A 72,089-nucleotide genomic window follows, 5' to 3' on the forward strand; every position below is an offset into this window, starting at 1 on the left:
GGACAATTATAAGTTCATAATAGTACATTTTAAAGAGACTCAACGTCCACTTACGAAACATTAAAATACCTCAAACTTTTATTAAAACGATTTCCCAACGATCATATTCCCTCAACTATATTTTATTGTTCGAATAATAAATATTACGTACTTATTCCTTTATCATGGGAGTAGTATACCCCAATAATTATTTATTTCAAACCTGATTAATCATTAAAGATTAATAATTATGTAGACACAAACTAGTTAAGGAATATTATTTTTAAATATTCTTTTAAAGAGTAAACTCATTCGAGGTTTAATTATTTATCGATCATCATTTAATTATTTATTATTTATGAAAGGGTTTATTATTGATTTAAAAATCATAGATCCTGATTTAAAACATACTTTCTGATTTCGGAAAATCATTCGAGTAATTTCAGATCGTCGGAGAATATTATCCCGACTTATTTAATATCTTGAATATAGTTTCAAGGAGAAACTTTTCCCCCTTATTTAATTATCTGTTGACAATGGTCAACTCACATCCTTAGTACTTCCTTCAAAATTTTCGGAAGTACATATATATATATATATATATATATATACAGTAAAGCTATGCCTATCAACAAGCAAAACGCTTGGAGGAACTTCGATGTGGTTCGAGTTTTCGAGATATGATAGGATTTCCTAAAGGACAAGGGAGGGGTAGGATCCTAGTACTTCGTGTATTGGATAGACTACTGGTACCGTAGGAGACGGTACAATATGTACCTATGGACCTGCGAAGTGTGTGTATACCCGAAATGAGGACACATAGCCCGTATGCGGTAAGGGTGATAACCAAGATGTGAAGGTGTCGTCCCTCTACTAGTAGAAAAGGTTACTATTATCGTATTACAACTGATCATCGTATACGGTGGCTCCAACGAGTGTCCTAATTCTTCCAATTGAAATTGAGATGCAATATCGTAACCCAAGCCTAGGTGATGGGATTACTATTAAGGTATTCGCAGGATATTAAAATCCCTTAAAGAATTGTTTTCATAAGAAGGTGTGTATCACCAAGGAAAACTATTTTCGAATAAAACATACTTTATCATATATGATGTTATCATATAGTAATTTTCATACTGTACATTATTATGCTGGGCATTATAGCTCACACTTATTTTCTTAAATTGACACAACACAACAGTGAATCAAGATGCCTGCCATGAGAACCACAGCCAGGAAACGGGTAGGAAATGGCCAGCTGTTCCGTAGATTGTTTGGTGATGTACCACAGGTAGTCGGAATAAGTTGGATTAGTTTTCAGTTATTTATAGTTCGACTTATTTATAAGTATGACTTATATAACAACCGAGAATTTTGCGTCGTAATTAAGAAAGTAAAGTATGTGTTATGTGATGAGATTATGTGATTAAGTGGTGATTATTTGTCTTATCTGTATACTAGAGTTAAGGAGCGTGGATAAAAACGTTCCAATTTAAAGAGTCAGCTTAGAAGTCGAGCTGTGGTTTCGGGCCGTCAGGTAGAACGGAACCCGTCCTAGTATGAAAATTAAATAATATAAAATGTGAATTATATGTGAAGTGAATGAATAAAGTATTTTGTCTTAAGAGACGTGTTGATTGACAAAGATAATGAGAAGCGTAATCGAAACGCTGAGCGTCGGGCCGTCAGGCTGAACGTGACCCGGTACGCGTAAAAGATGATAAAGATTAAAGAGGGATAGATCTATGATCAGACCTGAATCTTTATATGACTATATATGTGTGATTGCTCGACTATATGTATGACTATGTGTTCTATGTCAATTTTTGTGAATTTTAAAGGAATTATGTGATTTAAGTAAAGGTTTAATTAACCTTCGTGCATTTTAATAAAATCATCTGAGACGGATAAAAACATGGGATTTGTTCTGTTATCTTCGTAGAGGTCTTAGAGACTTTTTAAAAATGATAAGTGAATTTAATTGTTGATCTTTGCATTTTTAAATCGATTTTATGTGGAAAAGGTATTTATTAAAGCGAGTTTGCGAAATTCATATAAAATTAACCGCTGCTCAAATTCTTATTATGAGTAATGGATAAAAAGCTAATTTCGAGGCCTGCGCGTTAAAAATGTCATTTTCAATAATTCTTGACTTTCCGCGAGAGAAATATTTTTACTTTGGATTTCGTTACATTTGAGTAAAAAGAGAAACAAAATACAAATTAAAAAGGGATTAGTAGATTACTATTTTACCCTTATTTGGTGGAGTATAAAACACTCCTCCCCCCCCCCATTTTCTTCTTCTTGCCGTGCACTCACTCTTTTCTCTCCTCTTTTTCTTTCACTCTCTCTCTCTCACTCGAACAACTCTCTCTCGGCTCTCTCTTCAATTTCTCTCAGTATCCTTCCATTTTACTTGATCAAACCCATCAATCATCCTTAATTCTTCATGATAAATACTTATGTGTAGGTAGAAGTATGTGCATGTGTGTATTGATGCTTGCATGCCGAATTGTGTGTGTTTCGGGTTCGGTTTTAAGCCAAGAACCGAGGGCTTGCTTGATTAGTTCATGTTCTGTGATTAACGTGCTGAAATTAGATTGCATGTGGTGTTGTTGCATTGGTTTTGGTTAAGAAATCGGGGGCTCATGGTTGGACACCCTCGAATGAGGGCACCACCGAGATGCCACCGCCACCGGTGATGAACTCCGGTGAACCGGTGGTGAGCTATGATGTTAAAAACTGAGCTCTAGAACCTTAAGATCAATTTTTTATGTTTGCATGTGGTGTTTTAATTGAAAAAGGCCGAATGGCCATTATAATTTTAAAGAAATCAAGTTGATTGTGGTTAATTGCATGATTTAATGAATTGATGTTAAGAAATAGGATGATTTGTGATTCAAGGAGTAAGAATATCAAGTTGCATGTTTTGTTTTTGAATAAGGTCGAATGGTTTTAATCTTTAAAGTGGCTTGATTTGAGTAAAACTTGTTTAAAGTAATGATGGATTATGATTTGATTAATAAGGAATGAATTCTTGTTGCATGCTAAGTTTAGGTTCGAATTTTATGTTAATAAGAAAGGAAATTGATTTTTGTGAGTTAATCTTGGTGAACACTAAGTTTATAAAACCTAGAGAATGATTGCATGTTAATTTAAAGAAGATCAAGTTGTGCATGTTAATGTTTAATCCTTGAGTTGTGAATTAGATTCTTGCCGAATGGAGAATAAACTAAAAAGGGGATAATTTGGTAATTAAGTGTATGCATGTTGATTTGATGGATTGATTAAGTTGAAATCACTAAGTAATGCATGGTTTGGTGACTTAATGAATGAAATGATTTAATAGGGGATTAAAACAAGAGAGAAATGTGGTATATAACCTTGCATGTCAAAATCTATTCTTGCATGTTTGATTTATAGAAAACCCGAATGGGTCTTATGATCAAAAGAGGATTAAATGTTAAATTGAGTGATCATCCATGATTATGATTGAATTATGAGTTTAAATGAGTTGTAAAAATGAAATTAAACTAGCTTGGGATGATATACTTGATGCATGTCAAAATAAGGGCTTTGCATGTTTGATTCTTGATTGTGATAAGTGTTAAGGCCAAATAGGCCATAAGAAATAAAGGTCAAAACTTGATTTTGGTAATTGAAAGAATGCTTGAGTGTTTATATGTGAAAATCTTTGATTTTGCTTGATTGGATTGTTGTTTTGGTTCGAATTAAGGAATAAAAGAAAAGGGAATTAAGTCGATTGATATAAGTGATAGTATGCACACAAATGTTTGGTTTTAAATGGGTCTAGTACTCGTAAAAGAGTCGTGTTAGTGTGATTTGAGAAATAGCCTAGGTCAAGCGAGTATGCTTTGATTTCTAGGAATATAAGGATATAAAAACTATGAGAAAGGATTGTGCTATGTGCTATGTGCTGTGTGCTTATTTGTATAAGCTATATTCGTATGCTCGAGTCAAGGATATAATTGAGTTATCGTATAGAGAGATCGTTCCGGGAACGAGAGTTGGGAATCTTATTAAGATTTTTGGTTTTTATTGTAGATTCGAAGCATGAGGGCATTCGGGCTAGGAAAGGGAAAAGTATACTAGGTGGCAGTAGTTCAACCCTCAGGAAAGCAATTTCAGGCAAGTAACTCTGATTACTTGTATAAATGATTGTAAAGGAAATGTTGTTCATACCATGAAGAGTATTGAACTGTTAAAGTATGAAACCCTTGCTTTATGAAACCCTGATATTGATTTGAAGTACCCTTTATTCTTGATAACCTGTTATTGATAATCCTATTGATTTCACCCGTTGATAATCTGCCTTTCTGTTTAAGTTTCCTATAATGCCATGATCATATTGAACCTTAAAATTATCTTGGATAACTCTGTTAATGATACCATGTTTCTCTTGATCGCCCTAATGATCCCTAAGTTATTACTGATCCTTTAAATTTAGTACCTTATTATCCTTGATACAGAATTCTCGAGAATTGTTCCTTGCGTATCTTTGATTCACTCCCTGAACTTTGTTTCTTTAAAATCTGAATTAAGAATGAGTTTCGACTTGAAAGTGTCCGAATGATTTTAAAGGCTTGGTAATGATAAAATGAATTTTAGAGAACCTATTATTTTCCAACTCAAGGTTTTCCAAATGAATTCCTGATGGATTGGATTGTGACGTAAGAGGCTAGTGGGACTAGTCCAGTCATGGTAAGAGGCTAGTGGGACTAGTCCAATTTAAGGCTGAAATTATGTCGAATGGTACCTTAAAGACCGGAATGGAGGTCGATACGGGCTGATCACCCGTATATAATGAAATGGAAAGATAAGTGATCCAATCAAGGGTTCTAAATGATTATTTAAAAAAGGGAACTGAAACTTTTATTCAGTAAATTGATTTTTGGAAATGAAAATGGTTTATACTGTTTTAAAAAGAGTTGATCATATTATTGTGGAGCTTAAAGCTTAGAACCCTGATTCCTGAAATTGTTGATCATATAATGATTCTATATCTTGAAATACTATTAATTTCCTCTATCGAAAGATCTATTTTGATCCTATAATGAATTGTGATGAATGTCGGCTTTTGTCCTGTTTCGAGCTTTGTTTCTTGAAAGCCCAACTATTCTTCGGATACCCTTTCCTTATCCCAAAGAAAACAAAAATAAATATATGGAAATCTGCCACCTAGATTAGCTAAAGTAGAATGCCCTAGTTTGTTCAAAGTATATTGAGAATTGATATTGTAGAACTGTTGTATAGTTACTTGCTGAGTTTTCTACTCACTTGTTTTGTCTTAATCTTACCATGGCAGTTAAGCAAGAAGATGGCCAGGCTTAGGTGCACTGCTCGTAAGAGCGTACCTGGTGGTCCCTACCGTGTTGAGGGCTTCCAGTTGCCAGAGCAGGTAGTACAGGTTATGAGTGAGCTCGCGCCTAGTAAGATGTGTTTAAAGATACAATGGGTTATCTGTCGGTTCCCAGCCGGAATCGATATTGATTATTTAATAATATTTTGGGTTTGTAAGTTATATTTTATGATTGGTAGTTGTAATCTTGTCTCATACTTTATCTTGTTGATCCTGTTAGTAGTTAATCGGGGTTTATGCATATTTAATTATTAGAATAGAGGTGTGTGAGTCCTCATTTCCTAACCCCGAGATTGAGGGCATCACAAGTTGGTATCAGAGCTACAGGATCTAGTCCCTGAGACAAGTTAGGTTTTAAAAAGGGGTATTTTGGGAATATATCTATATCGCGAGAGAGTTCGACTCATGTAGAGTTGAGTTAGACTATTAGGTATAGTCTAAGGAAAGTGTTTGATTGGTAAAGCAGAAACTAGAGTTAGGGTGTGAGTTAGATGGAAGCTTTATTTAACCCTAACATTGTTTCTTGGTTGTTGTTTTATGTTTTCTCTCAGGATCCTAGTAGTGGTAGTGACTCAGACTCAAAGATTAGCTTGACTGGTACCCCTGTGGACCCTATTTCACCCTCTCCAGAGGAGCCTGTATATGTTAGTTCAGACCCAGAGGAGGACCCTTCTGAGAGTAGTGAGATTCCTATGCAGATTTCACCCTTGAGGCCTGATTCAGAGACCCCTGCCCCTGAGCCAAAGTCGGAGATGCCTAAGACTGTTCCTGTCAGTATTGGTGGCAAGTTAGCCCAGGACCGAGACTTTGTGTACTCCCGCATTCCTGAGCTGGGAGCTTTGGTAGATAGGTTGATTCAAGACTCTAGGCAGAGGACTTCAGTGGTGGTGAAGGAGTGGAGAGCTAGGATTCAGTTGGTGGAGCAGGTTGCCAGGAGGAGATTGGATGAGGAACCATCCACTAGTGATGCTGATGCTGAGACCCGGAGGCTGCATAAGATCATTCGCTGGATGTTGGTTGTGTTGAGAGAGATCCTAGATGATTAGACGGGATTGTTAGTTGAGCCCGTAGATTGTTGTTGTTATTTTCAGCGCCGGTAGGCTTTGGGATACTTGGTCAGATGCCGGGATCCCTTTTTCATTTATCTTGTTGTATTTCAGACCAGTGCATTAGTACTAGTAGTTGGAAGTTAGGGGTAGATAGGGGGATGTTTTCCAGTTTTTCCTCTGTTTAACCCTGCTAATTATTGTACCTTGTTTCAGAACCTTAAAATCCAGAATATTTTCTATGTAACCCTTGATTTAAATAAATCTATTATCTTGCTTTCCTTTGTGCACCTTGTTTATCTTATAAACTGTTCTAAATGCCATGTTTTAAATACAACTATGTTTTCGTACAACCATGTCTAAAGATCGTAAAACCCTATTCCGTGCCATGATAAAACAACACTGATATGAGAATTATGTAGTAATAGGATTGCATGTGCAAATTGGGTAAAACTTAAAACCCACAAAAGAGATTTCATAAAAATTGTGGTTATATATGCCATGCTATCGTATTGCTAAATAATTGCTCAATCAGGTTTGTAAGAAATGGCCAACTCACCAGATCACCAAGAAGAAGAAATTCCCACCCAAGACCCAGAAATAAACCCAGAAACCACTTTGATGAGCAGACTTGCTCAGCTTTTGCAACAACCTGTGGCCCCAAAAGTTGGAAATTTCAAGCACTTTCAATCCGTTCATCCGCCAGAGTTCTTAGGTTTGCCAGATCCGATTAAAGCACAGTCGTGGTTGAGAGAGATGGAAAAAGCCTTTGAACTAGCCGAAGTTAAGGATGATAAGAAAGCTCAGTACGCAAGTTATTATTTGAGGGATGAAGCAAGTTTCTGGTGGGAGTCTTCTAAGGCGTTGTTGGAAGGCAAAGACTTATCTTTGGAGAAGTTCACTGAGATGTTTCTGGAAAAATATTTGCCAAGATATATGCAAGATCAGTTGGAGATGAAATTTTTGGATCTTAGACAGGAGGAAATGTCGGTAGCAGAATATGAGGTGAAGTTTTCGGAATTGTCAAGGTTCGTACCAGAGTACGTGAATACTGAAGCGAAGAAGGCTAAGAGGTTCCAACAGGGACTTAAGCCATGGATTAGGAGTCAAATAGCAATGTTGGAGATCAAGAACTATGTTGTTTTGGTTCAGAAGGCAATGATAGTGGAAGGTGAGCGGGAAGATGCTCGAAGAGAAAATGAAGGAAGAAATAGGAAGTTTGAAAGCTCTGAGCAAGAGCAAGGAAGTTCAAAGTTCAGAGGAAAGTTTGGAAAGAATGGTGGAGGTCAGAACAAAAAGTTTCAGAAGTTTAGACCCGGGAATGGAGCTCAGAAGAACCGTTTCCAGAAAGCTGGACAACCGGGAAAGGATAGCAGGCCCCGGATGCAAGAATGCAGGAACTGTGGAAAGAGACACTCGGGGAGGTGTAATAAGCTGGATATAACATGTTTTAAGTGCAACCAGAAAGGGCATTATTCTTCGGAATGTTCAAATGAAATAAGGAAGCCTGATTTGGCTTGTTTCAAGTGTGGCAAGGTAGGCCATATGGCCAGAAATTGCAAGGAGCCTGTGCAGAAGGCTAATGTTCTCAGAATTGCTGGACCGCCGTCTCTCCCAGCACCATCAGCTCAACCCAGAGCTAGGACCTTTAACATGTCAATGAAAGATGCGGTGCAAGATGTGGATGTGGTAGCAGGTATGCTTGTTATAAACTCAGTAGAAGTAAAAGTTTTGATGGATTCTGGAGCAACCAGATCTTTTATTTCTGAAAGCATTCTTGATAAGTTAAATTGTGTTGCGTACCCTCTAGAGCCTAATTTGATTATAGAGGTAGCCGATCAAGAGAAAGTTCTTGTTAATAAGTTTTGTCCTGGCTGTGATGTGTCTATAGAAGGTCGGCACTTTTCTGCTGACTTAATTCCTTTTAAGTTAGGAGAATTTAAGTTAGGAGAATTTGACTTAATTTGGCACTTTATTGGTTGTCAAATCATGAGGCGCAAATAGAGTGTAAAAGTAAGAAAGTGAAGTTAAAAACCAAGGATGGTGAGGAAGTGATATTTAAAGGAAGGAGGCAAGAAAAGAAATTTCTAACGGTTATTGAGGCGAGAAGATTAATGCGTTAAGGATGCGAAGTTTATTTGGCTCATGTCATGGACGTGGAGAAAGAATCTGTAAAGATCGACGATATTCCGGTAGTAAGAGATTTTTCGGACGTGTTTCCTGATGAATTGCTTGGACTACCTCCAGACAGAGAGATCGAGTTTACGATTGAATTGGCTCCTGGTACGGAACCAGTGTCGAAAGCTCCCTATCGCATGGCGCCGGTTGAAATGAAGGAATTGGCAGCTCAGTTGCAAGAGTTGTTGGACAAAGGAGTAATCCGACCGAGTGTATCCCCGTGGGGCACACCGGTGTTGTTTGTAAAGAAGAAGGATGGAAGTATGCGATTGTGTATCGATTACCGTGAGCTGAATAAGTTGACAATCAAGAATAAGTACCCTCTACCGCGGATCGATGACTTGTTCGACCAATTGAAAGGAGCTTCGTGTTCTCAAAGATTGATTTAAGATCTGGGTATCATCAATTAAAGATCAAAGCGGAAGATATACCCAAGACAGCATTCCGAACAAGATACGGACATTATGAGTTTTTGGTGATGGCATTTGGCTTGACGAATGTGCCAGCTGCATTTATGGATCTTATGAACAGAGTGTTCAAGCAGTATTTGGACAAGTTCGTGATTGTGTTTATTGACGATATACTTATTTATTCCAAGACGGAAGAAGATCATAAGGAGCATTTGAGGATTTCCTTGGAAATTCTGCGAAAAGAGAAGCTGTATGCAAAGTTTTCAAAGTGTGAATTTTGGCTAAAGGAAGTGCAATTTCTTGGTCATGTAGTTAATAAAGAAGGAATTAAAGTGGATCCAGCCAAGATAGAAGCTGTAATAAATTGGGAAAGACCCAAGACTCCGACGGAAGTCAGAAATTTTCTGGGATTAGCCGGATACTATAGAAGATTTGTGCAAGATTTCTCAAAGATTGCCGTTCCATTGACAAAATTGATGAGAAAGAATGAGAAGTTCATTTGGACAGAAAAGTGTGAGGAAAGTTTTCAAGAGTTAAAGAAGAGATTGGTAACCGCCCCTGTGTTGGTATTACCAGATGATAAAGGTGAATTTGTGATATTCAGTGATGCTTCTTATAAAGGACTTGGATGCGTGTTAATGCAACACGGGAAGGTAATAGCATACGCGTCAAGACAACTCAAACCGCATGAGCAAAAGTATCCAACGCACGATTTGGAATTGGCAGCAATTGTATTTGCCCTTAAGATTTGGAGGCATTATTTGTACGGGGAAAAGTGTGAGATTTATACGAACCATAAGAGCTTAAAGTATATCTTTACTCAGAAAGAACTGAATATGCGACAAAGAAGGTGGTTGGAATTGATCAAAGATTATGATTGTGCGATAAACTATCATCCTGGAAAGGCAAATGTGGTAGCTGATGCTTTAAGTCGAAAGGAAAAGTTGAATATGTTAACGTCATCAGAAGAATTAATCAAGGACTTTGAAAAGATGGAAATAGTGGTGCAGACTCCAGAATGTGGAGGTGAAGCCATTTATACAATACGGTTTCAACCTGAAATTTTGGAAAAGATTAGATGCTGTCAAGAGCAAGTGATGAATCGCGAAAGGAATAAGTTGACGGGAGAAGAAATTAAAGCTCAAAAGGATGGAAAAGGGATATACCGTGTTAACTCACGTATTTGGATACCTGATGTTGTGGAACTAAAGCACGAGATTTTGCAAGAAGCGCATAACTCGATATTTTCAATTCACCCTGGAAGTACGAAGATGTACCAGGATTTGAAAGAAAATTTTTGGTGGCCAAACATGAAAAAGGAAATTGCGGAATGGATAAGCAAATGTTACACGTGCCAAAGAGTTAAAGCGGAACATCAAAGGCCAAGTGGATTGCTTCAGCCACTGGACATACCTGAATGGAAATGGGAACATATCGCGATGGACTTCGTGGTAGGATTACCTAAAACCAAGTCTAATCATGATGCGATTTGGGTGGTAATTGATCGGTTGACAAAGTCAGCACATTTCTTGCCGATAAACGAAAGGTTTTCATTAGAGAAGCTGGTCAAATTGTATATGGATGAAATCGTGATGCGTCATGGAGTTCCTGTATCTATCGTGTCTTATAGAGATCCAAGGTTTAATTCAAGATTTTGGCGACAATTCCATGATCATTTGGGAACGAAATTGAAAATGAGTACGGAATTTCATCCGCAGACAGACGGACAAAGTGAAAGGACAATTCAGACAATTGAGGATATGCTGCGAACCTGCGCAATAGATTTCAAAGGAAATTGGGACGATCATTTGCCCTTAGTTGAGTTTTCCTACAACAACAGTTATCACGCAAGTATTGGCATGTCGCCTTATGAAGCGTTGTATGGAAGAAAGTGTAGATCCCCTACCTATTGGGATGAAGTTGGTGAGCGCAAGTTAATTGGCCCAGAGCTAGTTCAGCAAACGAAGGAAAAGGTTGAAATGATTCGAAAGAGATTAATTGCAGCTCAAGACCGACAGGCAAAGTACGCGAATCAAGAACGGAAAGATGTGCAATTCAAAACTGGAGACAAAGTCTTGTTGAAGATATCTCCATGGAAAGGTTTAACTCGATTTGGAAAGAAAGGAAAGCTAAGTCCAAGGTACATTGGACCATTTGAAGTATTGCGATAAGTTGGGAAAGTGGCATATGAATTGGCGCTGCCACAGCAAATGCAACATTTGCACAATGTATTTCATGTATCTCTCCTGAAGAAGTATAATTCTGATGCGAGCCATGTGATCGAGTTGGAGCCAGTAGAAATCCAACCAGATTTGTCTTATGTGGAACAGCCAGTGCGAATTTTGGATCGAAAAGAAAGGACGCTTAGAAATAAAGTTGTACCTCTAGTTAGAGTGTTGTGGAGAAATCCACTAGTCGAGGAATCGACTTGGGAATTAGAAAGCGAAATGAAAGAAAAGTATCCCCATCTATTTGCTTAGATTAGATTCTGGGGACAGAATCCTTTTAAGGAGGGTAGATTGTAACAACCGAGAATTTTGCGTCGTAATTAAGAAAGTAAAGTATGTGTTATGTGATGAGATTATGTGATTAAGTGGTGATTATTTGTCTTATCTGTATACTAGAGTTAAGGAGCGTGGATAAAAATATTCCAATTTAAAGAGTCAGCTTAGAAGTCGAGCTGTGGTTTCGGGCCGTCAGGTAGAACGGAACCCGTCCTAGTATGAAAATTAAATAATATAAAATGTGAATTATATGTGAAGTGAATGAATAAAGTATTTTGTCTTAAGAGACGTGTTGATTGGCAAAGATAATGAGAAGCGTAATCGAAACGCTGAGCGTCGGGCCGTCAGGCTGAACGTGACCCGGTACACGTAAAAGATGATAAAGATTAAAGAGGGATAGATCTATGATCAGACCTGAATCTTTATGTGACTATATGTGTGTGATTGCTCGACTGTATGCATGACTATGTGTTCTATGTCAATTTTTTAAAGGAATTATGTGATTTAAGTAAAGGTTTAATTAACCTTCGTGCATTTTTATAAAATCATCTGAGACGGATAAAAACATGGGATTTGTTCTGTTATCTTCGTAGAGGTCTTAGAGACTTTTTAAAAATGATAAGTGAATTTAATTGTTGATCTTTGCATTTTTAAATCGATTTTATATGGAAAAGGTATTTATTAAAGCGAGTTTGCGAAATTCATATAAAATCAACCGCTCGCTCAAATTCTTATTATGAGTAATGGATAAAAAGCTAATTTCGAGGCCTACGCGTTAAAAATGTCATTTTCAATAATTCTTGACTTTCCGCGAGAGAAATATTTTTACTTTGGATTTCGTTACATTTGAGTAAAAAGAGAAACAAAATGTAAATTAAAAAGGGGGTTAGTAGATTACTATTTTACCCTTATTTGGTGGAGTATAAAACACTCCTTCCCCCCCCCCATTTTCTTCTTCTTGCCGTGCACTCACTCTTTTCTCTCCTCTTTTTCTTTCACTCTCTCTCTCTCACTCGAACAACTCTCTCTCGGCTCTCTCTTCAATTTCTCTCGGTACCTTCCTTTTTCCTTGATCAAACTCATCAATCATCCTTAATTCTTCATGATAAACACTTATGTGTAAGTAGAAGTATGTGCATGTGTGTATTGGTGCTTGCATGCCGAATTGTGTGTGTGTTTTGGGTTCGATTTCAAGCCAAGAACCGAGGGCTTGCTTGATTAGTTCATGTTCTGTGATTAACGTGCTGAAATTAGATTGCATGTGGTATTGTTACATTGGTTTTGGTTAAGAAATCGGGGGCTCATGGTTGGACACCCTCGAATGAGGGCACCACCGAGATGCCACCGCCACCGGTGATGAACTCCGGTGAACCGGTGGTGAGCTATGATGTTAAAAACTGAGCTCTAGAACCTTAAGATCAATTCTTTATGTTTGCATGTGGTGTTTTGATTGAAAAAGGCCGAATGTCCATTATAATTTTAAAGAAATCAAGTTGATTGTGGTTAATTGCATGATTTAATGAATTGATGTTAAGAAATAGGATGATTTGTGATTCAAGGAGTAAGAATATCAAGTTGCATGTTTTGTTTTTGAATAAGGTCGAATGGTTTTAATCTTTAAAGTGGCTTGATTTGAGTAAAACTTGTTTAAAGTAATGATGGATTGTGATTTGATTAATAAGGAATGAATTCTTGTTGCATGCTAAGTTTAGGTTCGAATTTTATGTTAATAAGAAAGGAAATTGATTTTTGTGAGTTAATCTTGGTGAACACTAAGTTTATAAAACCTAGAGAATGATTGCATGTTAATTTAAAGAAGATCAAGTTGTGCATGTTAATGTTTAATCCTTGAGTTGTGAATTAGATTCTTGCCGAATGGAGAATAAACTAAAAAGGGGATAATTTGGTAATTAAGTGTATGCATGTTGATTTGATGGATTGATTAAGTTGAAATCACTAAGTAGTGCATGGTTTGGTGACTAAATGAATGAAATGATTTAATAGGCGATTAAAACAAGAGAGAAATGTGGTATATAACCTTGCATGTCAAAATCTATTCTTGCATGTTTGATTTATAGAAAACCCGAATGGGTCTTATGATCAAAAGAGGATTAAATGTTAAATTGAGTGATCATCCATGATTATGATTGAATTATGAGTTTAAATGAGTTGTAAAAATGAAATTAAACTAGCTTGGGATGATATACTTGATGCATGTCAAAATAAGGGCTTTGCATGTTTGATTCTTGATTGTGATAAGTGTTAAGGCCGAATAGGCCATAAGAAATAAAGGTCAAAACTTGATTTTAGTAATTGAAAGAATGATTGAGTGTTTATATGTGAAAATCTTTGATTTTGCTTGATTGGATTGTTGTTTTGGTTCGAATTAAGGAATAAAAGAAAAGGGAATTAAGTCGATTGATATAAGTGATAGTATGCACGTAAATGTTTGGTTGTAAATGGGTCTAGTACTCGTAAAAGAGTCGTGTTAGTGTGATTTGAGAAATAGCCTAGGTCAAGCGAGTATGCTTTGATTTCTAGGAATATAAGGATATAAAAACTATGAGAAAGGATTGTGCTATGTGCTATGTGCTATGTGCTGTGTGCTTATTTGTATAAGCTATATTCGTATGCTCGAGTCAAGGATATAATCGAGTTATCGTATAGAGAGATCGTTCCGGGAACGAGAGTTGGGAATCTCATTAAGATTTTTGGTTTTTATTGTAGATTCGGAGCGTGAGGGCATTCGGGCTAGGAAAGGGAAAAGTATACTAGGTGGCAGTAGTTCAACCCTCAGGAAAGCAATTTCAGGCAAGTAACTCTAATTACTTGTATAAATGATTGTAAAGGAAATGTTGTTCATACCATGTAGAGTATTGAACTGTTAAAGTATGAAACCCTTGCTTTATGAAACCCTGATATTGATTTGAAGTACCCTTTGTTCTTGATAACCTGTTATTGATAATCCTATTGATTTCACCCGTTGATAATCTGCCTTTCTGTTTAAGTTTCCTATAATGCCATGATCATATTGAACCTTAAAATTATCTTGGATAACTCTGTTAATGATACCCTGTTTCTCTTGATCGCCCTAATGATCCATAAGTTATTACTGATCCTTCAAATTTAGTACCTTATTATCCTTGATACAGAATTCTTTAGAATTGTTCCTTGCGTATCTTTGATTCACTCCCTGAACTTTGTTTCTTTAAAATCTGAATTAAGAATGAGTTTCGACTTGAAAGAGTCCGAATGATTTCAAAGGCTTGGTAATGATAAAATGAATTTTAGAGAACCTATTGTTTTCCAACTCAAGGTTTTCCAAATGAATTCCTGATGGATTGGATTGTGACGTAAGAGGCTAGTGGGACTAGTCCAGTCATGGTAAGAGGCTAGTGGGACTAGTCCAATTTAAGGCTGAAATTATGTCGAATGGTACCTTAAAGACCGGAATGGAGGTCGATACGGGCTGATCACCCGTATATAATGAAATGGAAAGATAAGTGATCCAATCAAGGGTTCTAAATGATTATTTAAAAAAGGGAACTGAAACTTTTATTCAGTAAATTGATTTTTGGAAATGAAAATGCTTTATACTGTTTTGAAAAGAGTTGATTATGTTATTGTGGAGCTTAAAGCTCAGAACCCTGATTCCTGAAATTGTTGATCATATAATGATTCTATATCTTGAAATAATGTTGCTTTCCTCTATCGAAAGATCTATTTTGATCCTATAATGAATTGTGATGAATGTCGGCTTTTGTCCTGTTTCGAGCTTTGTTTCTTGAAAGCCCAACTATTCTTCGGATACCCTTTCCTTATCCCAAAGAAAACAAAAAAAAATATATGGAAATCTGCCACCTAGATTAGCTAAAGTAGAATGCCCTAGTTTGTTCAAAGTATATTGAGAATTGATATTGTAGAACTGTTGTATAGTTACTTGTTGAGTTTTCTACTCACTTGTTTTGTCTTAATCTAACCATGGCAGTTAAGCAAGAAGATGGCCAGGCTTAGGCGCACTGCTCGTAAGAGCGTACCTGGTGGTCCCTACCGTGTTGAGGGCTTCCAGTTGCCAAAGCAGGTAGTACAGGTTATGAGTGAGCTCGCGCCTAGTAAGATGTGTTTAAAGATACAATGGGTTATCTGTCGGTTCCCAGCCGGAATCGATATTGATTATTTAATAATATTTTGGGTTTGTAAGTTATATTTTTTGATTGGTAGTTGTAATCTTGTCTCATACTTTATCTTGTTAATCCTGTTAGTAGTTAATCGGGGTTTATGCATATTTAATTATTAGAATAGAGGTGTGTGAGTCCTCATTTCCTAACCCCGAGATTGAGGGCGTCACAACTTATGTAAGGTAAGAAACAAGAAACGTATATTTAGCCGGCGGACTAGCCTTACCTAAAGGTCACTTCCCGGTAAGATTAATTACTTTTGGGTTGTAATAAAATTTCTCTAGTTATGATGGTTCGTTTCCAAGACAATAACCTGTAAGTGTGTGTGTGTGTGATAAGTGTGGGGTCGTGAAGCGTGAGTATTTACATATTGTAGTGTGAGTTGTGTGAGTTTAGATGGCGTGGCTTCCGAGACTCCTGACCCCGGATTTTGGGGCGCCACACTTCATCACATAGCCAACAATTAATTTCCTAGAATCTAAGCATGATCCCCAGTCTGAGTCAGAAAAAGCTTGCAATGTAAGCTTAGAAGAATCATTGATTATTATTCCTTGACCTGCTGTCCTAATGTATTAATTAGAGTTTGATAATGAGATGTCCTGGGATTTTACAAGAACTGATAGTGAATGATATGTCTGGTCTGGTATGTGTTAGAAAATTTAGTTTTTTTACCAAACACTTGTACATACTAGGATCATTGAATAATTCTCCTTCTTCAGCACTCAATTTCAGATTAATAGGTAGAGGCCTCACAATTGGTTTAAAATGTTTGATCCCAGATTCTTGTAGCAGTTCCATGGTGAACTTTCTCTGTGACATAGATATTCCAGTTTGAAGATAGCCAATTTCTATCCATAAGAAATAGCTGAGTCTTCCTGAATCCTTAATACTGAAAGTCTTATATAAATGTTACTTTAATCCCTAAATCTCAATAGTATCATCACCAGTCAAGATGATATCATCAACATACACATCAGCAATTGTCAATAGACCACTTTTCTCTTTATGAATAATAAATAATCATTTTTTGATTGCATATAACCCTGAATAGTCAATTCCCTCACTAGCTTAGCAAACCACTACCTAGAAGCTTGCTTCAAGCCATATAAGAATTTGATAGGCTTACAAACAAGATTCTTTGGATTAGAAAACCAGGTGGTGGGATCATGTAGACTTTTTTCAAACAACTCCCCATGAAGAAAGGCACTATTCACATCTAATTGATGTAAAAACCATCATTTATTAGCTGCAATAGCAAGTAAGCATCTTATAGTAGTCATTTTTAACCACTGGGGATAATATTTCTTTATAATCAATCCCCTAATATTGATTGTAACCTTTATCCACTAACCTATCCTTCAACCTTTCTACAGTCCCATCAGCTTTAAGTTTGATATTGTACACCCATTTGCAGCCAATTGACTTTTTACCACCAGGTAAAGGAATCATGATCCATGTCTGTTTAGCCTGCAATACTTGTATCTCAGATGTCATTGCTTGGATCCACCTGGTATCAGTTGAAGATTCCTCACAAGAATGGGGTTCAATGAGAGAAGAAGTTGTGGCTATGAAAGAATGAGAATTAAAAGACAGATGGTTAAATGATACAAGATTGCACCAATGTGATGTCTCAGGAAAATCCAAAGAACTGAAATGACAGACATAATCATTCAGTTGAATTGGTGCTTTGTGAGTTCTTGTACTTCTTCTAACAATGGAAGGTATATCTGGAATATTATTGGAAGTATGTCTATTATTATCAGAATGAAAGTCTGCATTTGAATTCTCAGAATGAGAGTTAACATGAGAGTGAAATACATCTGGTATATTGAAAAATTCAAATTGAATAGGAGATGTAATCACTGGAAGAAATAATGGTGTGGTGTGATGAGTTAAAATAAAACCTGAATTCTGAATATGGAAGGGAAAGTGTTATTCATGAAATATAATATCCCTTTTGAGATCTGTACTTGAAGAGTTTCTATATTGAGAACTTTAAAACCTTTATTAGCCACATGTTAGCCAATAAAGATAAAAGGATGTGCTCCAGGTTCAAACTTGTGTTTAGAAGGTTTCAAATCTGATTACCAAAGAAAAGCTCATAAGGACTTTTGTATAGTAAAACTTGTAATGAAATTCTATTTATCAAATGAACAGCACGGAGAATGCACTCACCCCAAAATTGTAGAGGTAATTTTGATTGAAAGAACAAAGCTCTTGCTGTATTCAGAATATGCATGTGCTTCCAAACTACAATGCCATTTTGTTGAGGACTGTAGGCACATGTTCTTTGATTAAAAATTCCTTTATTTGTATAAAATTGCTTCAGAACACCATCACATAGTTTAGGCGTGTTGTCTATTCTAACATTTTTCACAGAGGCAAAATATTGTTTCTCAACAAACATTAAAAAACTAGGAAGCACTGTTGTAATATCTGACTTGCATTTCTTTAAAAACACCCAATACATTCGGGAGTAGTCATCCACAATAGTAGCAAAATATTTATAATGATTATAAGTTGTTTCCTTGAACGGTCCCCAAAAATCCAAATAAATCAACTCAAATCTAGAACAAGTTATAGTAACTCAAATATGACATATATATATATATATATATTATAGTACAAGGTTTCAAAGATACTATCAATATGAGTAACATTGGAACTGGTAGATGTCCCATCCTTAAGTGCCAAACCTTTATCTTCTCTTGAATATAATCAACAACTCCCATTGCTGCTTGTCTTTCATGTATACCTATTTATGCAGACTCATCAAGGTAGTAGAGGCCATTTCTGAAGTTACCAAGATGATGTGGTGTCATTGAACAATTCTGAAGAAAACATTTGTTATCAGTAAAGGTGACCTTACTGTGTGAAACCTTACAAAATTTAGGAATGCAAATCAAGTTAAACTTGAAATCAGGAATATATTAAACATCCCGCAATTCTATATTATTTTTCAGCAACACTACTCCTTTATGCGTAATCTAAACTTTCTTACCACTGAAAATTGTGATGTGATTTCCAGCATTCTCTATTTACTTATAATCAGAAAATAAGAATAGATCACATCATCATTCAAAAAAAAGAATAGATCACATCACATATGGTCAGTTGCTCCACTGTCCATTATCCAAGAAGAATTAAATGTGTACAGACAAATTTTACCTGCAATATGTGCAGACTTAGCATCAAGTTGTGTATCTTCCACTTTCTCCTTGTTAAGGAACTGAATTAGGTGTGAGTAGTGAGCTGGTGTGAAAACCATATTGCCATCAGTTCCCGTAGTAACAACATTGTTATCATCTTCATGTTCTCCATATGCATTAGCAATAACTTTTCTATTTCTGAAATTCTGTGGATAACCATGTAATTTATAACATCTTTGAATGTTGTGTCCTGGAACCTTGTAATGATCACAAAAATATGTGTTTGTCCCCCTTATGTCATTTGTTCCAATATTCTGTCTGTTCTGGAAACCAGGTGGCTTATACTTATCCTAAAAATTCCTTCTGTTATTAACTGCAAATGCCATAATATCATCTGTACTTGTAGAAGGCTGTTACAACTTATTATGATTTTCTTCTTGAAGAATCAATCCGTAAGCATGAGAAATTGTAGGAAAATGATTCATCAGCAAAATACTCCCTCTTATTATCTCATAACCTTTATTCAGTTTCATCAAAAACTCCACTAGTCTCATGTCTTCCTGTGACTTAACAAGCTTTCCTCTGATATTGCAAGTACAGTTTGCACATGCATAAGCAGGAATTGGATCAATTGCATCCAATTGATCCCAGATCATCTTCATCTTTGTATAATATCCAGATATTACATCACGTCCTTGTTTTATTTCAATCAAATCTTGTTGTATAGAAAATAGCATAGTACCAGATGATTGCCCATATCTATCCTCAAAGATTTACTCAGATATCCCTAGTTGTGCCAAAATACAACACACACCTCGCAATATCTTGATCCAAAACTCTCAGAATCCATGAAATTAGCATACTGTTACAACGATCCCAAGCCTTATAACTACCACATCAATCACAACAGGTTTTGTAATCGAACCATCTACAAAACCTATCTTATTCTTAGCTATTAAATTAATCATCATATATCTCTTCCAATCACCATAACCTTTTCCATCAAACTTCAAAGATACTAATTTCATCTCAGGGTTATCAGACGGATGAATATAGTATAGAGATGTAGGATTTTGAGACAGATCTACAACTGTTTCTTCAGCCATATTTACTAATTTACCAACACGTCAACTACTAGACAATAAACAATAAAACGGAATTATCAAAAAATACTCACAAATCTCTGGATTTATCAACCAACATGAATCTATCAATCTGATAATTTCTCACTAAACTCGGTAATAGAACCGTGATCTTTATCAATACACCACTAAATCTCTAAACTCTTTATACAACGATCAAGTATGCAAATTAACCAAGTAGAAACACATCATAAACATATGAATTACAAATGAATCTATCAATCGAACGATTACTAGGCATACAAAAACAAAGCAAATTGTTGAGAAATCAAGATATAAAATATCGTTGAATCACAGGTTATCGAATGAAATTTTACCAAGAAATCGGCGAAGAAATAAGATATAACAGAGAGCTGATGATCAAAACTTCAACATTATTGTAAATCAATCAATATAATCCAAGATCGAGACATAGCTGCTCTGATATCATATTACAATTGATGAATTACATGAAGAGAAGCGTGATTCCATTCATTATAAGCACTGTAACTGTAACTGTTATCTACTGATTACATAACAAAAGTAAAGAAGATGATACATTATTTTGAGATAAAAATCTAGGGGAGAGAGAGAGAGAGAGCGAAGAGAAATGTAGTTATCTTACTAACTGAGCAAGAGAATGATTCTCTAGTCGATATAAGCTATGAGTGCTCAGAAGTTAGTTATAACAAATTTCTGAGTTGTCATTACTAATTAGATTGTTGAGCTGAAAATAATTTGATCTTGTATTCTCAAGAAGAATTTCGAGAACACAAACAACAGAAATGGAATGGAAAAAATATAGGAATGATATGTAATAATAATGAAAAAAGCATTTTACATAGTGTATTATTTTTGTATATAATCTATTGAGTCCAACAAAACACAGGTTTAACTAACATTTATTAAAAATATTTGAATAATGTGATAAATTAGCAGTAGTGTTATAGAAATTGCTAAATGGAAGATATTCGGTTGTGGTTATTTTTTTATTTTTTTGACGAATTGCAATTTCATTACTTCAAATCATGCTGAATATAATTTTTAACATTAATTAGAACAGAACTCCATCAAAAGTACGATCAGAGTACATATGCGACACATGAGTAAGTTTGTGTGCTGACATATTCATAAACCGTTTTATAAAATACAAGCTACAGTTATGGTATTAATTTAAAACTATTGGCTAAATCGAGATTAATCGGATTGTATTATAATACGAAACTAATGTATTAGTTGGGAATACGAAACTTAGAAGTTACTACCACATAGACTAGAGCCTTATATACGTGAAAATGCAATTTTTTTGTTTGATTGTACAGAATTGCAAGAGCGAATTCATCTTAGATTTTTTCATGCACATGGCACTGACATTGTAGGGTCGTGTACCACGACATGTCAAATGGGTCCTGACACGTAATATGTACACATGTCTATAATCCGGATCAGTCGATGTAAAATTTGACAAAAAAAAGTAATAACGGGAATAATTCGACCATTTCGTTTGACCTTATAACAATCGATCGGACGGTCGGTAAAGGCAGTGTTTTTGTAGTGGTTAATATCAGTTTCGGGACCGCTTCAATGCTGGTAAGCTCATCAATCTAATGTCCTGAATCAGCCTATCTAAACTGCACCATGAACTCCCCCCCTGACTTGCACTCTCTTTTGCCAACTTTGCAGTCTCCACAGCTGATTTCAGGAACTCATTCCTCCTCAATATCATGACCTCCCTTACCATCTTCTCAACCATGACTCTATCCAGAACATCTTTAGTGTCGAGTCCGATTTTCCATACCACACTAGTGTACCTACTAATCACTTGTTGGTCCACATAACATGGCCAGCAAATCATTGGCACACCCTCAACTATACTCTCCAGAGTTGAGTTCCATCCACTGTGTGTGAAAAATCCGCCAATCGCTTTATGGGCTAGCACTTCTTCTTGCGGTGCCCAACTCACTATGCATCCCTTCTCTTTTGTATACCTCTCCAAGAGTTCAACATCCTCAGTTGTTTCTCCAATTATGGATCCGGGCCTTATGATCCACAAGAATCGCGATTCACTGTTCACTAGTCCATGCCATAGCTCCATTTTTTGGTTTATTGTCATGGGTACTTGACTTCCAATGCTAACATAGATGACACTTTTTGGTGGTTGTGCATTGAGCCAAGTTAAGCAGCTTCTGTCTTCTTTCCAGAGACTATTTGTCGAAGTAGGCTCTAGGAATTTTATGGATGCTGCAAGTTTCGTATTGTAGAGTGAATGTAGTGGACCTATAGCGTAGAGGTTGGGACAAAGAGTTCCAATTTGAGAGAGTATGGCTTTGTCTAGGTGTTCAAATGTGTTCAGTATGATGCCTTGTGCTTTGGGCAATTGTCGTGCCTCTGTCAATGCCAACTGAATGCCCTCGTCTGAGGTATCATTGGCTCGACAGAAATGAGGGAGATCACGTCGCCTGAGAAAGCTTTCCATGCCTTGAACACTTCTTATGCTAGCGTCCATGTCATTATCTACACAGTGTCAAATGTTTATTAGAGGGACAGAACTAAATTACAATAATTAGACTAAGGCTACATATGAACATCATGTATGTCCCCAGAAACTGTGTAAATTAGTATGTTAATGAACAAATTCATTTTGAAATAAATCAAGAATTCCATATAAGATAAAAAAAAAAAAAAGAAGATAAAGTCTAAGTATCGGCAAAGATTGACAAACCTTTAAAAGGGACCTCGCCAGCTTCAATGAGTTTAGGAAGGCATAAATAAGTCCAAACAGCACAAGGACCAATTGTATCAAAATAAAAAAGTGGAACATCCATTTGTTGTGCAATATTAAGAGCAAATTCTATAATGGCTTCTGAAATAATGCATGTAATTGGTAAAGCCTCAGAGGACTTGCTGCTCAAGCTTCCGCATTTCAGCTTCTCCTTAAGAAGTGGCTGAACTACATTCTCCATAGCATCCATCATCTCGTAAAATTTATCAGCGCAACGAGGGTGATCTTTTGGCAGGCCATCAGAGATAGTCTCGAAATGAAACCTCGGATACTGTGAAAACCGAGATTCGATGTCAGTGTGTTGGAGGAGCCGGCAGTGGAAATGGTCAATATTGAGAAATGTGACATGAAAATCAGCTAAACAAAGAAGCTCAGCTAGCTTAAGCATACAATTAACCGGGCTTTGTAAGGGTATCGGTATGATTAGAATGTGGGGCGACAGGATTTCATCTGCTTGATGTCCCATGAATCCTAAATATCTATGAATGCAGACTTTTGCATGATTATATAGAAGGTCTGATAGATGCTTGAAGGAATAAAAGACAACCTTATTTTCTACTACATTTTAAAATTAACCCTGTTGGTATATAATTTTGAAAAGTAAGCAATGCAACTTGTTAAGTTTATAAAACTTGTGTGACTCTTCACAGCTTATGTGACCCTTCAGGTTTATAAAAACGATTCTTTCGTCTGGTGAAACATGATCCACCAGATTAGCGTCGCAAATTGCAGATTAAAAAGCTTTAATTCATATTATTTAACTCCCCTCGTTTAGAAGTTTGCATGATTTGATAAAACTAACATGATTCCATATTCCATTTCCGGAAAAATTAATACTTGTTGTTTGATTGAAATGGCATATGCTAAACCAGTTTGTTAGCTAATCTGGCATATGCTAAACCATTGTTATTGATAGCATGGAAATAATCAATTACATTTACATTGACCAAGAAGAGTTGCTCTACGAAGCACAGTAAACAACTATGAGTATTATCAGTGAAGTGACTGTATGACTATTTGGTTATTTTCACGAACTGCCCGAAAGCTATTTACTCAGACGGCTTCTTTACATCGCGGAGCTGGACAGAATTCTCAAAGCAATGGTAAAATCCGTAATGTGGGAATTTTTCATACCAAGTGTCTTGCTTCTCATGAGTGTCCCAGTGCTCACCGCTGCTGCTCTTTCCGTACTTATGCACCCATCCTGAGCCATTGTGACCTTCACCCCATGTCTTGTTCCAGCGTTCTCCATGTTTTCCTTCCCACCATGTCTCTCCCTGTTTTACACCGTGACCCTTTGTATCAAAATGTTCATCCCATTTGTCGCCCCATTTTTCCCAGCTCTCACCCTCACAACGCTCAGCCCATTTATCAGTGTACTTTGTGCTTCCGCCTTCCCCATCATATTGCTCGCCCCACCTGCAAAATCATGTCAACACACTTTCTATAAAATACATGTCTTTAGGTAATGGAAGTAATACAAATCATTGATGCTGCAGTGTACTGAGTATTGTGAATCCACAATAGTAAAAATGTAGTCTTAGGCCTTTGGCGCTATAAAAAAGTTATTATACTTGATGAAACGATTAAAAGTACCGATTAAATTTGATCTTCAATATGTGCAACTATTATTTGGTACCTTTCATGCCAGACATGTGCATGTCCAGCCTCGAGGGATGTGTTTGGGTCGATACTGCACCACTTATGAGCCCATTTCTCAGCTTGGCCAGAGGCGCCATAGGACTCCCACCATTTCTCCTGCCATTCACTTCCTTCGTCATTCTTCCCCCATTTGTCTGCAGTTTTTTCAAGATGCAAAGATCCATCTTTCTGTAGAAAAACAGAAGAACAACTGCATCAGCCAAATAAGCATACACAATCATTCATATGTACACAAGTATCAAATCTGAACTCAGTTGCTAAAACTGGTGTACTAGGTCTAAGGTCTGCATTTTGACAGGAAACAGGAAAAGTAATAAGAATTGAAAGGAAAGAAGCTAAAATTAACAAAATAAGAGGTTGTGAATACAATCTAGCCACTTCACCAGTTAAATAAAAGTAGTCTTTTCGACTTGACTACTTCTATCCTTCCAGCATATTTGCATAAACTACAAATGGATACATTTAAGCATGAAAAGCATGTTATTGATTCCTCGTTAAAAGATACGTGATCAAGAAACCTGTAATAGATAGTTCGATCCTCTAATAATTAATCATATAATGTTTTCAGCTTATTTCAACTGAGGAATTAGTACTGATGTTGACGCAGATATCTACACGGGTGGCTAGCCTGAGAAAACAGATCATTATGTAGTATTTATAGCTTTCAACTCCAACAATCTAGCCATCTACGGGGGTGGCTAGCGCGAGAAAGCATGTCACTGTATAGTAATTAGTATATCAATCTTTCAACTCCAATCTAGCAATGCGATTAAAGAAATTACATCAGATTTAGTACATGCATGAAATGTGAACTACCTGGTACATAGACTCTTTCCAAAATTCTCGCCAAACATTTCCAGCAGAGTCGCGTCCTGATTTCTCTGAACCAAGTTCCTTATAATCAAATTCATCAGCAGCCTCCCAATACTTTTCTTCCCATTCAACAACCTTGTCAGCACTGACACCCCTTTTTACTGTCCATCTGCAAACCACCCCATCAGGCCTCACCTCAGTTCCAGTCTCCTTCCACCACCTTGATCCATCTGGATAGTTACCTTCAGGTGATTCGATTTCAATTTCAATAAGAGCATTAGCTGCTTCCACTGCATTATCTGAAAATACAAAATCAATTTCATGTTCCTCTTCCGCATGAGGTGTCTCCGTATTTAAGCTGGACATTTCTACATTTCCAAGTCTTGCAAGTGATTGGAGAGGGGGTAGAGGACGGCTGTGAACATTTTCAAGTTTGCTTTCGAATGGGATTGACAAACTATCGACAGCTCGCTCCAACTCTATAACAGGGCTGGTACCATTGATCGATGGAGAAGTAACTCCAGGTGACTGTAATTTGCCTTCATAATCAGAGATCATAACATTATCTTCGGGAGGTGTCCAGGACCAGAAGTTTGGACCTGGTGTGATTTTTCCCTCATTTCCAGACACAATGATTGAAATTTCTCTGCTCCGTTTTGCTGACAACAATAAAGTATACATTAAGCTCTCACTTTAAAAATTGACCAAAACAAGTATCTTAACAAGAGGAAAAATATCTAAAATCAAGATGATCACTTTTTCGGCTAGATTCTTCCTTTTAAATCTTACAGAAGAAAATGCAAAACGACATTTACTCTAACTTAGGAAGCCGGGATTCTTCGGTCACCCAACGAATCCCCGTATCCTCACGCACCCCCGTATTGGATACTTGGATTCTTGGGATACTCCGATATTCAGAATTCTAAAAAATTCTCAACTAAAATACATATTTTTTAATATATATACTACATATATAAGTAATTTTAGTTTAAATTCTTGTGTTATAGATGTTTATATCATGTATTTGATACAATTTGCATAAAACTAATAGTTTTGTTAATAGATTTCATCGTTCATAACATCAAATATATATTTATAATAAATATATGTTCCATATTCCCCCGCACCTGAATCCCCATATTATTTTAATTACCGAATTTATGTATCCCCGCACTACGCACCCGCATCCCCGCACCCGTATCCTTACTTCTTAGACTCTAACCAATTCCATAAGATTGGCATTTCATTCAGTTACTAATTCCTTACTAATTCCAGGAATCAGTGGCAAGCACTTGCAAACTTAAACTGCTACACTTCAGTATTAGTATAATGCAAAATTATTTGCTACTCCTGAATCATTTCATAAATATATTTTAAATCTGCATTGACACCAATCCTATTACCAAAATATATTAATCAGACATAACCAAATTAAGCTAAAAACATAGTTTAATTAGTGAATGTACCTTCTAGTTCATTTTCAAAACTAAGTGATACTAAAGATCCCTGATCATCACCGTCATCATCATCATTTCTTCCCTCAACCTCTTTAGAACTCTCCTCCGGCTTATCCTCCTTGAGAATTGCTCGGGCTGCAGCGATCGCAGCTGCAGCCCGATCAATGACCTGCATTCTCTGGACTCTATCCCTCTCCTCAGGAGAAACATCCAAAAGCTTCTGGAACTCACCACTCTTCTTCTCCAACACCTCCTCTGTCTCTACATTCTCCTCCTGCTCAACAACATTCTCCGAGATCTTTCGAAACTCATTCTCCTGCTTCTCCCTTTCCACAGCTTTCTTCCACATATCAAGATATGAATCCCGGCCATCAGAAACCTTAATTCTCCAGTTCTTCATCGATGTTAATCGTGGTTCGATGCTGAATGCACCATGAGGGTACCTGCATTGGGGTTGCATGGAGGCTGTGCGGGGGATTGCACGTATGAAAATGCTCAACTGGGTGGCCATTTGTTTTTTTTAGTTCTAAGATTTGAGGGTTGATGAGGATTTAAAGAGAGGGAAGACAATGGCCTTTTGGGCTCTTGTGAAGAATGTGGGATGGTCTCACTTTCTTTGTTTTGGGGTAAAGCAAATCAAGATTTTCTTGATAATGAAGCAAAGTAGTGATTCCTTCAATACATATTACTATTAAGTGTGTATAGCTAGTGTGAAGTTTATAAGCAGTAATGTAAACGTCACCCGGATGACGTGTCTTGGCACTCTTGTTAACATTCTATTGAAGTTGAAAGATGTTATTGGGGTGTAAAATGAGTTGGTATGGGTTGCCAAAAATTGGTATCTTAAAAGTAAGGTGTCAACTTCATTTGTAGTCCCAATATAGTCCAAAAATGCATAAAATATTTTTTCTCTAATATATTTTTATTAAACATTTTTTTCTTGAATTAATATGAAAAAGAAAAAATTTAAAATATAATATTATTTTATTATAAGGCGAAGTTGGCATCGCTTGAGGTTGAGGCCCTCAACAGACTTCTTCTCAAGTTGAGGGGTGTCAATCTTGCTCTTTTACAAGCTTAACTTATAAAAGTACATGTAATACATTGCCAATTTTGCCACGTCGTGTAAATATTTTTCTTTTATTTTTCTTTCTAGTACACATCATTTTCACATCTTTATTTGAAAAATGCTCCGATAGTTAGCACTCACACAAAATATGCCAAATTTTAGGCCTCCATCTTAATTATATCGCATGTCTGCCTTCCTCACTCTATCCATTAGATCAGTACTAAACTAGTAATTACTACTATCATATACTCCCTCTGTCTATTATATATTCATTATTTACACATATTTCGAGACTTTTATAAAATATAGTTTTATAATATTTTTTTATTTATTTTTTGAATAAAAGAACTTTTATTTAAAATTAAAAAAGTATACATGAATATTATTTTTAAAAACTATTATGGATATTTTATTTTATTTTATTTTATTTTATTTTTAAAAACTATTATGGAGTTATGTTTTAAATGAATATTAAAAAACGTGTTAAAAGGTAATGTATAAAAATGAATGGGACAGAGGGACTAGTATTAAATTGTTTGCAAAGGCAGTGAATCTTGTGAAACGTTGTACGAACAAGATTACGAGGTTGGTACTTATAAAAGACAGAATTTGATACATATATTTTTTAAAAGTAAAGGTAAAAGAATCAAATAGATATACTCAAGAAGCAATGTTGCAGTAAGCACAGTGAAGGTTTCTTATTCTCATACTATTTCTGTACTCAAAAACACTAAAAAGGATAAGAATATAGAGATAATGTAGGTTTATCAAGACATCAGATTTGTGAAACTAATTTCACTTGGCATGTATGATTATATCTGAACTGGCTGAGATTTCAATCTTTTCCTTGCCAACTTTTTCGTTTCTAAAAAGTGTTGGTGAGAAAATATGATCCCCGTAAGTCAGCTTCTTAATATCTTAAGATTTTAAGTGAACCGGTAACAGTACGAGTCCCTTCGACACCCTAATATTCTCATTTACGAGATCTATGCCTAAAGAAAAAGGGACCAACAATCAACAATTCAACTAAGAAGGTCCTTATAGGATATTGAAGTCAGGAGATTTATATATAGTAGATGGTTGTTTACACAAAAATTACATTGTTATTCATTTGTTTGTACTAGTTACAATGACAGATAATGTTGAGGAAGTTGTTCCTCAGATTATAAACTCACAAAGAACAATAATATATCCCCCGGTTATTAATCCTTATCCTGGTATAGAAGGGGGCCTGAGCAAACTAATTAATATTCTTCATATGGTTTCATGATCAAATCCAAGATTCAATTGTTGAGTAATTGCATGTATATGTATTCACATTGCTGACTTGAGCAAAGATGTCCGAAGAATCAACCATGTCGTCTTCATCCTTCACCATAACCTGTAGAGATTATTAAATTTGAAACAAATATAAATTTAACTCTTCAAGTTGCTTTGCTTAGGTTAATGTATGCACAATTCTTATAATAAATTATAATTTGATTGTCCATCAGTACAGGAGATACTTGAATAGGCCTTACATCATTATATGTGTCCTCTTCATGGCTGCTACAAGTTGTTCTGGAGCCGTCACCAAAATTACCATTCCTTACAAACCTTCCTCTAATTCTAAGCCTGCTATCTGCTAGACTTTTTCGACATGCATACTACAAAATGAAAGCTTATCGTTAGTTTGCGAGTTTTAATAATGTAAACAATGATTTGTTAAAGAGTATAATGCATAGGGTTGCATGTTTTCTTTAAGAAACTGAAGCATCAAGGAATGTAAAAATCGAACTTTATGCCAAGGAAGTATTAAAGAGACCTTTATTTTCTTGCTGAAGTTTCTTTCGTTCCTTTTCTTCAAGTATCTATGAATTTTCTCTTTCTTTTCTTCAGCTGAAAGTTTGCTGGCCTTGTATGCAGGATCTTCCAAGCTAGTAATCTCAGTTGGAAGAGGAGTAAAGTTTACACTCCCATCTACAATATTATTCTGCTTTTTCAGACAGAAAACAAATAATTAGATTTTTAGTGACCTTACTATGCCATGCTGAGTTGTTGATTTTGGAATATGTGTTACTAAATTGTAGTACCTGAAGGTCAGTGTTATAAAGCTGTGGCAAAGGATCTGCACCGAAGATTCCACCCATTTCTACCTCGTCGTCTTGCTCTTGAAGTTGCAGATTATTGTTTAAGAAAAGATTTCCCCTGAACTTTTCAGGCTTTCTATTAGGTAAAGCAGAATTGAGATTGCCTGAGAGGAACTCGGGATCAAGGACAGAACAGGAAGGTGACGACAAAGAATTCATTGGCATGTAAGAAGGAAGCGAGGACAAACAATTTTCTACATGAAGTGAAGGTAATGGTCCTAGTGGAGGTCCTATCAGAGGAGGAGGGACAGCAGGGTCAGGTGCATTTTGATATAACGCCGGTTCAAAACCATATTCTGTTACTCCAACGTTCTTTTGCAGCAATGAGAGATCAAACTGTTCTTGTTGGCCATCTTCGAAGTTTGGAACAGAGAAAGGGGTAGAAAAGAAGTCTGTTGAGCCTGATACATTTTTGTCCAGGTCTTCTGCAGAAGCAAAGATCATAGAGAGATTGCTACAAGTGTTCGGAGGTAGAGGTTTGGGTGTTTTTATGCTTTCATTGTTAACTATGCTACTACAACTTTTGTTTACTTCTGGAGTAGTGTAGGAAAGATTTCTGGTATAAGAAGAATGGTCATCGTAGTAGGCGTTGGAAGTAGAAACAACTTCAGAGTTTTGTAGTGTTTCGGGGAATAATCCAGATTCACAGAATTCCATGATTTGAGCAGTTAGTGGACTTGAAATTTCTTCCTGCATCAGGAGAACAAGGACCAAATCGTTAAGCTCCATAAATTCGAGATATCACACCTAAAAATAAGGTGTATAATTCATAGCATACTTTGTATAAGATATTGATTTAGTATAACAAAGAGTTATACTTCCATTGGTTTAGTTGCCAACTATCCCTTATATAGGCTAGGGAATGGTATAAGAACAAAGCCCCAAAGCTTTACAAGCATTAAGAGCCTAATATCCTATTGTCGTGACTTGTGATAGATCTAACTGAATAAAAGAATCAGGAACAGAAGAATGTAAGCAGCACGCGTGATCAGAAGATAAAAAATTCTGTACTGATCATGACGGTGAAGTACAGAAAATAGATTGCCATAAGGAAGTGTAACATTTTTGAGATGAATTTGTATCCAGAAAAGGACAATTTGGTGGGGGGACTTCTGCAAGAATGTAATATATCTCTTGGAAGCTAATTCTAGTATGAGACATGTATAAGTCAAGTGAAAAGATAATTATGAGTTGCATCTGAACTCTGAAAGTGAAATCACCTTTAGATATGTTCTTCAAGAATCTTAATGAGTTTACGCATGGTACATTACAAAATTTGAAGAATTTTTAAAGAGGATAACTTAACTTTTCAAAATTGACCATTCACAAGTAGAGAGGAAAGGATGATGCATGTAACAGAAACAGGAGCAAATACAACAAATTGTTGCAAGTTTAAGAACTCTAAAAATGAAAGTATTTTCAGAGAAATTGGAAGGACTTATTAGGCATCAACATTCAACAGAGTATTTACAAGCTAAGAAAAACTGATCAAGAAAACATCAACAAACATGCATAATAATCATCTCCTTGTGATTTTTGTCTGCATGAATCAATGAATGCAAACACTAAATCAAAAAGCCTGTTAAACCGGTGAAAAATCAACACACACACACGCACACACTCGAAGAATAAAGTTGAGAGAATTACAATCTGCGATTGTCCGGGAGGATGCATGGAGTCCTCCTGCAACATGTTTATGCCCTGCCCTTCAAAAATGTAAACAGATCAATCTAAAGTACAGGAAAATTATTACAATCTCTCTGTGTTGCTCTTACACTTTGTAATGGTAGTTTTGGATTAGTGTAATAATATGAGTGGAATGGAGCCACAGGAGGAACAGAAGCAATGTGCAGAGATTAATAAAAAGAAAACAAAATTAAAAAAGAATTAAGTATAAATATATAGTACAAGCTAATTGATAGTTCAATAAGAGAAAACAGAGTGACTATATTTAGGATTTGTAGGACGGTAAGTTAGTTAACAAGGCATATTTTGAGCTACTTGTGTTCTGGTCAGCCCCCTATTCTCTCGCATTGCCTCTCATTTACCCTCTTCCTCTCCCTTTTATTACTTTCATTACAAGTGTGTACAAGAACTGACCTTAAGAGGGCCATGTATCTGTACTTAAATCGTAGGCAGGTTCGCGCTTAAGTGAGAACAGTTCTCAAACCCGTAATGAGAAAATTTATAACTATTCAAAACACGTGCTCAACAATCATTTCATGCGATTACAGACTAAAATTGTTTTTCTTAACGCGTAGCCATATATTTATTTGTAGTTATAGTTTCCCACATTTTCCATAATTTTTCCAAATATCCTCCTTTTTTAAAAATATGATCTCAAACGTTTTTATTTTGCGATCTTTTTGGTTTAAAAAATCGATTGTACTTGAGCCAGGAATTTCAGATCAGGCCCTAGTACAAGACATATATGAAATGACTACTGAAGTATGTAAAGGTATTCCTTCTAGCTTCTACATTTCAGTTATTCACTTGACTATGACATAAAATTTTGGATTTGTCAAATAATTAAAGACAGAACCTTGGCCTAACAGATTATCCAAAGCCTCGGTTACTTTTCTGCCATATTCTTGCATAGTTGCGTGCTTGTCATATTCACTTCATTTTCTCCAGCAGGTTCATCTGAATTCTGGCAAAATTCGATAAACATGAACTTGTTCTTCCTCAGTGACTGATTATGTCTTTTTCGGTAGAAAATTTGGTCTCTTTCGAGTCCCTTATCTTCGTGATCCTTGAAACTACGATAGACAAGACTATGGGATGACTGATTAATTCTCTCAGAACAGTGGCAGTCAAAGGCTGAATCGAACATTAATAAAGATTGTGTTATGTTACACTCTGTTCTTAGCTTTGAGTTGAGCTGATAAAAGAATCTATATATCACAATCACATTGTGGTACATATCCCCTAAGAATGTGGTTACCCTTAATATCGTACACCAACACATTCATCAAAAATTATCCATTTTTAGCTAAGAAAATTCACTCTGTTCTTAGCTTCGAGTTGAGCTGATACATTTCTAACCTTGAACTGCGGTGAAAGTAATTGAAATTGTTAATCGCATTCAGTAGTTGTAACTTCTTTTAATTACTTATAATATTGTTAAAGAGTCATTCGGAAATCAAGCTTTCTTCCTATTCATAAGATCATTTTCTCACATTTTGAATTATTCAAAGAAATGCTCTTCAAATAAGCTTTCTATTTAAATAAGATCTTTCCTATATGCAAGAGCCAAAGCTTCACATTTTTTAATTAATCATTGATTAGTAAATAGCATAAGGAGAATTATGGGTGTGGTCACTTTCAGCGGCAGTCACACTTCTCCGATTGCACCAGCAAGATTATTTAAGGCTTCGATTCTTGACTCTAAGAACTCGATTCCTAAAATCGTGCCAGAACATGTCAAGAGCATAGAGATTATTGAAGGCAATGGAGGTGCAGGAAGTGTCAAACAAATCAACTTTGTTCAAGGTTACAGAAATATGTAGGAACGCGTTTTTCTCAGTCATGATACAAGTAAAGGTACTGAACATCCTGTCATAGTATCATAACCTATCTCAGCAATGTTACAAAGGAAAACTATCTTTTTACATGCACATTGCCTTTTCTATTAAGAATTACTCAGTATAAAGGAATATAAAATGCACATGTTTATTTATAGCACAGAATATGAAGAGAATGATATGTTTTTGTTTGATGCAGGTGGTCATGTCAAACTTAAGGTTGAGGCGCTAGATGAGAGTTCGTTCACTTACACATAGCATATTTGAGGGAGTGGGGTTAACAGATAAGATCCAAAAGATGCAATTTGAGATTAGGTTTGAGCCAGCAGATGGTGGAACAAAATGTACCATGAACATCAATTGTTATCCAAAGGGCGACACTGAGCTCAATGAAGCCAACTGCAAAGAAGGCAAAGATAAGATCTTGGGGGTGTACAAGGCTGTCGAAGACTACCTCATTAAAAATGCAGATGCATTGCTTAGTGTTCCAATATTACCATGTTTGTTCTTCCATAGGTTTGTTCTTGAGAGAACTTTTTGACATTAATGGCCTATACCCTGTCTGAGATTGTAATAAAGATTAAGTTTGTGCTTTCATATTAACAAGTTGTAGTTGCTCCATTGTCAGTTTTGCATATATTCAAGAGTCATTCTAAGGTGCATGAGTCGGTCTGTAATCGAGATTATAAGAGTTGCAGAACCTTTTTTGATAATTGATTAAAATATTTACTGTTTCGGAAAAATTAAGCACACTCTTCATTCCACCAGTGCTGCACCACTGCTCCCAGATGACCTCAAAGTGCTTGTGGTCCTCATCAGCTCTGTCAGGCATAATTAGTATGCATGCCTGCAATTTCTTTCGAGATTATTAAACAGAAATCAGAGTTTTCAGATATAAAATCACAAAAACTTGCAAACGAAATGTATATTTCAAGTTATGATATTTATAATTAGTGGGGAGAAAGGAAAAAGGTGAGAAAGCAACCACCACCTTTCACCAAACATTACAAAAATGCTCTCTGTTTAGCTTACCAAAATTTCTCCCAAACAAAACAGATACATAGACTTTAGTTACATAGTAGTCAGAATTCACAATCATACATGTAATACAGTATATGTAAATGTACATACACTACATGTCATTCTTGAAAACAATCACTGCAGACTTGTTTTTTCAGGGCTACATCTTAGCTTAGCGCTATTTTTTTTCTACATGGAATCACAAAACTCAGAGCAGGTGCTATCGTTGGTTGCATCAGCTAATACGAAAGGGAAGCATCGGATTTTAGCTGAATTGAAGCGACTTGAGCAGGAAGCTCGAATTCTTGAGGTTTTTTCATTTCTTGAAATTTACTGTTTGACTTATTTGCTAATAGATTGTTGTAATAACCATGTTCGGAGGAACATATTTGAGCTTAATTTTGTTGTATTGCATTAGTTACTTCATTGGTTTGTTAATAAGTACTTTCTGAGGTGAATATTTTTTGACTACATTACAAGAGTATTTAAGAACTGCTCTTTGTTATAGGTGATTCGTGATTAGTTTCACAAGTCTATGTAACTGTATAGTCTGTATGTGTTCTTTTGTTTCTTTTCTTGTGAGTCTTGTTTACTGCTGTTTTATGTTATTTAGTTGATTATCATCTTTAACCAACTTGTTTCCTTTAAATATACTGGTACTCACTCTGCGTGCTAATCTTGTACTCAAGGAAGAGCTGGATCAGATTAAAAAGATGGAGAAGGCCTCCCCTGCATGCAAGGAGTAAGTATGAGAACATCGCTGCAGCCTGCAGGCCTGCAATGCACTTCTATTATTAATTTTGAAAATAACTTATACTGACCTCCTGATATCTCTGTTATGGTTGCCGCTAGACTGCTTGTAGATGTGGAATCAAGACCAGATCCGCTGCTGCCAATGTAATACTCACTTGTGTGTATCTTCTACTACAGTGTCATGTCTGCAACATAACATAACCATTGCACATCATTTTACTTGTTTTGCAGAACCGATGGCCCTGCAGTTCCAGCTTGGGATAGATGGTTTGAAAGGTTACAGGATCCAACCGGTTGTGGATGCTGGTTATGTTGACAAGTTCTTCAATCTCAAGAATTACATCAAAGGTCAAAAGGACTTGATAATCAAAACAGCATGCTATCAGTGTAGAGCAAACCCATATTGTTATAAAACATAATGTGATAACCCTTTGTGCCGAATTACATTTTTTTTATATGTATATCAAGTAAAATGTTGCCAGCAGCAAGTATTGATACATTGCTAAGAGAACAAGTACATTGATCAACTGTTTCAGCAAACTAAGCCCCAGGCTGGATTATAAGCTGTTACATTGTGCAAAAACTTACAAGTTTAATAAACAAAAATTAAATGAGACATCTTCAAGAAAACACGGAGAAGGCAGTGTCTGGCCTCTTAAGATGTTTAATTCTTAGCTAGTAACTTTCCCGCCAACTCTCTGGGCAATCCACCCTAACCCATCATAGAGCCCATCCCCAGTGAGAGCTGAACAGGCTTGAATGTGCCAATCATGGTTCTTGATACTGTGAAGAGACAAAGCATCAGTAATTTCTGCAGGGGTCATGGCATCCTTGAGATCTTGTTTATTTGCGTAGACGAGTATAACTGCACTCTGAAGATCCTCGTGTGGCAGCAGCCTGAATAATTCATCCTTCATAATAGAAATCCTAGCTCTGTCAGTGCTGTCTATTACTGCAATAACAGCATGAGTGCCACGGTAATATGTTGCCCATGATGTTCGTAGTCTATCTTGTCCACCAAGATCCCATACCTGATATTGACCATAGCAATGCAGAAAAAGAAGTTACTAAATGCCCTACCACCCAATACCATCGAATGACAGATACAGAGCTCATAGACCTAAACTATAATGCTTGCAAATGACTAATACTGAAAGATAAATAAATATAAAGCAGCCAGCAAGATCTGATTAAGAATGAAAAGACAATTCCCAACAAAGCATCAAATCATTCAAGTCAATTAACTTATGAGAAATTAACTTAAACCACGATAGAGATGATTGAATTTGTAAGGTTAATCATACTTCCAGTTCTTGGTAACACTATATTCTCTCATACAGATTGTTATGCAAGCGTACTACTGAAAGGAGATATATGTGACAAATTTTAAATTTTTGCAAATCACATTTGTTGCTTCCAAAAGAATTCTCCTCATGAATTCGCCATCTTCTTCTCGTGCAACTAAAAACTGGCCAAGACAGATTATAGTATACTGCACACCCTCATCTCACACAAGAATTTACTGCTACATTTGATAAGTGAAAGGAAGGGTTGCTAAAAATACTCCTGGCAACTCCTAATAAAAGTTGTCTGAGAGACATATTTTATGAGGGATATGATTCTTTATATATTCCAACTTAAACAAATCATATGCATTTACATCATACTATAATAATATCCAACAACATAAGTATCATTGTTATCACGAAGACGACTAGTCGACGACTAGTCGACGACTAGTCGACGACTAGTCGACGCGAAGGTACTCATGGGCCGAGAGTCTCGAAACCCGACTTGTCGTCGACTAGTTGACGTGAAGGTTGCCCAAGAGTCTTGTAACCCGACTTGGGGTCTTCATAACAATAATTATGGTGTACCGTGCATATTTTGAACTTACTATTCTATTACTTTTGATTTTAATTATAAAACTATCATGTTCAATTATATTATAAATTAAATCAAGTAATTATATGTATAATGAACATTTTGTCGACTTTTTACGACTAGTCGAGCGACTGGGCGTCGAGGGTCGACTTGGCGCCGTGATAACCTTGATAAGTATATCATATGCATTTACACTACCATAAAAATTGCCAATAAGTAACGAATAATACACAATCTGAATCCTATCATCTCTGTCTAGATGCTTTCATATCTAACAAGTGGAAGTAGTGATTAATTCAGCATTGCTAGTCATGTGCAAACATCAATAAATTAATGATATACAATCAAATCCCACTGCTGCTTAAATAATATATATCGAAAAAAATACACATATCTAGATCTTCAATCTTAACGAAATTTTGTCTCCCACCTTGTACTTGCACTCAGTGTTACATACCATTACTCGCACAACCTATGTGTGATATTATTTATGATAAGGAAGATAAGTAAATCATTCACACCTAAAACAAATTATACATGATTCTGATCAAGACTCCCAGAGCAATATAATAGCAGTAGCAGAGCCGACATAACTCCAAGGTAAATATATTAGGACTCTATACTTACATAGTAACATATATATAGTTCTTTTATATTTATTTTATGGCTCCAAAATCTATAATTTAAAAGCAAAGTTAAAGTTAAAATTAGGTGTGACAAAATATATATCGATAGCCCCGTACTATGTAAAGGGGCTGATTAGCTCTATACAAATGACATAGGTTGAAAAAAAATCATTTACCTACGAGGGCTTACTGTTGAAATTTAACTCAACGGAGCTTTTACTAATACATATACATATATATATACATGTGTGTGTGTGTGTGTGTATTAAAGTCTAGCTTAAGTCTCAAATTTGGTTGAAAGTCTGAGAAGGCCCTAACAAAGACAAGTAACTGATGTGCTTCACAAGTCTCTTACAGTGTGCAACAAGTTTAAATTTATGATTTGTAATAAGTTTGCAGTAAAAAATTAGCAAGGACATCTGATCGACTACCTGAAAGGCTGAAACAAGTTTTATATTTTTACTCTTCATTTTCCCAGGATATATATCACACAGTTGCTATCTTAAAGAGACCTTAAACACCTACTGACAGAAGCCTAGGCTTAGACAAAACTAAGATCTATGAAGAAAATAGGTGCAAGAATGCAGGGATGATCATCGAAACATATTTATATATACACATGCGACAGGGATGAAAATTTTCTACAAGAAAATTTGTCAATGAAGTGGTGAAAGAAATGAATAGCCATATTTTAATAGAGGAGCAATAATAAGTTGTAAATACTAGCCAAAAATTTAGTTCAGATTTTTTCCCATTCAACTCCATTTAAGTGAAGATAAAACAAGTTAATAGCAAAAAAACAAGTTATTACTGAAACAAGGAGAATCTGTTTTGGGTGAAGGAAAATTAAATTAGTCAAGTCCAATCACGAAAGAAAATTATAGACATATTCCAATATATACAGCATTGTTTATACTACACATAACTAGCCTTTTCCCCGTTTTGATGTTGTCTCGTGATTCAAAGCATCATCAGCATTCACATGTCTAGCCAAATTTATGCAAATAATTTCACCCTGGTAGAAGCTTTTGCATGAGTAGAAAGCATTCAACATATATTTACTGTCAACGCCCATTGTATGGCAGAGTTGCAATGGATAGATAAGATCTTCAAGGAAAATAATAAGCTTAACCATGCATCAGTCAGAATCCAATGTCCTATAACGTTTATTTTTAATAAAAAAATACATCCCATTTATCATGACCGAGATCAAGGTATGTACTTCGATATTAAGGAAGGCACCAAAAGGAGTTTTTAAACACGCCACAATAGGTCATGACAGGTATTCAATTATTAGTTGTACAAAGTGAAAACCAAACACAGCACAGTACCTGGCTTGGCTCCAACTATGAGAGAATTGGAACTAGTAACCATAACGTTATCACTCGTCTCATCCAATATGGCAGTACCGCACACAAAAATCGGAAGTTGAAGAAAAGTTATGGATATGTGTACAAGTAGACAAATTTTACATTAAGTACGGAGATATGGATTACTGACCTAAAGGCTAAAACCCTAGGAAAATCATAATTTGATTTTTTACACTACGTGAATATTAGAAATAATACAATCAGTTGTGCCGTTTTAAATAATACCTTCTATAACATTTCCACGAGAATCTACAAGCCATGCCACAGTGATGCTTAAGAAAGGCATTTATGGTTAATTTGTCCGTCTATGATGATTACTAACAAAATGTGAAACTTGTGTCAAAAGTAACACACAGATACATTTATAGAGAAGTGCTAATGTGGAGATACGTTCAACAAAAACACAGCTCCGACTGCAGGAAAAAGTCCACTCATTCTCATCTGGTTGACATAATTAGATGACAAGTATGCAGGGATATAATTGACATCGCATCCCAGAAACCCTAAATTTGTGTATATTTTAACCCAAAAGCCGAGTAACTTAAAACAAATATCTGTTCTACAAGTTCTTATAGTAGACAAACATCTCATGACTTAATGAGGATCAACCAATTTCCAGATTCAAATGCTATATATACTTAGATACTAGTATTAGGCAATAATTACATGTTCAATAGGATTACAAGAGCAAAGTACATATTACAAAATAATCAAGTTTAATTTCCATTCTTGTTTCAGCAGCCTTTTTTAGAAGAGTTACTAGTATATGATATGCATAATATAAACGGCTAAAGTGTAGAAATATTAATATAAATAATGCATACGTGTCTAGATGACCAAATTACGTAAAACTGGCCAACAAAGTCGTATTCATAGAATCTGATCTCAATAAATTGGGAACCAAAAAATCAACAGAAATAACAGAACACTATTACAGGCAACTAAAGAACAGCGCTTAGCCTCTTAGGAGGTACAAGACAACTAAACTCACCTTTCCGAGTCGCATACACATGGGACTGCAATATATATAAATCTGATGTATCTACTTATTCACAATTCACATGATATCATCATTTTAACCTTACGTCTTTCTTTCTCAGTGCAAATATTATATCCACCAATGCTCTAAAAACGTCATCAGTATCACTATATCTTACTAATCCTGAAGACCGCAAGACAACCAAAAATTCAACAACTCGTGCTCTTCTAACTAATGACTAAAACATAGTAATAAAAGTATAGTCATCTGCTAATCCACAAAATTTCTTAGTCTAACAATAATAGAATTATAGTCAATGTCATCTCTTACACACACATACACATAAATAAACAAACATAAACATAAGATTAAATGAATGGTTGTGTCGAGGCTGACCTCGAATCGGATATTCTTGTAAACAAGCTCCTCAACATTACTACCAACAGTAGGATGAGTAGTAACAACTTCACCAAGATGCAATTTATAAAGAGTGGTGGTCTTGCCAGCATTATCAAGTCCAACCACAACAATCTTATACTCCTTTGCAGGGAACATCAAGAACCATAATCTTGACATAAGTGCCCCCATCCTTAAAACAAACATACAAATAAAGATCAAATTTTTATGCAAGATCCAAAATAAATTCTATTCAAAATTGCGAAAACACAAAAGGGTATGATCAAAACACAAAATCTTGATATGGGTCAGTGTCAAAATCAAACCTTTATGAGAAATATGGATTAGATGGAGTTTTAATCGCCTGGAGAAAATTGTACTTGTGAAGGGGTTTGATAAAATTTGATGATTGATCGGAGATGGGAATTTTAGGAAGATCTTAATGAAAGATTTGGTGAGTTTATGAGGGTGTTTAATGGATGATTAAAAGGAAGAAAAATGAAGATTGTAGGTTCTGTGCTGTCTGGACCACGATGGAAATTGCTAGTTAATATAGACGAATTATTTAATTTAAGATTTTTTACTATGGTAAATATAAAATTAAAGGGAAGTGAAAAAATAATTAGGGGATGCTTTGAATCAAATTAGTGTAAAGGAGAATGGGAACAAGGATTTTAAAGGATTTTGTATTGAAAACTCTTTTTTATCTTTGTTAATTGTTTAAAGTTTTAGAATTATCGAAAAAATATTCAGAAAAAAATAATGTGTAGTGTTCTTATTTGTGAACTTACGAGAAGTCCCCACTTATTAATAACAAAATAATTGATAATATATCGAAAAATAGGAAGGAACGGGATTTTGAAAACCTTTTTGAAGATTATAGTATTTCTCAAAATTTTATGCGTAGCCGTATGAACAGTTACATGATAACTCAACACGATAACAACACTAGAACATGACAGGTTAATAATACTACGTCTACACAAGAAATCAGGAAGAATGAAGAGAAGGAAAATACAAAGAATCAGAAGATTAGAAGAAGGGTTGAAGTTTGTTTACAGGTTACTAAAAGAAGTTCATTATTATGTTCATGCCTCAGTGAAAAATAAATGTTAAAGACTTTCAGGGTTTCAGAAATGATGAAGATTCAGTGTATAAGTGCTACCAGAAGATTTCAGTGTATCTGAAGACGTTGTCTACAGTACCAGAAAAGATTCCAGTGAAAGTACATTTGTTTGTTGACAGTCAGTGTCCGAAGCGATAAAGTTGTTGCAAGTTTAACAATGTAATCAAGTCTATAATACGAAGACCTGAAGTGGTGCTAGTCGTCTGTGAACCAGACCAGTTGCACTAGGCGTCAGCGTTTCATGAAAGGAATCTGAGTATTATCATTAGAAGGTTTGTTAAGTGATGATTCGTATCAGGGAATACAAATTTTATGATTCAGACGAAGACTCAAGAGAGAAGACTTAAAGATGAGACAACTCAGGGAATGCAATGCTCTACAGAAACTAAGTCAAGGTGATCACTACCTTGTAGTAGGAGTCATCCTGATCAGTATATTAATCTTCAAAAGCAATATCCTGGATGTACAGTTCAATATTTCAGTACAGGAACTGATCTTGACTTAGTGTGATACTCAGGGAATAAATGAGAGCAAGAATAATTTTACAAGTGCAGTTTTCATCAATCTTGGTCACCATAGAGAAATGGGTTGAATTTTTTCTAAGGAAAATCCACCCTAGGTTCACCTTGGTAGCCATAGAGAAATGGGTTGAATTTTTTCTAAGGCAAATTCACCCTAGGTTCACCTTGGTTTCCATAGAGAAATGTGTTGAATTTTTTCTAAGGCAAATTCACCCTAGGTTCACCTTGGTCATCACAGAGAAATTGAGTTGAATTTTTCTAAGGCAAAATTCACTCTTGGTCGCCACATAGCTTATATTACCTTGGTCTCCACAGAAATCTCAGCCACAACTTTATTGAATTATTACTTAATTTATGTGGTTTATTCAGAGCCACATATTTCAATTGATATAAAGTCTACACATCTGAAGCAAAAGTAATCAGTTGTATTGTCCTGAATTTTTATCTTCTTCTCCGACGAGAGGAGATAAAACAAGCAGCAAAGAAAATACAGGGAAGCTCCGGGCACATTGTAAATCCGTTATTCTTCTCACCGGAGTAATGTTATAATGCCCGATTTAATTCTTGTATATTCATAGGGGCATTATCATCGTTACCCGCAATTAAATCCTTAGACAAACAAAAGTTAAATCATTGTATAGGATTTGATTTGTAAATCTTTGTAGAAGTTAAGAACTTTGTTGTTCTTAGATTGTAGCCGATTAATTTATTTACTGGAGTGTAGCAACACCCCTCGAGGATTTACATATGAATATATACTTCCCCGAATATCTTGTGTTCCTCGTTTTATTACTCTAAACACTATTCACCTCAAGAACACAAAACCACTAACCGAGCACTAAATCTATATCCGCTAAAGATTCGAAAGAATTTTAATTTAGTGATTATCGTATTCAACCCCCTTTCTACGATAATTCGGGACCTAACAATTGGTATTAGAGCCAGGTTGATCGATATACAGATCAGATCCAGTGTGTCAGCCCAAACAGTCAAGTTCTCATATTTTCAGATTTTTTAATTTTCAAAAATTATTAACACTTGAGATTTTTGAATTTTAAATAATTTGGACTTAGCCATAATTTTTATTTCTGATTTATTTATTTTTTCATAAAATTTAAAATTCTTAAATTTAAATTTTTCTTAAATAATAATTTACATTTTATTTAGTTTTAAAGAAAATTTGAAATTCTTAAAAATTAGATTTTACGTAAATATTTATTTTTGATTAATTTATTTTGTAAGAAAATTAAAAATATTGGAATTAAATTTCTCTTAAATATTAAATTAAGGGTACTCAAAGTATTGGTAGATTGAGATTCCTCTGGGCGTTAAAGATGATTTTAATCTTTCGAAGAAAACGAAAATCATGTGCTATTCAGAAGAAAATTTCCCGAATATGAAAATTGAAAATAATGATTTTCTTACTCCAATGGAACTGATTTCAAGACCTACAGATGAAAATTGTGGAACTTCCTCAAAGACTTACTCCATAGGATACTACTAGGTTTTCAGACGCCGGAAAGGAATGAAATTTCTACGGGTACAATTTTTCTCGAAGATTTTAAGATAAATCTATGATTCCAGATTATATAGTGACACAGTGGTCTGTACCAATGCTATATTTATCCGGGAATCAATGAGATCATACAGGCAGGAATTGTGGAGGTCAGAGAGAATAGTGGGGACAAACAAATATCTCAGTTACATGCAATAAAGTTGGAACCTCGGGACAGAATGTAAGAGTTACTGATTGCTGAATCAGAAGAAACTCAGGTAGAAGTACTTGAGGGACTGGACGTCAGGGCAGTGTTTCACTTATCAGGGAAGTTTAGTCGCATCAGATTCACAAGGAGTACATAAGTTATATCCAAGGATCAAGTCTATCTATTCTGAAGCAAAGATTCTTACAGATTCAGTTCAAGAGGTGGTTATAGACTGAGGTTGGGATATAAACAAAATTTGATAGCTACAGGTTTGACAAGCAATATGTGTCAAGTAACTATCAGGGTTTTTACTACAACAGAACAAGAAGCTTGACAAACAAGGATGAGTAGGGATTCAGTTGAAGAGTTGAGACAAAGGTGGAATGTTTTCTTAGGGAAGCAGCCAGTCAAAACTTATAGTGCACGGGAAAGAGTTGGGATGGATCAGATGACGGGGATAATGAATATCTTGCTTTCATAGCAATCTCTGAAGATGATCTAACTCACATATCTCAGGTTTTAATTTCTTGAACCACTACAATATTTTGCTCTCAATATTCAATGCATGATAAGATATTAGTATTTAAATGTTTAACACTCGCACAAGCATGATAGCATCACACATAGATAATGTTGAACTAGTTCACTAGATTATTTTTCTGGTAACTAGGATTGATGTTTACCTTGTGCATGTTACTTTAGATGATCTTAAATACGTGTTTGAATATTTGTTGAACATGATTAATTACTTTAGTGAGATATATGTTTTCCAGCATTTAAGACCTTTGTTTATGCTTATCTCCTGCATCCTATTATAATATGATTTATTCATTTGATCTGAATTATTTGTTAAGATGTATTAGTTTATGATTGGATTGAGATGGCTAGATGAGATTCTTCAACAAGGATTGGACTAGTTAGAATTAGTGATTTATTTGATAATTCTATTTGTTCCAGATCATGCTTGTCTTGCTTAATTCTTATGCATAATGAATCTGAATGTATGACATGAACTCCTATTTCAATGCTTATTTTCAATTCCATGAATGCATCTCTTAGTACTTGCATTAATTGTAGAAAAAGCATGTTTAGGATTACAGTAGGGCAAAGACTGTCAGTCCTCCTTATGTAAGGTTGGAATCATTTTGCTCCTAGCCTAAAGAAAATTTTGTCAAGGGTATCAAAATGGAGAAAATGATCAGTCAAAGATAAGAATTAGCATGATAAGGTTGCAGCTGTTGTTATCCCTGTTTATAATAGTATCTCTAATCCATCTGGACCAAAACTGATAAGTTGGGTACCAAGAACTGTTAATTGATTCATATGTATTCTTGGTAATTCATACTCAAGGAATATGATCAAAGAAAGAGCCTCGCAATCAAACGTGATTAACAAAAGCTATTCTGTCAATAATCTTTGGAGATGACAGCAAATGTTTTCATCACGGGACAAGCTATAGAGAAAAAGGAATGTCATCATGGATTCAATAATTGTTATCACTGATAACAACTAATCATTGGAGTCACTGATAACAGTTGAAGCATCTTTCTTGCTGGAGAATCAAGGCACAAATCCTCTTATCAGACAGTTTTGCATCAAAGGACAAAATGTCAATTTAAAGAAGGATTAGTGTCTCATCTGAAGCAGGAAGGTTGAGAAGCTTGCTCTTCTTAGAGTAAGGAAACGATATGCTCATGGCTAGACTGTAATATCAGGAATGGTGAAATCAATGGTGTCTACTATGAAGCTTCATCTGATAAAAGTTTATCTATGGCTTTAGAAGCTCTCACCCTTGAACATCAACTCAAGGAACTCTTTTGTGAAAAGGGGTTAGTGAGAGGACTGCCTCATCTGGAATTCAGAAGATGTTAAATGTGAGGCATATCAGAAAGAGAAGTCAAAGACAACATCACATCAAAGTAATGATATAACTTAGTGATGGTGGATGACTACTCTTAACATAAAGTTGTTGTTCGTGCATTCTCAAGACAAGATATCACAGATGGTGATTGATCATATCAGAAGATCAAGCTAGAAACAACTGTAAAAGAAATGATCTTGTGATCAGATAATGGGACTGAATTCAAGAAGCAGTTCTGATTAATATCTGTAACAGCAAGAACATTCTGAGACATATTCAGCACTGGGAGCTCCATGTCATGATGGAGTGGTACAAGGGGAGAACCAGAACTTGATTAAAGCTACAAGGGGAATATCAAATTAATAAAGACTTTCTAAATACCAAAGGGCTGGAGCAGTCAAAACAGTTTGCAACAAGTAAGATCAAGCCTTGATCAAGATGTATACATGAAGACCACTAATGAGTTAATGGCCAACAGATTTAAACACTGGATAACCTGAAAGTGTTTGGAGAAAATGTTATATAAAAGCAAACAATGAAATATTTTAAGTTGTTTAAAGATCTTGGCATTTGCAGCTAAGACTTGTGAGGATATTCTTCATGGCTACTCAGTGGAGTCTACAACCTACAGGGCATTTGTGGTTGATCAACAGAAGGTGATAGACAGTCTAAGTGCACAGTTCAACAACTCCATGCTCCAAGATGTTAAAGGAGAAATTAATGGTATTGATGATTCATATCCAAGCAATGGAATGGTAGTGTATAACACAACTCATTATTTCAATGAAGCTAGTTAGCAAGGGTAAGGATTTTCAGGAAATCCCGACAACAGCTTAGGGGGAGCAATAGAAGGATTAACTAGTCAGACACAACACCACATTAAAAATCAGAGGACACTAAAGAACATATCTTCTGAGACAAAGGGTTTGATGTCAATATTATTCCCAGAGTCTAGTTCTTAAGTGATTCAGATGGTGGAGTAATGATTAGCAAGGCTACTGAGTGTGTATGATTATTTCTCTAGTTTTCTATTTGAAAAAGAAACTGAAAAAGTTACAAAAGCTCTTATAGATCCGGATTGATTGGGTGATTACAAATTAAGATGAACTCAATTAGTCAGCAAGCAGATTGAAGGGAAGCTGGTATCCAAACCAAATGACAATATTGTAATTGGTACAAGGATAACCAGAAGTCAAGTTGGATGACAATGGAATTGTTACGAGGGACAAGGCCAAACTGGATGCTAGGTTATTATCAGGAAGCAGTATCTGGCAGAAAGCACCAGTGACGAGGCTTGAGGATATTACGACATATCAGGCACCTGATGCACATTACACTTGGAATTGGACTCTAGTAGATGTGTACAAGTGTACTCCTGGTTGGTGAGTCAGAGGAAGTCAATGCACAATCGTTCATGGACTTTGTAGTTGCAGATCTGTTGGACTATGTATATCTCTTCTTCTCAAGCTCACTTCAGGTTGGTATGAACTAGTATACTACTCAAGAAATCGTTAAGGACATGGTATGACACTCTAACTGAAGTTATAGTTAAATATAAACTAATAGAGTCGTTATATTAATAACTCTTGTATCACTAGGCACAAACATATTATTTTATATGTGCAGTGACATAATGATAATGTTATATGTTGGTCTACTAACAAAGACTTGTGCAAGATTATTTGCTAAGTAATTGCAGAGTAGGTATGGAGGAGCATGTTGGAAATATTGCAATTCTTTTTTAGATTACTTTAAGCAAGCCATTAGAATAATTCTTTTAGGAGCTCAAGCAAGCCAAAAGAACAATTCTTTTAGGAGCACAAGTAAACAAAAAGAATGATGGCAATACAAGTAAGTTAAGGATCTTTTGAAGATGCAAAATTTGGAAGATTCCGAACATGTCAAGACTACTTACCAACAGGAACCACTTAAGCTTGATTGGTGCAACTCAGGTAACAATGACAAGCTATAGAGGTATGACAAGCTCACTCTTTTACTCAAATGCTAATAGATAATATGTAATATTCTCAAGATGCCAATGTGCAAGGTTCCAAGTGGATCCTAGAGAATCCAATCTTATAGCTATTAACAAGATTATTAGATATCATAAGGGACTACCAACTCTTGGAGTAAAGTACCTTAAAGATATTGTACTTAACATGTTTGGCTATATAGATATAGATTACGCAAGTTATAAGAAAGACAGGAGAAGCATCTCTGAAGCTGTCAACTTAAGTGACAGGAGAAGCATCTCTGAAGCTGTCAACCTAAGTGACAGGAGAAGAATCTCAGGAAGCTGTCAACTTCGTGAAAGAAGATTGATTTCTTGTTATGATAAGAAACAACCTCAAATCCAACAACTCTGTGAACACTCTATGACAAGGCACCTTCACACCAGGTATCATTTATTTTGAGAGCATGTCTTTTAGTCAAGGAGTCACTTGCAGAAACACTTATTAAATCACTTGTTAAAATTAATCTTTCAAGACTGATTTGTAAGTGTGGGATATCATTCATTGCATATTAGTTGGAAAGCCTATCTGTAAGAAATTCTTCATATAAGTTCATAAGTATTAAATCTTCAATATTTAAAGGACTTGTGAATTTATCAGTAATCCAGTACCCCGTACTTAGTGCTACTATCTTGATTATCATGATTACAATGTCATATACATTTGTGGCAGTTAAGTATTATAGCATTAAGTTTGAATACTATTTTAATTGATTTAAACTATGACTGTAGACAATTCCATTCTATATCAGTCTCATAATTTAAATTATATTAAAATAATATGCAGCATGGTTAGTATTAGTCATATTATTTAGAATTTTTGTTCTAAGTAATCAATGCTTATTTCTAAAATCACTGATATTGAAAGTTGAAGTATTTTCTAAGTCGTGTGTATAAAACTCTCAATATTTTATATGCTTAAAAAGTATTTCTAAAATTACTAATTATCCAAAAAGTGATTGCCATGTATATAAGTCATATATCATATTGGTGATTATTCAAGGATAATTATAAATATTTAAGTTCTAGTGTATAACTCATAGATATTTAGTATTTATTTATTTAATATTTATTTTGGGTAGTTTAGATTATGGAAATTGAAGCAATTCAATGATTTTATTTGCTTCATAATTCAAACTAACTTAAAATAAATAAGCAGCATGATTGATTATAACTAAATTTATCAACAATTGATATCTAGTATATTGATTGTAACTTATGTGATATAAGTTAATTATGAGATATTGGTTTTAGTGAATTTAGCAATGTTTACATCTCAAGAATTCACTGAAATCAGAATCATTATTGTAGCATAATTAGTTGTGTGCTAATTCTTGACTTATGTCAGTTAATGATACTTAGTTAAGAGTTTAACTATGAACTAATTGTGAAGTATTAGTATTTGTGACCTTACTTAGAACTCCTCTAAGTAATCAATGCTTATCCTCAGTCATTTATACTAATATAAAAAGTGTAAAAATATCTCTTGAAGTACAACTATGGTCAATAAGGATTTGGCTTTATTAGAAGTAACCATATTTTGTCCACCTAGAATAATTTTATACTTATTTGCAAATTCCTGAACACTTTGATAATAGATGCAATACTCAATGGATCAAAGTATATTGAACTTAGAATATTTTTTTTCTTTTTTTTCTAAGACTGTAAACATGACAATGTTGGTTAATGTTGCTTTATTTATCGAACCACTATTGTTTGGGATATTACAGTTGTTAGGAGTTAACAATTGTATAATGTATGAAATTGAATGATAATGCCTATTTGATAGGTGATTGGTATTTAACTCATTAATGTCTTATTTTAATATATTTGAATTATGATGTTAGACGATTTCATGTCAAATCAGCTTCAAGATTCAACTTATATTAAAGTAGGATGCAACATAATTATTGATATATAAAGTACTTGACAAGTATCAGACAATGATATATTGTTAATATTTTATTACAGATAATTGTGAGATTTTAATTTCTAGTGGATTTATATGAGTTGATATATCTGACAGATTCACTACAATTTGAAATCAGTAGCATAATCATTCTTATTAAGATTATTTATCAACAAACAATGTTGTTGATTATAAATTTATAAAGACAGATTATGAAGCTTTTGACATGAATGAGAATTGCTTAGACTTTACCCTAAGTGATCAATACTTTTACAAAAACTCATTCATATTGAAAGACAAAATCTTTCTTTCTCTTCTTAATACTGCTAGGTCATCAGTCTGTGTCTTATCAAATCATTTATCTTTTAGGCATAAAAACAGACTTGTGCACTAGAACAGTTTTAGGAGAAAATTAAACTTTTTTCTACATTAGTGATTGCTTATTTCATTAAAATCTTTTTGAAATCACTATTGTACATCATTTCTCTCAAAATATTAAATGCATAATTTTCATTCATTATAGATCTTAAGTGCATTTTATCTCTACATTGCAATATGTTCTATGATACAGGTTCAACCTCCAATGGCCTTCTTTCATTTGATAGTCATGAGGTTGAAAACCCACAACTTCTATCCCAGACTGTAAAGACAAACACAGAAACAGAACCAACCAACACTCTCTTAGCACTAAAATGAAGTATGAATGAACGTGAGGGAGAAAGTGCCTTAGTACACCAGATAAGGAAGGTTTTGAAGTCAACCCAGCAGCTCTGTCTCCTACAAAGTTGAAATATATCAAAACTGAGACAACTGCTAGCTCCCATACATCTTCTTAAAAAGATGTAATGGCTGAAAAGGCACAAAACAGTTACTAAATTCATCCTCTCAACATGGTGCGTCTATTGAAATTCGCCTGTCGGCCATGATATCCGATATAGTGTCACCACCTTAAACATAAACAATTATTGATGCACAAGGAGAGGTTACACACACAAAGGAAGAGTTGATGGAAACAAGAGTTTCGACCATTTTACGGTTAGATTCGATTGTTCAAGGTTCTTTAATGGACCACTTGCCTTTACAGGTGTTAGGAGTGGATACTGATCCAATAGCCATATGTCAGTGGTTAGTGTCTACCTCCCCAGGCTTAAATCTCCTGGATGCATCTGCGGATAGTGGATCTGACATAGGTGCAGATCGGCAACTTGTTGACAATGATTCAGATTTACCTGATGAGTCACTAGGAAATGTCTTCACAAACATTAGAAGGGAAATTTGATCTTTATGCTAAATTCTTTGGATCATTGTTTACCTTCCCAGAGTTCAAATCTGGAACCCTCACATGGAAACTAGCAACTTGTTGATTATGACTCAGATTCATCTGACGAGTCTAACAAGGATGGGGATTTGCGAACTTCCATTGCACCATATGTGACCTCCTTAAGGATGGCTAAGGTGATTTCCTTGCAAGTACAACTGGATTTTGGAGTTATGAGAGGAGTGATACACTTGTGAGAATGAGTGTAAACACGAGTGGAGAGAAGAGTGAAACACATATGAGGTACACGAAACAGAATTACACACTCACAGTGAGGAAGAAAGAGAAACACAATATCCCATTCCATATCACTAAACATGGTACTTGATACTTCGGGTCTCGAATTTGTTTATGATTGGAACCTAACTCTTAGGGACCTAACATTTACAGATTGGTTTAGAATACTTCGGGACCTAACCAGTTGGGACATAACAATTGGTAAAAATTGGTGATCTCACATTGGGAGGTATAAGGAGTTGGGAAGATTGGTGAATATGATGATCAATAGTGAAATCATACTTGCAGCATTTAAAGGGACACGGTTGATTTGTTATTTATTTTCTAACCAAGTAAAATATGAGAACTCCTTCAAACAACTGCATACATTCCTTTTCTAAGGGGGAGATAAAAGCTTATATAATAGTTTGGAGGATTCCTCAACTAAGGGAGAGAAAAAGCAGGGAGGAGAAAAAAGGTAAAGCACATACACACTACACCACACCATTGTTGTTTGTAACTATGGATCCTATTGTACGGGAGAGGTGGTAAAACACAAGGTGATTTCCTAGTAATATGAAAAAGTGGTTTGGTTCATCACTATTCTTCATAAAAGGAGAAGCTATTTTCTAAAAGAGGAGTTCCATTAGTTCTTATCTGCGGATCTTATTGTACGGGAGAAGTGGTTGACGAAGATGATCTCCTTTAAGCAGTTGATTCTCATAGGGGGAGAAGCAAGAGATATATGCGCTTCTCAACAGGAAATGTGGTTGTATAAAAGAAGCTGCTGATGATTACTTCAAGACTGGGAAGTGTTATCTGGAAGAGATTTGAAGAACCAAGGAAATAAAGATGAAAATACTTGAAGATCAGTTCAGTGCTAGAAGAACAAGCATCTTTCATTTCAGTTACTCAAGAAATCTGGAAATGCAATATTTGATCCAGAAAACCAGTAGCATTATTTACAAGTCATGGTACTTTACTTTTTCTAGTTGTTAGTTGAGTTATCCTCTCTATTTAATTTGTTTGTTAGGTTTAACAATCAAATAAGGAGAGATTGTTGGTGAGACAGTGTAGCCGTATGAACAGTTACGTGATAACTCAACACGAAAACAACACTAGAACATGACAGGTTAATAATACTACGTCTACACAAGAAATCAGGAAGATTGAAAACAAGGCAAATACAAAGAATCAGAAGATTAGAAGAAGGCCTGAAGTCTTTTTACAGGTCACTGAAAGAAGTTCATTAATATGGTCATGCCTCAGTGAAGAATAAAGGTTAAAGACTTTCAGGGTTTCAGAAATGATGAAGATTCAGTGTATAAGTGCTACCAGAAGATTTCAGTGTATCAGCATTGATTGAAGATAAACAGTGTTCGAAGCATAGGAATCTGAAGAATTGAAGACATGGTATAGACAGAGGTTAAAGAAGACAACTGCAGACTTGAAGCTATACTCAATATGAAGAATTGAAGATATGGTATAAACAGAGGTTAAAGAAGACAACTGCAGACTTGAAACTATACTCACTGACAAGGGTTTATTTATATGTTCAAGCATCGGTGAAGAACATTGAATGAAGTATTTAAGATTGTAGTAGCAATGAAGACGTTGTCTATAGTACCAGAAAGGATTCTAGTAAAAGTACATTTGTTTGTTGACAGTCAGTGTTCGAAGCGATAAAGTTGTTGCAAGCTTAACAATGTAATCAAGTCCATAATACGAAGACCTGAATTGGAGCTAGCCGTCTGTGAACCAGACCAGTTGCACTAGGCGTCAGCATTTCATGAAAGGAATCTGAGTATTATCATTAGAAGGATTGTTAAGTGAGGATTCGTGTCAGCGAATACAGGTTTTATGATTCCAACGAAGACTCAAGAGAGAAGATTTAAAGATGGAACAGCTCAGGGAATGCGATGCTCACTACTAGAAAAACAGGATTAGACATCGCACCTTAGACATCGGTTAAGAAAACCACCGATGTTAAATCTACTTTTTATATCACTAAAACAAGAACCGATGTCTTTATATTTTTTGGACATCAGTTGTCTTTGAAAACGATGTCTAGGACAAGATTAAAAAAAAAGTAAGCGCGAGACCCCTCTTTTTTTCCCCGCTTTAAGCCAAATATTTTGGTTTTAGTTCCACCCGATAACTTTCCCCCTTAATTTTTGTTCCCCTCCCAAACAAACACGGGCCTTGTCCCATTTTTCAAACTAAAAAAAATAAAAAACTAAAAAACCTAAAACTAAAAACATTAAAACATAAAACTGAAAATATAAACTGTCATTCAGACAAACGAGAGCAACGGTAGTGTTCTTCCCCCTTTGCTGTCCAAATGTAACCCTAAAACTAGCCCCGCCTTCGATTACTCCTTCGATTTTCATCTCAATTTCAGATTAAGTTTCAATTACAGTAAACCCCCTTTCTTTGTTTCTTTATTCAATTAATCTTTTGATTTTCTTTGTTTCTATTCTTGAACAGATTTGGGGTTTGGTGTTTGTTCGAGCTTGGTTCTTGGTGCTTTGGAGGTGTTTGTTCGAGCTTGGTTCTTGGTGCTTTGGAGCTTAGCTATTTGAAGTTTTGTGCTTAATTAGGTATGAGTTTCTATTCGATTTTGAGATTCGATTTATTTGGATCTTAAATTAGGTATATGTTTCTATTCGATTAGAGTTTAATTAGAGTATCATTAGAGTTTTCTTTGGCAGCATGTATACTATCTATAGTTGTATGTGTGCATGCATATATGTATGCTTAACTGTGTGAGTTGTTGTTATGTTTATATATTTGTACAAGTACAAATGTTTGTGTCCCCTGTATATGAGTTTGTGTCCCCTGTATATGAGTTGTTTATGTCCCATGTATATCTGTATTTATATATCCCCTGTAAACATGAAGGCATTTACATGAATTCTAATTTCTTTATTCCCATCATAGCCAATAGTTGTTTAATGCAAAATTATATGTTTAAAATAAATGTATGTAGGGCCCTCGAAAATGTGAGTTGGCAGTAGGCACCTTAGAAAACAAGGTGGCATTTGGCGTGCTATTTGACGATGAAGACATGAACAAGTATGTACATGGCGTGCCGATACAGCCTGGTTGTGACCGTGTGTCGGTGGATGGGCCAATTCAAGGACAAGCCAAGATTCATATTCCAGTAGTGGGTGAAATTGAGACAGTAGATCAAGCTGTTGGCTCCCACGTCTCATGGCCACGGGACTTGATCATTTTCCCAAATGCCCCAACTGCGGTATGTAATTAATTAATATGCGAGATATGTTCTCTTTTATTTGTTGCTAAAAAATCTTTAAATAAATTAAAGAAAAAATAAATCTAAATTGGAATCGGTTTGAATTTTACTATAGATTTTCTGTAAATTTTTTATGAATATATTTACTAATATTTGCAGAAAAGTAAAAGAAAAGGAAAGCAACCTGTGACTGAGTTGCCAGAAAGTACAGTCCTTGTTTGAAAAAATTGAGATCAATAAAAATGTTCCAAAGCGCTTTCGTTTGTTGTATAAATATGCGACAACATTCATGAAGTCCACTGGAAACTCGATTCAAATTCCATGTGATGCTGAAGTGTTTGATGTTGTGAAAACAATTTTTATATTGCATGAAAACATTGCCCATCTGCTCGAGTTTAAAATGATTGGCCAAGGAGCAATATGTACATACATGGCGTGAGTATTATTATTTTTCCTTATTCTTATCTTTTCATTCTTGTACGATGTCTCACGTATTCTTGTTTGCTGCACTTTTTTATTTACAATGTAGGTACTTGCATTCGGTGGTTATTGGCAATAACAATCACGAGTTATTTGCTTTTTGTGATCCCGGAGCCACATTTACCCTGAACAGCGATTTTGAAAACAACTTGGTTAATCGTTTGAAAGAGGGCAATCTTGATCGTCTCTTTTTAATGCCACATAATAGCGGGTAATTATATTAAGTATTTTCACTTGGTTATTTGTTTATATAGCTCAAAATCATAATTTGTATGATTTTGGTAGTAATTCTGTTTTCTTAATTTTTTTTATAAAAACAGTTGCCACTGGATACTGGTTGTGATATGGGCTAGCGAGATTTTCATACTAAATCCTTTACCTCGTGCAACTGCTTTTCCAGAGGTGGAAAAAGCCGTATCAAAGTATTTTTGTTTATATTTAAACTATTTTCTCTTCAATTTTTCATTATGGCATTTATATCGATCAGTTCACGTTATTGACAATGCTAAGTGGACAGGGCAGTGATTGCTTTCAACATTCAGGTTGGAAGGGGAAACAAAGCCCCGAGTAACATATATATTCTGGTAAGTTTTATTTATTTTCTGCATTCATGTCGTGCACTTCTGACTTTGCGCTACTGCTTGTTCGGACCAGTCTTTAATTTAGTAACTAATCTTTTTTTGTTAAACAGGGATGTCCTAAACAGCCGGGTGGGACTGAATGTGGATATGTAGTTATGTATTACATGAAAGAGATTGTCATGGACCCCGAAATATCATTTATGAAAAAGGTATTTGTTTCTACTTCAATGCATAGTTGGTTTATATGTTAGTTGTAATTGGATTCATTATAATTGTCGTGTTTTACATTATTCAGTGGGCTGCCAAGAATCGGAAGGTAATTTGTTCCAGAGATGAGCTTGATGAGGTTCGACTTCAGACGTTAGACTATATTGAGTCCTTCTTTTAAAAAGGCCCTGATGATCTGCAGCTTGAAATCTTGGACATATCGTTTTCTTTGAAGTAGGCGAACTTTGGTTTATTTTGACTCTAGCTAGCTAGACTTGTGTTGCACCAATCAATTTGCTTTAAGTATTTGAACTTTCGTTTATTTTGACGTGGAGGAAACATTGAATGATTTGGTGTTGGGATGACTTATGTAGATGTTAATATATGGTTGGGTTTATCTATGTAGTTGGTTTGGATTATTGAATGATGATGCAATTGATAAATTAATGTACGTATGGTTTTTCGACATGGATTTTTGATTTGGTAACTTAGATTTGGTATTGGTAACTTAGATTTGTGATTTTGGTTTGGCATTTTGATTTTTGGGGATTTTAATGAAGCAGGTGATTCATGGAAATAAAATCAAACCAGACATCACTTTACTAAGCCAAATAACTGATGTTAATAATAAGCAAATAACACATCCCTTTATATGAAAGCCACTATGGCACTGATGTCATAAGCAATCACACATATCAGTTTGTTAGTTTCAAACTGATGTAAAACCAAAGAATAGATATCATATAAATACAAAAAATGATGTAAAAATATAGTAAAGACATCAGTTCATTTATATGAAAGCCACTATGGCACTGATGTCATAAGCAATCACTGATGTCATAAGCAATCACACATATCAGTTTGTTAGTTTAAAACCGATGTAAAATCAAAGAATAAATATCATATAAATGTATAAAGTGATGTAAAAATAGAGTAAAGACATCAGTTCACTTACAGAACCGATGTCTAAATAAACATTGCACTTCGGTACTATATAGTGACTGATGTTATACAATAAAACACACATCGGCTTGATTTGAAGATTGATGTTAATTTGTTATTTTCTCCTATACATAATATGTTTAAACTGATAGAAATTTCATATTATTGCAGCATTGAAGTCATAATAAAGGACTACTTTGAAGAAAAATACATCAGAACGAATTTAAAACCGATGTCAAATATGCTTTAAGACATCGGCTCACAACCGATATAAAAGGCCCCTACATTTAACATCACATGCAAAGACATCGGTTTGATTTTTAAAAGACATCAGTCCACAACCGATGTCTAAGGCCTTTTTTCTAGTAGTGCGCTCTACAGAAACTAAGTCAAGGTGATCACTACCTTGTAGTAGGAGTCATCCTGATCAGTATATTGATCTTCAGAAGCAATATCCTGGATGTACAGTTCAATATTTCAGTACAGGAACTGATCTTGACTTAGTGTGATACTCAGGGAATAAATGAGAGCAAGAATAATTTCACAAGTGCATTTTTCATAAACCTTGATCGCCATAGAGAAATGGGTTGAATTTTTTTTAAGAAAAATTCACCCTAGGTTCACCTTGGTCGCCATAGAGAAATGGGTTGAATTTTTTCGAAGGCAAATTCACCCTAGGTTCACCTTGGTCACCACAGAGAAATTGAGTTGAATTTTTCTAAGGCAAAATTCAATCTTGGTCGCCACAGAGTTTATATTACCTTGGTCGTCACAGAAACCTCAGCCACAACTTTATTGAATTATTAATTAATTTATGTGGTTTATTCAGAGCCACATATTTCAATTGATATAAAGTCTACACATCTGAAGCAGAAGTAATCAGTTGTATTGTTCTGAATTTTTATCTTCTTCTCCGAGGAGAGGAGATAAAACAAGCAGCAAAGAAAATACAGAGAAGCTCCGGGCACATTGTAAATCCGTTATTCTTCTCACCGGAGTAACGTTATAATGTCCGATTTAATTCTTGTATATTCATAGGGGCATTATAATCGTTACTCGACAAATAAATCCTTAGACAAACAAAAACTAGATCATTGTATAGGATTTAATTTGTAAATCTTTCTAGAAGTTAGGAACTTTGTTGTTCTTAGAGTGTAGCCGGTTAATTTATTTACAGTAGTGTAGCAACACCCCTCGAGGATTTATATATGAATATATATTTCCCCGAATATCTTGTGTTCCTCGTTTTATTACTCCAAACACTATTTACCTCAAGAACATGAAACCACTAACCGAGCACTAAATCTATATCCACTAAAGATTCGGAAAAAATTAATTTAGTGATTATCGTATTCAACCCCCCCTACGATAATTTGGGACCTAACAACAACGATATCAAAAAGTTAACAAGAAAAAAATAGCTATTTTCTCTCAAAATCCAATCTGGTGATTATTAAAATTTTATTTAATTACGAATTCAATTTCCTAGGATATATCAGATAGATATTTAAATCAAGTTGGAAAATTGGATTATTTGAATTCGAATTAATAATGGAAATTGTAGTACAATTAGCAAATAAATATTGTTTGTTATAATTATATCTTATCTATAAAATCATAAATTTGATTATAATATATTTAAACAACAAAATCTTCCATTTTTTCTAATTTTATGTTAAGGTGTCATTAATTGTTCTTCTTTCCTTTTAATATTAATTAGAATTAATTATTTAAGATATTTTAATAGTATTTTTATCATAATGTAGAAAACAATTCATTACCTAATTTTTCCCGATTTTTTATAATTGGGTTTGACTAGGACCCAGAGTTAAAAAATATTAATATATTAGAATTTAAAAGAAATAATTTAAGATTGTAAAAATCTATAACCATATTTTAAATTTAACTAGTGTTAGATATTAATTTATCAAAAGTTAATTTACATTGATATTGTATTTTTGAAAATAATAAAATATCTAAAATTAATATTTTATTAATTTTTGTATCATGACCTTTTCGATCATTTTGGACAGGTATTGGCTGGACCTGGGCTCCCGGACATATTCGACACATTTGAACAGAAACTTCATTTTTTTGGCACAGTTGTTCAAAAAATTCCAAAAGTGGCACAGAACGCCACTTCTTCCGGGGTTCAACCCCTGAGGCCCAGAAGAAGTGGCGTTCTGGGGTAATTTTTTTTTTTTGTTTTTTTTCTTTCCTCCTGGATTGAATTGCACTTGGTTGAATTGTTTGTAAGTTTTTAAGTGGGAAATATATATTGGAGACCTAGTTTTGAGGCTTCATATTAAATTGGGAAAAAATTATTTTTGGTGTAATTTTTTTTTGTTGGGTAGTTCTGCAAGCCTATTTTTAGTACGTAATTTTTTTTTTTTTTAAAAAGTGTATGTATGACTTTTGTGCCCTCAAAACGGGTACCTCGGTGGCCGGCAACGAAAATAATCAATTAAGACCTAGTTTTGAGTCCTGATATTAAATTGGAAAAAAAGCATTGGGTGTAATTTTTTTTTTATTGGGGATTCATGCAAGCCTATTTATAATATATAATTTTTGCTTGTTTAAAAAAAGTGTATATATGACCTTTTGTGGCTTCGAAAAAGGGTACCAACATTGGAGACCTAGTTTTGAGGTTTCATATTAAATTGGAAAAAAATTATTTTGGTGTAATTTTTTTTTTGGGTAGTCATGCAAGCATATTTTTAGTACGTAAATTTTGTTTTTAAAAAAAATATATGTAAGACTTTTTGTGCCCTCCAAAAGGGTACCTTAGTAGTCGGCAACGAAAATATTCAATGAAGACCTAATTTTGAGTCCTAATATTAAATTGGTAAAAAAAGCATTTTGGTGTAATTTTTTTTTATTGGGGTACCTTGCGAGTCGGCAAAGAAATGTTTTTATGAAAGGGTAGTTTGATTTATTTTTGCTGTAATAGAAAACCTATTTGTAGTACCTAAATTGTACTTTAATTTTAAATTTTGTTTTGTAATGTTTTAGTTTCATGGAATAGTGTATGATGGGGGAATATTTGTTGTTGACGAGGCCTTATATTTGATATGAACTAATTTGCTGATAATGAATACTTGACTTGAAACACAAATTCTATTACATAACATCAGTTACATAATAGAACACTGTTGAAAAAATGCATAGTTCGATACAGAATAATAAGACGATATATAAATAAAAATGAGTACGATGCAATAATACAAATATTAAGAGCCAGCAATATATGAACCGGATCAGTCATCTGCATCATCGGAGTCATCATCGAAGTCATAATCATCTTCATTGATGTTCCAGGTATGGGACTCGATGAACGCCTTCATTCTCTGCAATTCTCTTATTGACTCCTCAAGTTCACGCTGCAACTCGCGGATTTCTGCAGAGTGGGCTACATTCTCTGTGGTAATTTCTTCCCTAAGAATTTCAATGAGAAATTCTGCACGGGGTTCCAGTGGCTCTTCGATCCAACGTTCGTAAATGCAAGCACCGTCGGGACATTTGATAAATCGCCTTCCCGCGTCACTACCCTTCCAGTAGTGCGCCACAACAGCTAATTTTTCATTTAAACAATAATCCAAATTTGGGAGTGAAGACATAATTACTTTTCATGAGTGTGACTTTATAAAGTTGTAACTCTCTATTTATCAGTGATTTGGTAAAGAAGACATGAGGTACTTTGAAAAACAGTTCACGTGCTAAACATAGTATACAATTATAGTTCATATTTAAAACTTGATTGTGACTTGTAATTGTTGCTCTCACCTGCATTAGTTTGAAAATTATGGAATCATTATTTGCTGTAAACTCTGTACATGCAATGACTTTACATACATAGCCTTATCTCTTCATCTTTATGTCATGTATAGGATTTGACGTGTCATGTATTGTTTGAAAGTGGCAATCCACTTTAACTTTTTCACTGTTTACCTCAAATTATTGAAAATGCTTGCATGTGGTTTCAACTGTTTACTAATACGAAACAGTAATTCCAAAATAAACTGAAATGAGCACCCAAATATTAATGATAATAATATTACAACAAAAAAAGATACGACTAATATAGAGCCAGAAAGCAGAAATCCAAATAGGAAAATAAGGCCACTCAAATCAGAACACGATAATTCTTGTTAAGTTTGTTCATCAGACATGTAATCATCGGAAATGTAATCCTCATTCTGTAATAGTCTGTGTTGTTCTGCTTCCGTAAGCTCTCTACCGGAAGCACAAACTGAATTGTGTGCTAGTTCGAACATATAATAACGAGTCCTACGCAACAACATTCTGTTATTTTCCCGTCGAATAAGGGTCACATCTTTAACCACTTTTTGCCTAATTCAGACCAAGGAAGATTTTCATGAGGCCGGGGATATATGGATAGAGGACAACGAAGCGGAACCCTTACACTCATCGCAATAAGATCATGTGTAAGGCTTTCAGATTCTTCACGTCGAAATACCCATTATCGGCGTACACCGACAAAGTACTCCACTGGATCGCTTACCCTAAGACTACGGTAATCGTCATCTCTTTCACTTAGCAACCACTTCTTATTTATGGACGATGACATCGTAGTACTGTTTGGATGTAATATGTGTGAGGGTGTATAATTTATATAGCGTAAGTAGTCGGGTGATAACGAAAAGTTAATAAGACTAACAGTTGTGGAACATAAAAGTAATGAAGATGTAAAGGTTGTTAGTGTTGTTGATGTACGTGTCATTACTCCCACCCATGTAAAATATGACAATAATTTATAGACCCTTTCCCGTGAGTATATAGTAGAAAGCACATGCAAGCAAATTAAATAATTGTGCAGGAGGAATACTGGAAAGGGCCACGTGGATGTCAAATCATATTAATGAAATATAGAGGAAAGTATAACTATTTGATATGAATTATCATTTTTTGCAGATGAAATCAATTAGAGTAATTGCATTGACGGTGGTCATGTTATGATTGTGTTTCCATTTCACTTATTATGTTTTCGTTCATGTATTAGTTTATTTATTTTGTTTTATCCGTTTAACGTTATTTGCAGAATGTGACAGTTTTAATTTCTTAAAGTATGTACGTCTTGAATATTACTTAACAAACACCATGAAATGTAATACCGTGAATTGAAGTGACTAGATTGTGGGGTAAGAAAAATAACAAGTTTGAAAATGACGAGAACTAATAAAAATAAGTCTGAACTGAATATGTAATGAAAACATGGGAAACTAAAAATAACAATTCTGCAAATATGGGAAACAGTACTGATCAGCCACAGAACCTCCCGCCGGTGTGGCATAGCCTCCCATTTCCTTTCACTGCTCTACGGGGCTGTTTTCTGAGCTGTATAGGAGGATCAGCTTCCTCATCATCATCATCATCATTCTGCCCCTCACTGTCACCATCGAGATCTGCATCCTACATGATAGGGGGTGTATGCATCTCACGCCCCTGCTCATGACTCTGTACGGAGGAATCACGCACTGGCCAGGGGTCGAAGCCCCTAGGCGGGGTCTTGAAAGAGAATCCCGAACAACCTATCTCGGGCGGGAAACTGTATATAGGCTGTGGAAAATCCTGAACCAGATGACAGTAATGAGTCTGAGTAGAATTGCCCCAACTAGATCCAGTAGCCCAGGCACTAGGAACAGCATAAGAGGCCTGAATAGTGTGGCCCATAGTAGATGCACCAACATAAGGGTTGTGGCGTTGAGTGGGGTGGCCAAAAGTAGATGTACCCGCATCATGACTCTGAGTGCTCTGCCCCCAAGAAGACCCACCAGCATCATGGACCTGTGAACTGTGACCCCAAGTAGTCGTATAAGGATCTCCCTCTCCCTGAATGAAGTGGTCCCAGGTACGGTCAGTATGTCCATGGCCCTGAAAGCTATGCTCCCAACCTGAGCCAGGGGAGGTGTATAACGAAGAACCCTCTCCACCTGATGGACGAGGCCAAGGCTCTCAACCATCCCGAGGAGCTGGTGCAGCATGAACAGATGCAATACCTGGCCTACAGGCATGAGCACCGCTAGTACGTGGGGTAGCAGGAGATGGATGAGGAGGCCTCTGTAGAAGATAATGTGCCATGTATACCCTGAAGCGCCTCATCTATATTATCATCATCCTCAGCCACGCCGGACTCCTGAATCTGGTGGTAGGCAGCGGACAACCCCTCAACTTGTATTGACAACATGTAAATATGTATACAGAAATGAAAACTGTGACAAATGAAGAGATATTAATCTAAGAAGAGTAATCTTACAACCACTGGTAGGTGTCCCTGCGACCCCTGAAATCCTTGCTGGTCCCTCCAAATCCTGGGGTTGATCATGAAACGCCCAGTGACTCTGTCGTCCCACTCAGGATAGTCAACAGCGCACATAGGACTGCGAGTGCGTCTGTAAGATGGTGGACCAAGCACGGCAGTGTGACGTGACTCCCAAAGCTCACGCACCCTAGTGAACTTAAGAGGCCAACCTCTCTGACCCCTATGGAAAGAATCATGGTCAGTAAGTGGAGAGTCAGTAGGGACCTGCTGCAAGTATCCAAACTGTCTTGTGACCCTATCAGTGTAGCACCACTCCACCCATGTCAAGTAAATGAGGGGGCAAGGTGCACTCATGAGTGATAGCTCAAGCTCAGGGATGTCTCGTGCCTCAACCGCGGAATCACCGTAGGACCTCCACCTGAAGGAATCCTCAAACATGGTATCTAGGTCATAACGAATTCCGCGTAACGAATGTGTCTGCTGAAGGGTTTTTAGCACATAAACGCAACGAAAACGTAAATTTAAATCTTAAAAAAATTGAAACCCTCCGTAGGATCCATGCAAAAAATAATATTTAATTCGTAGTTCAGTATGTTTACCTTAAGAAGCTTTACGTTAATGGAAAGATGGAGGTCTTTAATGGCGATCCAAAAATGATGAGCGGAAATCCTTAGCAGCTGCTCCTCAAGTGTGAAGCACTCCACCGGTATCCACCAAGAAAACGATGTAATGAAGGAGGAGGAGATGGAGAGAATTAGGGTTTTGTAAATCTTTTTGGTTGAGGCAAAAATAGGGTCTATAATAGTATATTTATAGGCAAAATTTTCAGCTGAAAATTTTGCCATAAAATATTATTATTATTAACCCTTTATTATTCTCACTAATAATTAAAACACCTTTTAATTATTAATCCTTTTTCTAAACAATTTAGAAATAATTCTCTCACTTGATTTAATTTCCAAAAATTAAATTCTTAATTAATAATATTAAGAACTTTTTCTTAATTAATTTATAATCAATTAAATCTCATTTAATCAATTATTAAATTTGTCAATTAATTATTTATTTCATAAATAAATAATTATCAGCCATTATTAATTAATTTCTCCACCATTAAATCATTCTCTTTTATGGTGTGACCCTGTAGGTTCAATATTAAGCCGGTAGTAGAAATAAATAATAATAAAACTATTTTATCATTATTTATATAAATTCTCTAATTTATTAAATATAATTAATTAATTAATCATATTTATTCTACATCGTGAGGGATACTTCTCAGCATATCGCGACTATCCGGATAATACGAATTCACTGCTTAGAATACCAAGAACCTATTCAGTGTGTAGTTACCGTACAATTAATTCCTTCTACCCTGCAATGTCACGATTAAATACAAGGCATGGAACTTGTGTCAAGCCTATCTTATTTAATCACTTGCTTTCCCATTCACTATGCTTATTTAATGTAAATTAGAAACTCCTTTCTAATTTCATTCACTCTGGCCAGAGATTCCTGAACTAGCATAAGTGGTCAGCATTGAACATTCTCTTCCTACACTGGAAGGGGTAGATCCTTTATTGATCATACACTATCTTCGTGTACAAATTCCTATACTCAGTAGAGCCCTTATAATTGTCCCTTGAGACTAAGAACTAAACCAAAGCATAGTTCAGTGTACACAAGATGAATATGATGACCTCATGTCTAAGGATACTTGTACAACTATCACTATGTGAACAACTGCTGACACATGAGTGAACTCCATCAGTTGTTTAGCTGTGTGAGTCATGTTCAGTGAACTTATTCTAAAATAAGCACCTACATACTAGCTATAGTGTTACCACACAAATGTCTATGAGAACAGACATGCTTCATAATGAAGCAAGCATAGTATGTACCGATCTTTGCGGATAATTAATTACCAGTTAGTAATCCTAAGACCAGGAACTATTTAAGTTTAGAGTTATCATCTTTTAGGTCTCAATATTATGATCTCATCACAATCCATAAAAAGCTTTACTCTAAACTATGGTATATCTTATTTAAATATTTAAATAGATAGAGCCCGCAATAAAAACGAAATAAGTCTTTTATTAATATCAATGAAATCAAAACAGATTACATAAAAGTTATTCCTAAATCCTCATACTTGATTGGACTTAGGACATATCTCTTTCAATCTCCCATTTGTACTAAAGCCAATCACTCTGGTATCTAATACCCATCTTGTCTTTATGACGATCAAAGTGACTCTGAGAAAGTGGCTTTGTGAGTGGGTCTACTACGTTGTTATGTGTGTCAACTCTCTCGACGTTGACATCTCCTCTATTTTCAACTCAGATTCACCACCAAAAACAAGAAAAATGTTCTGAGTCCTTCGCAAGTACTTAAGGATGTTTTTCACTGCTTTCTGGTGGTCTTCACCTGGATTGGACTGATATCTGCTCGTCACACTAATTGAATAAGCAACATCAGGCCTTGTACACAACATCGCGTACATGATATATCATATTGCTGAAGCATAAGGAATCTTACTCATACGTTCTCTTTCCTCAGGTGTCTTAGGAGACATTTTTTCGGAAAGGGACACTCCATGGCTCATCGGTATGAGACCTCTTTTGGAGTTTTCCATGCTAAACGTTTTAAGCACTTTCTGGATGTATGTACCCTGGGTAAGACCTATCATTCTTCTAGATCTATCTCTATAGATCTTCATACCGAGAATGTAGGATGCTTCTCTCAAGTCCTTCATGGTGAAGTTCTTTGATCGCCATACTTTGACTGATTGTAGCATCGGTATATCATTTCCTATAAGAAGTATGTCATCCATATACAATACAAGAAATGTTACCGCGCTCCCACTAACCTTCTTGTAGACACATGGTTCATCTATGTTTTTTATAAAACCAAACTCTTTGATTGTCTCATCAAAATGGATGTTCCACTACGAGAAGCTTGCCTTAAACCATATATGGTTCGCAGCAGCTTACACACTAGGTGTTCATTTCCCTTGGAAAGAAAACCCTCTGGCTGTGTTATATACACTTCCTCATCAAGTTCTCCATTGAGGAAGGCCATTTTCACGTCCATTTGCCAGATCTCATAGTCGTAGTAAGCAGCAATCGCAAGCAAAATCCGAATTGATTTTAACAGGGCTACAGGCGAAAAAGTTTCATCAAAGTCAATCCCTTGCCTTTGTTTGAATCCTTTTTCCACGAGCCTGGCCTTATAGGTCTCCACTTGGCCATCTGCTCCAATCTTTCATTTGTATACCCACTTGCACCCAATAGGCTTAACACCTTCAGGTGCCACAACCAGAGTCCATACTTGGTTGGTATACATAGATTCCATTTCGGATTTCATGGCACTATGCCATTTCTCTGAGTCAACACTACTCATAGCCTCATTATAGGTCACATGGTCGTCATCATCAATGATTGACAACTCATTGTCATTCTCAATGACAAGGCCATAATACCTCTCAGGTTGGCGAGACACTCTCCCTATCCTACGAATGGGCTGTTCCACAGAAGGTTGTTCAGTCTGAACAGGTGTTTCCACTTGATCCGTAGTAGTTTGTGCTTCTTGAACTTCATCAAGTTCAATTTTGCTCCCACTGTTTCCTTCAAGGATAAACTACTTTTCCAAGAAGGTAGCATGTCTGGAGACAAACACCCGATGATCGGTGTAAAAGTAATACCCCAAAGTCTCTTTAGGATATCCCACAAAATTATATTTTATGGATCAAGATTCCAGCTTATCTGGGTCAACTTTCTTGACATAAGCTGGACATCCCCAAATCTTAACGTGTTTAAGACTCGGTTTCCTTTCTTTCCATATCTCATATGGTGTTTGAGGAATAGATTTGGAAGGCACCTTATTCAGTAAATATGCTGAGGTTTCCAATGTATAACCCCATAGGAATACTGGAAAATTCGCATAGCTCATCATGGACCGAACCATGTCTAACAAAGTTTGATTTCTCCTTTCAGATACCCCATTTAACTGTGGAGTATATGGAGGAGTCCACTGGGAGACTATACCATTTTCTTTGAGATAATCTAGAAACTCTCCATTCAAGTATTCACCACCTCGATCTGATCGAAGAGTTATAATACTGTGTTTGGTTTGTTTCTCCACTTCATATTTATATTCTTTGAACTTTTCAAAGGCTTCAGACTTGTGTTTCAGCAAATACACATATCCGAATCTAGATTTATCATCTATGAAAGTAATGAAGTACGAAAATCCACCCATGGCTTGCGTAGACATTGGTCCACATACATCTGTATGTACCAATCCTAGCAAATCTGCAGCCCTCTCTCCATGTCCACTAAATGGAGATTTGGTCATTTTACCCAATATACAAGACTCGCATGTAGGATATGATTCAAAATCAAAGGGGTCAAGTAACCTTTCCTTATGCAATGTCCGCAGTCTATTTTCACTAATATGACCTAGCCTACAGTGCCATAAATAGGTCATATTTTCATCATCTCGTATTCTTTTATTAGTTTGTTCAATCTGAAGTAAATCATGCTTACAGACCATTATTTAAAATGCCACGTCCAAAAAGAACATTATCTCTAAGGATAGAACATTCATTATTCTTAATAATAAATAAAAAAACCATCCACATCCAACATAGGAATAGAAACAATATTCCTCACAATAGAGGGAACGTAATAACAATTATTCAAAATAATAGTCTTACCTGTAGGCATATATAAACTAAATGATCCTACAGATATGGCCGCAACCCTTGCTCCATTGCCCATACGTAGAATCACCTCATCTTTTTCAAGAGTCCTACTTCCCTTTAGTCCTTGCAACGAATTGCAAAATATGAGAACCACAGGCGATATCTAATACCCAAGTAGAAATTTGACCTAGTGACATATTAACTTCGATCATGAACATGCATGAATCAGAAGCGGTAGTCTTACTACGCTTCTTCTTCAATTCTGCAAGGTAAACCTTGTAGTTCCTCTTCCAGTGCCCCAACTTGTTACAGTGAAAACAAACAGCTAAATTAGGACCAGTCAACTTGTGAGCATCTAGTATGCTCCGGAGTGATAGTGCAGAAGACATGACGAATATAGTAAATCTGTAAATGATAAACACATAACAACACTTAGCAAATATTCAATTTCATTTCAAAACACTATATGAATCGGGTCTTTATTCATAAGTGTCTGCCACTAGTCTATCTAATTTTTTCAACCCCCTAAGAGAAAATTAAGCATTCATAATGCTAGTGGGAATAGGGATCCTACATTCCATCACACAACCTCGGTTGTGGCACGAAACGTCATGTGATGTTCAATAGGAAGACAACTCTTGTCAATTACATCTTATGTTATTCTCTAATATAAGTTTAGCATCTTGAATAATTGAGTCACGGTTGTGGCACGACAAACTCAATATTCTAAGTCAAGTCTAACCCAACATTTCGTATAATTGAATCAGTCTCCAACGGCCCACGGCTGTAGCACGTACCGACCTTTAGATTCTAATTCAATGTACACATCTCTATGTAATAGACAAGTATTTCTTATTTCGAAATCAAAGCCCTCGGCTATAGCACGAAACGACAATGATTTAAAAATAAGAACCACTTTCTACCATGTTGGAAGGCTATGACCGACACAAGCCCGTTGTGTCATTGGCCAATTACTACTTGATATTATTTAATTTTAGAGGGATTGTATTACGTTACAATCATAATCATATTATAAAGAGATTCTTCCTTTTAAATTAAATATTTCAAATCAATAATTGATAATCAGATGATTCCCAGATCGGGTGGAGCATTGTCAAGAGGCCACACTTAATAACCCTTTCTTACAGATAGAAATCTGTTGTTGACAGAATCATCCTTTCTCTCAATATTCAAAATTCATATTCAATTATGTGTTTCATAAACACAAGAATCTCATGATCGTATTCATAATATTTATTGTTAAGGCAAGAAACGATTCCTATTCTAGATTTTCTAGAGCACGCCTTATATTGATTTAAGTTCACCTAAATCTATCATCGCATGGTAAACATAGGCATATATCTCATATATAAAATTAAATAAACAAGTAAATGTAAAGTGCAATAAAGTAAATGTGTTTGGTTATGGCCCCATCATATGTGATCTTTATCAAGCTCATGATAAAGATCAAGGTCAATCTAATATGGTGATGGAAATAAATACAACTACTTATTACATAAGTCTTCTTCTTTGTTTAGACTTCTTGTATGCCTCGTCTTCTTCTTTGTATAACCTCCATTGGATAGTCTTCTTGAGTCTTCAATTACATTACATGATTGAAAGTAAAACTAATGTAATGAACTTACAAGAATAACTCGAGTTACATTCGAGATTTTTGATTACAAAGATTGACGACATGCAAGTCGTATTTAAAACCAAAACCAAAGCCATTACACTAAGGTCGAAAGGCCATAACCATCCACCATGCTCATACAACACATAAAAGCATGTTAAAACACATAATCTGATCTTAACATATCATATTATCCATGATCTAATCATAAAAAGAAAATATGACAAAAATCAGAAAAATCAGAATCAAATCAGAAAAACAAGAATCACTGTTTACGGGCATTAAATGACGTCAAATGCCTTACAGATGAGTCGTTGATAGTTTTAGCTATCAGTTTTGTTCAGAAGCTCGTTTACCTATGGAATAGGGTATTCGTTTGCGTAAATCGGACACTAGACCCAGATTTCAGCAAATCTGCAGCAGCCAATTCAGAATCCGTATCTAATATGATTCTCATAATTAGAACAAACATAAATCATGTATATATCAGTATATATACAGATTACATAATCATCTTTTGATTATACAACTCACATGAATATCATATATTCAAAACCATACATATATAAGCATATTATATCAACATCAAATCATGGCGAATCACGTACATGCTCATATATCGAAAATAGTTAAACACATAAACGAATTAAAAACTTTTCGCAAGTAGCTCTGATGCCATTGAAGGGTTTTTAGCACATAAACGCAACGAAAACGTAAATTTAAATCTTAAAAAAAATGAAACCCTCCGCAGGAACCATGCGAAAAATAATATTTAATTCGTAGTTCAGTATGTTTACCTTAAGAAGATTTACGTTAATGGAAAAATGGAGGTCTTTAATGGCGATCCAAAAACGATGAACGGAGATCCTTAGCAGCTGCTCCTCAAGTGTGAAGCACTCCACCGGTATCAACCAAGAAAACGATGTAATGAAGGAGGAGGAGATGGAGAGAATTAGGGTTTTGTAAATCTTTTTGGTTGAGGCAAAAATAGGGTCTATAATAGTATATTTATAGGCAAAATTTTCAATTGAAAATTTTCCCATAAAATATTATTATTATTAACCCTTTATTATTCTCACTAATAATTAAAACACCTTTTAATTATTAATCCTTTTTCTAAACACTTTAGAAATAATTCTCTCACTTGATTTAATTTCCAAAAATTAAATTCTTAATTAATAATATTAAGAACTTTTTCTTAATTAATTTATAATCAATTAAATCTCATTTAATCAATTATTAAATTTGCCAATTAATTATTTATTTCATAAATAAATAATTATCAGCCATTATTAATTAATTTCTCCACCATTAAATCATTATCTTTTATGGTGTGACCCTATAAGTTCAATATTAAGCCGGTAGTAGAAATAAATAATAATAAAACTATTTTATCATTATTTATATAAATTCTCTAATTCATTAAATATGATTAATTAATTAATTAATCATATTTATTCTACATCGTGAGGGATACTTCTCAGCATATCGCGACTATCCGGATAATACGAATTCACTGCTTAGAATACCAAGAACCTATTCAGTGAGTAGTTACCGTACAATTAATTCCTTCTACCCTGCAATGTCACAATTAAATACAAGACATGGAACTTGTGTCAAGCCTATCTTATTTAATCACTTGCTTTCCCATTCACTATACTTAGTTCTATTTAATGTAAATTAGAAACTCCTTTCTAATTTCATTCACTCTGGCCAGAGATTCCTGAACTAACATAAGTGGATCAACATTGAACATTCTCTTCCTACACTGGAAGGGGTAGATCCTTTATTGATCATACACTATCTTCGTGTACAAATTCCTATACCCAGTAGAGCCCTTATAATTGTCCCTTGAGACTAAGAACTAAACCAAAGCATAATTCAGTGTACACAAGATGACTATGATGACCTCAAGTCTAAGGATACTTGTACAACTATCACTATGTGAACAACTGCTGACACGTGAGTGAACTCCATCAGTTGTTCAGCTGTGTGAGTCATGTTCAGTGAACTTATTCTATAATAAGCATCTATATACTAGCTATAGTGTCACCACACAAATGTCTATGAGAACAGACATCCTTCATAATGAAGCAAGCATAGTATGTACCGATCTTTGCGGATTATTAATTACCAGTTAGTAATCCTACGACCAGGAACTATTTAAGTTTAGAGTTATCATCTTTTATGTCTCATTATTATGATCTCATCACAATCCATAAAAAGCTTTACTCTAAACCGTGGTATATCTTATTAAACATTTAAATAGATAGAGCCCGCAATAAAAACAAAATAAGTCTTTTATTAATATCAATGAAATCAAAACAGATTACATAAAAGTTATTCCTAAATCCTCACACGTGATTGGACTTAGGACATATCTCTTTCATCTGCACAGTCGTACCATCCAATGGGACCATCCACCTGAAGCAAGAAATGTATTATGTTAGAGACTTTGTTGGAATATTTTTGAACATGAACAAAGAGTCATAAATGTGTAAGCACAGTCGTACCTGAGAGCACGGGGATGCTGCATCAAATAAGGGTCTCGCTGTCTGGGAGCTAAGGCAGTACAATGCTCATATATCCAAACCTGAACCGTATTCGATAAATGAATATTTGTTAAACGCATGGATCATGCACCATTCAATATCCATGGATAATACACCTAAAAGTATGCATAAAGTATGCAGTGTGTCTGAAGTATGCAGTGTGTCTAAAGTATGCATGTAGTATGGAGTGTGTCTAAATTATGCAGTATGTCTAATGTCCCCTAAAGTACGCATGAATAATGCATCCTATAATGTGAAGTATGTTGGGTGGATATGTACCTGTAATAATGTCATCGACCCATATAGCTCTGTCTTATCCAATGCTAGCTGAGCAAAGGCGGCAGTAAAGATAAGCAAGACATGTACTGCCCCAGCTATA

General features: G+C 35.3%; 5 protein-coding genes and 1 long non-coding RNA gene across 6 annotated transcripts; 1 reads left to right on the forward strand and 5 right to left on the reverse strand.

The window, feature by feature from the left end:
• Positions 1 to 18,243: 18,243 nt before the first annotated feature.
• On the reverse strand, positions 18,244 to 20,749 carry LOC141659272 (uncharacterized). The gene is made up of 2 exons (XR_012549685.1): positions 18,844 to 20,749; positions 18,244 to 18,506 (listed from the first exon to the last, which is right to left on the reverse strand). It is a non-coding gene; the product is annotated as an uncharacterized LOC141659272 (long non-coding RNA).
• A 466-nt stretch (positions 20,750 to 21,215) lies between these two features.
• On the reverse strand, positions 21,216 to 23,185 carry LOC141661977 (7-deoxyloganetic acid glucosyltransferase-like). The gene is made up of 2 exons (XM_074469016.1): positions 22,668 to 23,185; positions 21,216 to 22,459 (listed from the first exon to the last, which is right to left on the reverse strand). Exons 1-2 carry the CDS (start codon positions 23,113 to 23,115, stop codon positions 21,510 to 21,512), a joined length of 1,398 nt encoding a protein of 465 aa, XP_074325117.1. The 5' UTR covers positions 23,116 to 23,185; the 3' UTR covers positions 21,216 to 21,509.
• Positions 23,186 to 23,551: 366 nt separating this feature from the next.
• LOC141659273 (protein LIKE EARLY STARVATION, chloroplastic-like) lies at positions 23,552 to 27,256 on the reverse strand. The gene is made up of 4 exons (XM_074466069.1): positions 26,669 to 27,256; positions 25,206 to 25,861; positions 24,367 to 24,557; positions 23,552 to 24,146 (listed from the first exon to the last, which is right to left on the reverse strand). Exons 1-4 carry the CDS (start codon positions 27,168 to 27,170, stop codon positions 23,777 to 23,779), a joined length of 1,719 nt encoding a protein of 572 aa, XP_074322170.1. The 5' UTR covers positions 27,171 to 27,256; the 3' UTR covers positions 23,552 to 23,776.
• A 1,518-nt stretch (positions 27,257 to 28,774) lies between these two features.
• On the reverse strand, positions 28,775 to 30,951 carry LOC141661978 (uncharacterized). Its single transcript, XM_074469017.1, has 4 exons — positions 29,801 to 30,951; positions 29,533 to 29,700; positions 29,249 to 29,374; positions 28,775 to 29,109 (listed from the first exon to the last, which is right to left on the reverse strand). The coding sequence occupies exons 1-4, from the start codon at positions 30,584 to 30,586 to the stop codon at positions 28,999 to 29,001; spliced, it is 1,191 nt and encodes a 396-aa protein (XP_074325118.1). The 5' UTR covers positions 30,587 to 30,951; the 3' UTR covers positions 28,775 to 28,998.
• A 3,443-nt stretch (positions 30,952 to 34,394) lies between these two features.
• On the forward strand, positions 34,395 to 35,516 carry LOC141659275 (guanine nucleotide-binding protein subunit gamma 1-like). The gene is made up of 4 exons (XM_074466071.1): positions 34,395 to 34,711; positions 35,091 to 35,143; positions 35,254 to 35,298; positions 35,386 to 35,516. Exons 1-4 carry the CDS (start codon positions 34,595 to 34,597, stop codon positions 35,468 to 35,470), a joined length of 300 nt encoding a protein of 99 aa, XP_074322172.1. The 5' UTR covers positions 34,395 to 34,594; the 3' UTR covers positions 35,471 to 35,516.
• Positions 35,517 to 35,542: 26 nt separating this feature from the next.
• On the reverse strand, positions 35,543 to 40,942 carry LOC141659274 (uncharacterized). Its single transcript, XM_074466070.1, has 3 exons — positions 40,736 to 40,942; positions 40,410 to 40,602; positions 35,543 to 36,185 (listed from the first exon to the last, which is right to left on the reverse strand). The coding sequence occupies exons 2-3, from the start codon at positions 40,599 to 40,601 to the stop codon at positions 35,826 to 35,828; spliced, it is 552 nt and encodes a 183-aa protein (XP_074322171.1). The 5' UTR covers position 40,602; positions 40,736 to 40,942; the 3' UTR covers positions 35,543 to 35,825.
• Positions 40,943 to 72,089: the final 31,147 nt, after the last annotated feature.

This window comes from Apium graveolens, chromosome 5, assembly GCF_009905375.1.
Source record: "Apium graveolens cultivar Ventura chromosome 5, ASM990537v1, whole genome shotgun sequence".
In the NCBI taxonomy this organism is placed as follows: domain Eukaryota; kingdom Viridiplantae; phylum Streptophyta; class Magnoliopsida; order Apiales; family Apiaceae; genus Apium; species Apium graveolens.

Bases quoted from the DNA above. Each gene is read 5' to 3' on its own strand.
- LOC141661977 (XM_074469016.1), bottom strand. From the start codon at position 23,115: ATGCTTAAGCTAGCTGAGCTTCTTTGTTTAGCTGATTTTCATGTCACA. The intron at 22,460-22,667 runs GTTTGTCAATCT...GACACTGTGTAG, and splicing joins TGGCGAGGTCCCTTTTAAAG to ATAATGACATGGACGCTAGC.
- LOC141659273 (XM_074466069.1), bottom strand. From the start codon at position 27,170: ATGGCCACCCAGTTGAGCATTTTCATACGTGCAATCCCCCGCACAGCC. The intron at 25,862-26,668 runs GTACATTCACTA...TATTGTTGTCAG, and splicing joins TTTTGAAAATGAACTAGAAG to CAAAACGGAGCAGAGAAATT. The intron at 24,558-25,205 runs GTAGTTCACATT...GTTTTTCTACAG, and splicing joins GGAAAGAGTCTATGTACCAG to AAAGATGGATCTTTGCATCT.
- LOC141661978 (XM_074469017.1), bottom strand. From the start codon at position 30,586: ATGGAGCTTAACGATTTGGTCCTTGTTCTCCTGATGCAGGAAGAAATT. The intron at 29,701-29,800 runs GTACTACAATTT...CTGAAAAAGCAG, and splicing joins TTTATAACACTGACCTTCAG to AATAATATTGTAGATGGGAG. The intron at 29,375-29,532 runs GTCTCTTTAATA...TTCATTTTGTAG, and splicing joins ACTTCAGCAAGAAAATAAAG to TATGCATGTCGAAAAAGTCT.
- LOC141659275 (XM_074466071.1), top strand. From the start codon at position 34,595: ATGGAATCACAAAACTCAGAGCAGGTGCTATCGTTGGTTGCATCAGCT. The intron at 35,144-35,253 runs GTAAGTATGAGA...GGTTGCCGCTAG, and splicing joins GCCTCCCCTGCATGCAAGGA to ACTGCTTGTAGATGTGGAAT. The intron at 35,299-35,385 runs GTAATACTCACT...CTTGTTTTGCAG, and splicing joins CCAGATCCGCTGCTGCCAAT to AACCGATGGCCCTGCAGTTC.
- LOC141659274 (XM_074466070.1), bottom strand. From the start codon at position 40,601: ATGGGGGCACTTATGTCAAGATTATGGTTCTTGATGTTCCCTGCAAAG. The intron at 36,186-40,409 runs GTCAGCCTCGAC...GGTCAATATCAG, and splicing joins ACAAGAATATCCGATTCGAG to GTATGGGATCTTGGTGGACA.